General features: G+C 52.3%; 3 protein-coding genes across 5 annotated transcripts; 2 read left to right on the top strand and 1 right to left on the bottom strand.

Moving 5' to 3' along the window:
• The first annotated feature begins 10673 nt into the window (after nucleotides 1–10673).
• Nucleotides 10674–23912, top strand: IGSF8 (immunoglobulin superfamily member 8). Of its 2 annotated transcripts, XM_044274406.1 has the most exons (6): nucleotides 10675–10820; nucleotides 15168–15542; nucleotides 20570–21019; nucleotides 21121–21543; nucleotides 22623–23030; nucleotides 23542–23912. In XM_044274406.1, exons 1-6 carry the CDS (start codon nucleotides 10703–10705, stop codon nucleotides 23661–23663), a joined length of 1896 nt encoding a protein of 631 aa, XP_044130341.1. In that variant the 5' UTR covers nucleotides 10675–10702; the 3' UTR covers nucleotides 23664–23912. The 2 variants fall into 2 exon arrangements, with proteins under 2 accessions (XP_044130342.1, XP_044130341.1); XM_044274407.1 differs by lacking the exon at nucleotides 22623–23030 and having other exon boundaries at nucleotides 10674–10820.
• A 1183-nt stretch (nucleotides 23913–25095) lies between these two features.
• Nucleotides 25096–68475, top strand: KCNJ10 (potassium inwardly rectifying channel subfamily J member 10). Of its 2 annotated transcripts, none has more exons than XM_044274405.1 (2): nucleotides 25096–26905; nucleotides 66866–68475. In XM_044274405.1, exon 2 carries the CDS (start codon nucleotides 66866–66868, stop codon nucleotides 68000–68002), a length of 1137 nt encoding a protein of 378 aa, XP_044130340.1. In that variant the 5' UTR covers nucleotides 25096–26905; the 3' UTR covers nucleotides 68003–68475. The 2 variants fall into 2 exon arrangements, with proteins under 2 accessions (XP_044130340.1, XP_044130338.1); XM_044274403.1 differs by lacking the exon at nucleotides 25096–26905 and adding an exon at nucleotides 29490–29621.
• Nucleotides 28481–33869, bottom strand: KCNJ9 (potassium inwardly rectifying channel subfamily J member 9). The gene is made up of 2 exons (XM_044274402.1): nucleotides 32750–33869; nucleotides 28481–29650 (listed from the first exon to the last, which is right to left on the bottom strand). Exons 1-2 carry the CDS (start codon nucleotides 33660–33662, stop codon nucleotides 29331–29333), a joined length of 1233 nt encoding a protein of 410 aa, XP_044130337.1. The 5' UTR covers nucleotides 33663–33869; the 3' UTR covers nucleotides 28481–29330.
• Nucleotides 68476–70878: the final 2403 nt, after the last annotated feature.

Raw genomic sequence — 70878 nt, 5'->3', positions numbered from 1 at the left:
TACAACGCAGTATATACACCTACATGTGACATCACTACAACGCAGTATATACACCTACACGTGACATCACTACAACCCTGTATATACACCCACATGTGACATCACTACAACCCCGTATATACACCCACATGTGACATCACTACAACCCCGTATATACACCCACATGTGACATCACTACAACCCCGTATATACACCCACATGTGACATCACTACAACCCCGTATATACACCCACATGTGACATCACTACAACCCCGTATATACACCCACATGTGACATCACTACAACCCCGTATATACACCTACATGTGACATCACTACAACCCCGTATATACACCTACATGTGACATCACTACACCCAGCATACACATATATACACAGTCATGGGATTCAGCCAGTTCCCTCAGGTTCTCCAGATCCAGTTGCTAAAATTACAGCGGCAGCTGGAGAGGAGCGCTTCCAGTCCATAGTTGGGGTGGTATGTGTGTAGTGTGTTTATGGTGTAGTTATGCATGTCAAAAACACAGAAATATAGTGGCAAATCTGGGGGAGCTGCTCAACCCCTAACACTGTAGCGTGTTTTTCATTGGGGGAGCAGCCCCACCGCATGTGGACCGCAGCAAACGACTATCCCCAGCAAAAAATATTTTGCATACGGTGGAGGATGTCGGCGCGGTCCACATGCACCACAAAGGCATCCTACACAAAACGGAGCATTGTGCGAATGAAAATATAATCATAAACCACAGAAAAAATGCACCAAACGGATATGCCACTGACTATACTGGCTATTCATAAATGCAGATATTAAAAGCTGAGACTTTTGCCAATATATTCCTGTCAGGAAGATATCGGAGCCCACATGCACCACGTCACGGCTCTCAGCATGGCAAGGGGTCCTACCACTACGCTACCTATGGTGTGAACAAGGTCTGAAGGTGATGTAATCCAGCTCACAGCCAAGCTTCCACACAACCGCCTAGCAGGACAACTAGTGCAATGTGAACAAAGCCAGACTGTGAGCCACACCCATATCAGACCATGTGATGGAGGCTACCAGGTGCAAAGGAGAGTGTTTAAATGCCAGGTAAAGGCACATACACGTGGTGCATGTGGGCTCCGATATCTTCCTGACAGGAATATATTGGCAAAAGTCTCAGCTTTTAATATCTGCATTTATGACTAGCCAGCATAGTCAGTGGTATATCCGTTTGGTGCATTTTTTCTGTGATTTTTGTAGTTATGTATGTGTATCATGTATGTGGTGTATTTGCGTGTGTTGCATATATATGTGGATTACGTATATGTAAACATGTGTCGTGAGTAGGGAACCTGTTGTTAAAATTTGAATCCCAGCCCTGTATATACATCTATTTCCTCTTCATCCATAGAGATCACAGTAGGGTTACTCTGACGCCCAGACTCCACCCTAGGCCCACCCACCTAGCCTAATAACTGAAGAATTAGCATAATTAATTACAGGTGCTGCTCTCAGGGCTCACCCGTGTCTCAGCTTGGCCTCACCCTGCAGGGGCAGGCTCTGCCTTTCCATTTATCTGGATCATGCCTGGAGTAGATATTTGCTCTGTTCCTCACCTTGGATTTTGTGCTTGATATCAGGACTATTGTACATCGTGGATGTTCCTGGTGTCTGCTGGTACCAGGTCTGTACTAATCCTTCAGTGTATGGTGCATCGTGGATGTCCCTCGTGTCTGTACTAGGCCTTCAGTGTATGGTGCATCGTGGATGGCCCTCATGTCTGGACTAGGCCTTCAGTATATGGTGCATCGTGGATGGCCCTCATGTCTGTACTAAGCCTTCAGTGTATGGTGCATCGTGGATGGCCCTCGTGTCTGTACTAGGCCTTCAGTGTATGGTGCATCGTGGATGGCCCTCGTGTCTGTACTAAGCCTTCAGTGTATGGTGCATCGTGGATGGCCCTCGTGTCTGTACTAATCCTTCAGTGTATGGTGCATCGTGGATGTCCCTCGTGTCTGTACTAGGCCTTCAGTGTATGGTGCATCGTGGATGGCCCTCATGTCTGGACTAGGCCTTCAGTATATGGTGCATCGTGGATGGCCCTCATGTCTGTACTAATCCTTCAGTGTATGGTGCATCGTGGATGGCCCTCGTGTCTGTACTAGGCCTTCAGTGTATGGTGCATCGTGGATGGCCCTCGTGTCTGTACTAGGCCTTCAGTGTATGGTGCATCGTGGATGGCCCTCGTGTCTGTACTAAGCCTTCAGTGTATGGTGCATCGTGGATGGCCCTCGTGTCTGTACTAGGCCTTCAGTGTATGGTGCATCGTGGATGGCCCTCGTGTCTGTACTAAGCCTTCAGTGTATGGTGCATCGTGGATAGCCCTCGTGTCTGTACTAGGCCTTCAGTGTATGGTGCATCGTGGATGGCCCTCATGTCTGGACTAGGCCTTCAGTATATGGTGCATCGTGGATGGCCCTCATGTCTGTACTAATCCTTCAGTGTATGGTGCATCGTGGATGGCCCTCGTGTCTGTACTAGGCCTTCAGTGTATGGTGCATCGTGGATGTCCCTCATGTCTGTACTAAGCCTTCAGTGTATGGTGCATCGTGGATGTTCCTGGTGTCTGTACTAAGCCTTCAGTGTATGGTGCATCGTGGATGGCCCTCATGTCTGTACTAATCCTTCAGTGTATGGTGCATCGTGGATGTTCCTCGTGTCTGTACTAGGCCTTCAGTGTATGGTGCATCGTGGATGTTCCTCGTGTCTGTACTAAGCCTTCAGTGTATGGTGCATCGTGGATGTTCTTCATGTCTGTACTAAGCCTTCAGTGTATGGTGCATCGTGGATGGCCCTCATGTCTGTACTAAGCCTTCAGTGTATGGTGCATCGTGGATGTCCCTCATGTCTGTACTAAGCCTTCAGTGTATGGTGCATCGTGGATGGCCCTCATGTCTGTACTAAGCCTTCAGTGTATGGTGCATCGTGGATGTTCCTCGTGTCTGTACTAAGCCTTCAGTGTATGGTGCATCGTGGATGGCCCTCGTGTCTGTACTAAGCCTTTAGTGTATGGTGCATCGTGTCTGTACTAGGCCTTCAGTGTATGGTGCATCGTGGCTGTTCTTCATGTCTGTACTAAGCCTTCAGTGTATGGTGCATCGTGTCTGTACTAGGCCTTCAGTGTATGGTGCATCGTGGCTGTTCTTCATGTCTGTACTAAGCCTTCAGTGTATGGTGCATCGTGGATGGCCCTCGTGTCTGTACTAGGCCTTCAGTGTATGGTGCATCGTGGATGTTCCTCGTGTCTGTACTAAGCCTTCAGTGTATGGTGCATCGTGGATGTCCCTCGTGTCTGTACTAAGCCTTCAGTGTATGGTGCATCGTGGATGTCCCTCATGTCTGTACTAAGCCTTCAGTGTATGATGCATCGTGGATGGCCCTCATGTCTGTACTAAGCCTTCAGTGTATGGTGCATCGTGGATGTTCCTCGTGTCTGTACTAAGCCTTCAGTGTATGGTGCATCGTGGATGGCCCTCGTGTCTGTACTAAGCCTTCAGTGTATGGTGCATCGTGTCTGTACTAGGCCTTCAGTGTATGGTGCATCGTGGCTGTTCTTCATGTCTGTACTACGCCTTCAGTGTATGGTGCATCGTGGCTGTTCTTCATGTCTGTACTAAGCCTTCAGTGTATGGTGCATCGTGGCTGTTCTTCATGTCTGTACTAAGCCTTCAGTGTATGGTGCATCGTGGATGTCCCTCATGTCTGTACTAAGCCTTCAGTGTATGGTGCATCGTGGATGTCCCTCATGTCTGTAGTAAGCCTTCAGTGTATGGTGCATCGTGGATGGCCCTCGTGTCTGTACTAAGCCTTCAGTGTATGGTGCATCGTGGATGGCCCTCGTGTCTGTACTAAGCCTTCAGTGTATGGTGCATCGTGGATGGCCCTCGTGTCTGTACTAAGCCTTCAGTGTATGGTGCATCGTGGATGGCCCTCGAGTCTGTACTAAGCCTTCAGTGTATGGTGCATCGTGGATGGCCCTCGTGTCTGTACTAAGCCTTCAGTGTATGGTGCATCGTGTCTGTACTAGGCCTTCAGTGTATGGTGCATCGTGGCTGTTCTTCATGTCTGTACTAAGCCTTCAGTGTATGGTGCATCGTGGCTGTTCTTCATGTCTGTACTAAGCCTTCAGTGTATGGTGCATCGTGGCTGTTCTTCATGTCTGTACTAAGCCTTCAGTGTATGGTGCATCGTGGATGTCCCTCATGTCTGTACTAAGCCTTCAGTGTATGGTGCATCGTGGATGTCCCTCATGTCTGTAGTAAGCCTTCAGTGTATGGTGCATCGTGGATGGCCCTCGTGTCTGTACTAAGCCTTCAGTGTATGGTGCATCGTGGATGGCCCTCGTGTCTGTACTAAGCCTTCAGTGTATGGTGCATCGTGGATGGCCCTCGTGTCTGTACTAAGCCTTCAGTGTATGGTGCATCGTGGATGGCCCTCGTGTCTGTACTAAGCCTTCAGTGTATGGTGCATCGTGGATGGCCCTCGTGTCTGTACTAAGCCTTCAGTGTATGGTGCATCGTGGATGGCCCTCGTGTCTGTACTAAGCCTTCAGTGTATGGTGCATCGTGGATGGCCCTCGTGTCTGTACTAAGCCTTCAGTGTATGGTGCATCGTGGATGTTCCTCGTGTCTGTACTAAGCCTTCAGTGTATGGTGCATCGTGGATGGCCCTCGTGTCTGTACTAAGCCTTCAGTGTATGGTGCATCGTGGATGTTCCTCGTGTCTGTACTAAGCCTTCAGTGTATGGTGCATCGTGGCTGTTCTTCGTGTCTGTACTAAGCCTTCAGTGTATGGTGCATCGTGGATGGCCCTCGTGTCTGTACTAAGCCTTCAGTGTATGGTGCATCGTGGATGGCCCTCATGTCTGTACTAAGCCTTCAGTGTATGGTGCATCGTGGATGGCCCTCGTGTCTGTACTAAGCCTTCAGTGTATGGTGCATCGTGGATGGCCCTCGTGTCTGTACTAAGCCTTCAGTGTATGGTGCATCGTGGATGGCCCTCGTGTCTGTACTAAGCCTTCAGTGTATGGTGCATCGTGGATGGCCCTCGTGTCTGTACTAGGCCTTCAGTGTATGGTGCATCGTGGCTGTTCTTCATGTCTGTACTAAGCCTTCAGTGTATGGTGCATCGTGGCTGTTCTTCATGTCTGTACTAGGCCTTCAGTGTATGGTGCATCGTGGATGTCCCTCGTGTCTGTACTAGGCCTTCAGTGTATGGTGCATCGTGGATGTCCCTCGTGTCTGTACTAAGCCTTCAGTGTATGGTGCATCATGGATGTTCTTCATGTCTGTACTAAGCCTTCAGTGTATGGTGCATCATGGATGGCCCTCGTGTCTGTACTAAGCCTTCAGTGTATGGTGCATCGTGGATGGCCCTCGTGTCTGTACTAAGCCTTCAGTGTATGGTGCATCGTGGATGGCCCTCGTGTCTGTACTAAGCCTTCAGTGTATGGTGCATCGTGGATGGCCCTCGTGTCTGTACTAGGCCTTCAGTGTATGGTGCATCGTGGATGGCCCTCATGTCTGTACTAATCCTTCAGTGTATGGTGCATCGTGGATGTTCCTCATGTCTGTACTAAGCCTTCAGTGTATGGTGCATCGTGGATGGCCCTCGTGTCTGTACTAAGCCTTCAGTGTATGGTGCATCGTGGATGTTCCTCGTGTCTGTACTAAGCCTTCAGTGTATGGTGCATCGTGGCTGTTCTTCGTGTCTGTACTAAGCCTTCAGTGTATGGTGCATCGTGGATGGCCCTCGTGTCTGTACTAAGCCTTCAGTGTATGGTGCATCGTGGATGGCCCTCATGTCTGTACTAAGCCTTCAGTGTATGGTGCATCGTGGATGGCCCTCGTGTCTGTACTAAGCCTTCAGTGTATGGTGCATCGTGGATGGCCCTCGTGTCTGTACTAAGCCTTCAGTGTATGGTGCATCGTGGATGGCCCTCTTGTCTGTACTAAGCCTTCAGTGTATGGTGCATCGTGGATGGCCCTCGTGTCTGTACTAGGCCTTCAGTGTATGGTGCATCGTGGCTGTTCTTCATGTCTGTACTAAGCCTTCAGTGTATGGTGCATCGTGGCTGTTCTTCATGTCTGTACTAGGCCTTCAGTGTATGGTGCATCGTGGATGTCCCTCGTGTCTGTACTAGGCCTTCAGTGTATGGTGCATCGTGGATGTCCCTCGTGTCTGTACTAAGCCTTCAGTGTATGGTGCATCATGGATGTTCTTCATGTCTGTACTAAGCCTTCAGTGTATGGTGCATCATGGATGGCCCTCGTGTCTGTACTAAGCCTTCAGTGTATGGTGCATCGTGGATGGCCCTCGTGTCTGTACTAAGCCTTCAGTGTATGGTGCATCGTGGATGGCCCTCGTGTCTGTACTAAGCCTTCAGTGTATGGTGCATCGTGGATGGCCCTCGTGTCTGTACTAGGCCTTCAGTGTATGGTGCATCGTGGATGGCCCTCATGTCTGTACTAATCCTTCAGTGTATGGTGCATCGTGGATGTTCCTCGTGTCTGTACTAAGCCTTCAGTGTATGGTGCATCGTGGATGGCCCTCGTGTCTGTACTAAGCCTTTAGTGTATGGTGCATCGTGGATGTTCCTCGTGTCTGTACTAAGCCTTCAGTGTATGGTGCATCGTGGATGGCCCTCGTGTCTGTACTAAGCCTTCAGTGTATGGTGCATCGTGGATGTTCCTCGTGTCTGTACTAAGCCTTCAGTGTATGGTGCATCGTGGATGTTCCTGATTGGTGTTGAGAGAACTTGTGTTTTCAAGTTTGGGGAACAAGGTTCGGGTTATCTAAGAAGTCTGTTATGGATTCCGCTATAAGTTATGGTGCGTGGTAGTGGATTCCATAACGGAGTTCTTGGATAACCCGAAGCTTGTACACAGAACTTCAAAACAGAAGTTTGCTCAGCACTATTCCTGATGTTTGCTGGTAGAGATGAGCACAGTTTACAAAAATCAGGTTGTCTCTTTCCCAAATTTTTATTTTTTAATTTGTTTTAATCCGATTCCGAATTAATTTGTTATGAAGCACATTAAACCAGGTTTATTCCAGCCTGCCAGTTAAACTATAGGGCAGGGATGCACACCCTACAGCCGGGGCGGCCACATGTGGCCCTTGATATCCTTCTGTGTGGCCCCCAATCATCTGGTGAAAGACTTCTACAGTCAGGTCCATAAATATAGGGACATGGACACAATTCTAACATTTTTGGCTCTATACACCACCACAATGGATTTGAAATGAAACTGACAAGATGTGCTGTCCCCGCAGGCTGTCGGCTGTCCCCGCAGGCTGTCGGCTGTCCCCGCAGGCTGTCGGCTGTCCCCGCAGGCTGTCGGCTGTCCCCGCAGGCTGTCGGCTGTCCCCGCAGGCTGTCGGCTGTCCCCGCAGGCTGTCGGCTGTCCCCGCAGGCTGTCGGCTGTCCCCGCAGGCTGTCGGCTGTAATTTGAGGTATTTACATCCAAATCTTGTTCGTTACATTTCGAATCCATTGTGGTGGTGAATAGAGCCAAAAATGTTAGAATTGTGTCCGTGTCCCAATATTTCTGGAGCTGACTGTATATGGCCTAGCGAATCCTCAGCTGACCCTAGCTAAACAGAGACCTGTACACGGACGGACGCTCCCGCCATTACTGAGGTGTATAGACCTGTACACGGACGGACGCTCCCGCCATTACTGAGGTGTATAGACCTGTACACGGACGGACGCTCCCGCCATTACTGAGGTGTATAGACCTGTACACGGACGGAGGCTCCCGCCATTACTGAGGTGTATAGACCGGTACACGGACGGACGCTCCCGCCATTACTGAGGCGTATAGACCTGTACACGGACGGACGCTCCCGCCATTACTGAGGCGTATAGACCGGTACACGGACGGAGGCTCCCGCCATTACTGAGGCGTATAGACCTGCACACGGACGGAGGCTCCCGCCATTACTGAGGCGTATAGACCTGTACACGGACGGAGGCTCCCGCCATTACTGAGGCGTATAGACCTGTACACGGACGGAGGCTCCCGCCATTACTGAGGTGTATAGACCTGTACACGGACGGAGGCTCCCGCCATTACTGAGGCGTATAGACCTGTACACGGACGGAGGCTCCCGCCATTACTGAGGCGTATAGACCTGTACACGGACGGACGCTCCCGCCATTACTGAGGCGTATAGACCTGTACACGGACGGAGGCTCCCGCCATTACTGAGGCGTATAGACCTGTACACGGACGGAGGCTCCCGCCATTACTGAGGCGTATAGACCTGTACACGGACGGAGGCTCCCGCCATTACTGAGGCGTATAGACCTGTACACGGACGGAGGCTCCCGCCATTACTGAGGCGTATAGACCTGTACACGGACGGAGGCTCCCGCCATTACTGAGGCGTATAGACCTGTACACGGACGGAGGCTCCCGCCATTACTGAGGTGTATAGACCTGTACACGGACGGACGCTCCCGCCATTACTGAGGTGTATAGACCTGTACACGGACGGAGGCTCCCGCCATTACTGAGGCGTATAGACCTGTACACGGACGGAGGCTCCCGCCATTACTGAGGCGTATAGACCTGTACACGGACGGAGGCTCCCGCCATTACTGAGGCGTATAGACCTGTACACGGACGGAGGCTCCCGCCATTACTGAGGTGTATAGACCTGTATACGGACGGACGCTCCCGCCATTACTGAGGTGTATAGACCTGTACACGGACGGAGGCTCCCGCCATTACTGAGGTGTATAGACCTGTACACGGACGGAGGCTCCCGCCATTACTGAGGTGTATAGACCTGTACACGGACGGACGCTCCCGCCATTACTGAGGTGTATAGACCTGTACACGGACGGAGGCTCCCGCCATTACTGAGGCGTATAGACCTGTACACGGACGGACGCTCCCGCCATTACTGAGGTGTATAGACCTGTACACGGACGGACGCTCCCGCCATTACTGAGGCGTATAGACCTGTACACGGACGGACGCTCCCGCCATTACTGAGGTGTATAGACCTGTACACGGACGGACGCTCCCGCCATTACTGAGGCGTATAGATCTGTACACGGACGGACGCTCCCGCCATTACTGAGGTGTATAGACCTGTACACGGACGGAGGCTCCCGCCATTACTGAGGCGTATAGACCTGTACACGGACGGACGCTCCCGCCATTACTGAGGCGTATAGACCTGTACACGGACGGACGCTCCCGCCATTACTGAGGTGTATAGACCTGTACACGGACGGAGGCTCCCGCCATTACTGAGGTGTATAGACCTGTACACGGACGGACGCTCCCGCCATTACTGAGGCGTATAGACCTGTACACGGACGGACGCTCCCGCCATTACTGAGGTGTATAGACCTGTACACGGACGGACGCTCCCGCCATTACTGAGGCGTATAGACCTGTACACGGACGGACGCTCCCGCCATTACTGAGGTGTATAGACCTGTACACGGACGGACGCTCCCGCCATTACTGAGGTGTATAGACCTGTATACGGACGGAGGCTCCCGCCATTACTGAGGTGTATAGACCTGTACACGGACGGAGGCTCCCGCCATTACTGAGGTGTATAGACCTGTACACGGACGGAGGCTCCCGCCATTACTGAGGCGTATAGACCTGTACACGGACGGAGGCTCCCGCCATTACTGAGGTGTATAGACCTGTACACGGATGGAGGCTCCCGCCATTACTGAGGCGTATAGACCTGTACACGGACGGAGGCTCCCGCCATTACTGAGGTGTATAGACCTGTATACGGACGGAGGCTCCCGCCATTACTGAGGTGTATAGACCTGTACACGGACGGAGGCTCCCGCCATTACTGAGGTGTATAGACCTGTACACGGACGGAGGCTCCCGCCATTACTGAGGTGTATAGACCTGTACACGGACGGAGGCTCCCGCCATTACTGAGGTGTATAGACCTGTACACGGACGGAGGCTCCCGCCATTACTGAGGTGTATAGACCTGTACACGGACGGAGGCTCCCGCCATTACTGAGGTGTATAGACCTGTATACGGACGGAGGCTCCCGCCATTACTGAGGTGTATAGACCTGTACACGGACGGAGGCTCCCGCCATTACTGAGGTGTATAGACCTGTACACGGACGGAGGCTCCCGCCATTACTGAGGCGTATAGACCTGTACACGGACAGAGGCTCCCGCCATTACTGAGGTGTATAGACCTGTACACGGACGGACGCTCCCGCCATTACTGAGGTGTATAGACCTGTATACGGACGGAGGCTCCCGCCATTACTGAGGTGTATAGACCTGTACACGGACGGAGGCTCCCGCCATTACTGAGGTGTATAGACCTGTACACGGACGGAGGCTCCCGCCATTACTGAGGTGTATAGACCTGTATACGGACGGAGGCTCCCGCCATTACTGAGGTGAGGTGACATCTGACGTTTCTCTCGTCTTGTCATTCTGTGGCTGAAGTCTAGGGGGCGGGGCTTCGGTTCGTGTTGTAATGGCCGCGCCCCCTAAACAACCGGATTTAGGCGGGAAGAAGGAGCCAAGGAGGTCGGAGCAGGTGCACGATTGTTTAGAGGGCGGAGCTGTTATGGGAGTGCACGCTCTGGGGGCGGGAACTGGTACGGAGGTAGCTTGTGCCTGGTACAGGGGGTGGGCGGGGTTGTCCATGGGATGGGCGTGTGTTACTAGAGGGGAGGAGCCGCTGTTATCTCGGGCCCGTTGGACGCTCCGGATGAGGCGCAGTATGCAGTCTGCTCTGCTCCTCCTCATCGTGTGTACTGCCGGTGAGCCGTGTCATGTGTGCCTCCTGTGGGACGTGACCTCCTCCTCCGTCATGTGTAGTCTCCTCCCTGTCATGTGTGCCTCCTGTGTGACCTCCTCCCCAGTCGTGTCATGTGTGCCTCCTGTGTGACCTCCTCCCCAGTCGTGTCATGTGTGCCTCCTGTGTGACCTCCTCCCCAGTCGTGTCATGTGTGCCTCCTGTGGGACGTGACCTCCTCCTCCCTCATGTGTAATATGTGCCTCCCCAGTCATGTCAAGTGTGACCTCCTCCTCCTCCCTGTCATGTGTGACCTCCTCCTCCTCCCTGTCATGTGTGACCTCCTCCTCCCTGTCATGTGTGACCTCCTCCTCCTCCTCCCTGTCATGTGTGACCTCCTCCTCCTCCTCCCTGTCATGTGTGACCTCCTCCTCCTCCTCCCTGTCATGTGTGACCTCCTCCTCCTCCCTGTCATGTGTGACCGCCTCCTCCTCCTCCCTGTCATGTGACCTCCTCCTCCTCCTCCCTGTCATGTGTGACCTCCTCCTCCTCCCTGTCATGTGTGACCGCCTCCTCCTCCTCCCTGTCATGTGTGACCTCCTCCTCCTCCCTGTCATGTGTGACCGCCTCCTCCTCCCTCTCCTCCCTGTCGTGTGTGACCGCCTCCTCCTCCCTCTCCTCCCTGTCGTGTGTGGCCGCCTCCTCCTCCCTCTCCTCCCTGTCGCGTGTGGCCGCCTCCTCCTCCCTCTCCTCCCTGTCGTGTGTGGCCGCCTCCTCCTCCCTCTCCTCCCTGTCGTGTGTGACCGCCTCCTCCTCCCTCTCCTCCCTGTCGTGTGTGACCGCCTCCTCCTCCCTCTCCTCCCTGTCGTGTGTGGCCGCCTCCTCCTCCCTCTCCTCCCTGTCGTGTGTGACCGCCTCCTCCTCCCTCTCCTCCCTGTCGTGTGTGGCCGCCTCCTCCTCCCTCTCCTCCCTGTCGTGTGTGGCCGCCTCCTCCTCCCTCTCCTCCCTGTCGTGTGTGGCCGCCTCCTCCTCCCTGTCATGTGTGACCTCCTCCTCCTCCCTGTCATGTGTGACCTCCTCCTCCCTGTCGTGTGTGGCCGCCTCCTCCTCCCTCTCCTCCCTGTCGTGTGTGGCCGCCTCCTCCTCCCTCTCCTCCCTGTCGTGTGTGACCGCCTCCTCCTCCCTCTCCTCCCTGTCGTGTGTGGCCGCCTCCTCCTCCCTCTCCTCCCTGTCGTGTGTGGCCGCCTCCTCCTCCCTCTCCTCCCTGTCGTGTGTGGCCGCCTCCTCCTCCCTCTCCTCCCTGTCGTGTGTGGCCGCCTCCTCCTCCCTCTCCTCCCTGTCGTGTGTGTCCGCCTCCTCCTCCCTGTCCTCCCTGTCTTGTGTGGCCGCCTCCTCCTCCCTGTCTTGTGTGACCTCCTCCTCCTCCCTGTCATGTGTGACCTCCTCCTCCCTGTCATGTGTGACCTCCTCCTCCCTGTCATGTGTGACCTCCTCCTCCTCCTCCCTGTCATGTGTGACCTCCTCCTCCTCCTCCCTGTCATGTGTGACCTCCTCCTCCTCCTCCCTGTCATGTGTGACCTCCTCCTCCTCCCTGTCATGTGTGACCGCCTCCTCCTCCTCCCTGTCATGTGACCTCCTCCTCCTCCTCCCTGTCATGTGTGACCTCCTCCTCCTCCCTGTCATGTGTGACCGCCTCCTCCTCCTCCCTGTCATGTGTGACCTCCTCCTCCTCCCTGTCATGTGTGACCGCCTCCTCCTCCCTCTCCTCCCTGTCGTGTGTGGCCGCCTCCTCCTCCCTCTCCTCCCTGTCGTGTGTGGCCGCCTCCTCCTCCCTCTCCTCCCTGTCGTGTGTGGCCGCCTCCTCCTCCCTCTCCTCCCTGTCGTGTGTGGCCGCCTCCTCCTCCCTCTCCTCCCTGTCGTGTGTGGCCGCCTCCTCCTCCCTCTCCTCCCTGTCGTGTGTGGCCGCCTCCTCCTCCCTCTCCTCCCTGTCGTGTGTGGCCGCCTCCTCCTCCCTCTCCTCCCTGTCGTGTGTGGCCGCCTCCTCCTCCCTCTCCTCCCTGTCGTGTGTGGCCGCCTCCTCCTCCCTCTCCTCCCTGTCGTGTGTGGCCGCCTCCTCCTCCCTCTCCTCCCTGTCGTGTGTGGCCGCCTCCTCCTCCCTCTCCTCCCTGTCGTGTGTGGCCGCCTCCTCCTCCCTCTCCTCCCTGTCGTGTGTGGCCGCCTCCTCCTCCCTCTCCTCCCTGTCGTGTGTGGCCGCCTCCTCCTCCCTCTCCTCCCTGTCGTGTGTGGCCGCCTCCTCCTCCCTCTCCTCCCTGTCGTGTGTGGCCGCCTCCTCCTCCCTCTCCTCCCTGTCGTGTGTGGCCGCCTCCTCCTCCCTCTCCTCCCTGTCGTGTGTGGCCGCCTCCTCCTCCCTCTCCTCCCTGTCGTGTGTGGCCGCCTCCTCCTCCCTCTCCTCCCTGTCGTGTGTGGCCGCCTCCTCCTCCCTCTCCTCCCTGTCGTGTGTGGCCGCCTCCTCCTCCCTCTCCTCCCTGTCGTGTGTGGCCGCCTCCTCCTCCCTCTCCTCCCTGTCGTGTGTGGCCGCCTCCTCCTCCCTCTCCTCCCTGTCGTGTGTGGCCGCCTCCTCCTCCCTCTCCTCCCTGTCGTGTGTGGCCGCCTCCTCCTCCCTCTCCTCCCTGTCGTGTGTGGCCGCCTCCTCCTCCCTCTCCTCCCTGTCGTGTGTGGCCGCCTCCTCCTCCCTCTCCTCCCTGTCGTGTGTGGCCGCCTCCTCCTCCCTCTCCTCCCTGTCGTGTGTGGCCGCCTCCTCCTCCCTCTCCTCCCTGTCGTGTGTGGCCGCCTCCTCCTCCCTCTCCTCCCTGTCGTGTGTGGCCGCCTCCTCCTCCCTCTCCTCCCTGTCGTGTGTGGCCGCCTCCTCCTCCCTCTCCTCCCTGTCGTGTGTGGCCGCCTCCTCCTCCCTCTCCTCCCTGTCGTGTGTGGCCGCCTCCTCCTCCCTCTCCTCCCTGTCGTGTGTGGCCGCCTCCTCCTCCCTCTCCTCCCTGTCGTGTGTGGCCGCCTCCTCCTCCCTCTCCTCCCTGTCGTGTGTGGCCGCCTCCTCCTCCCTCTCCTCCCTGTCGTGTGTGGCCGCCTCCTCCTCCCTCTCCTCCCTGTCGTGTGTGGCCGCCTCCTCCTCCCTCTCCTCCCTGTCGTGTGGTGGCCGCCTCCTCCTCCCTCTCCTCCCTGTCGTGTGTGGCCGCCTCCTCCTCCCTCTCCTCCCTGTCGTGTGTGGCCGCCTCCTCCTCCCTCTCCTCCCTGTCGTGTGTGGCCGCCTCCTCCCTCCTCCCTGTCGTGTGTGGCCGCCTCCTCCTCCCTCTCCTCCCTGTCGTGTGTGGCCGCCTCCTCCTCCCTCTCCTCCCTGTCGTGTGGGCCGCCTCCTCCTCCCTCTCCTCCCTGTCGTGTGTGGCCGCCTCCTCCTCCCTCTCCTCCTCTGTCGTGTGTGGCCGCCTCCTCCTCCCTCTCCTCCCTGTCGTGTGTGGCCGCCTCCTCCTCCCTCTCCTCCCTGTCGTGTGTGGCCGCCTCCTCCTCCCTCTCCTCCCTGTCGTGTGTGGCCGCCTCCTCCTCCCTCTCCTCCCTGTCGTGTGTGGCCGCCTCCTCCTCCCTCTCCTCCCTGTCGTGTGTGGCCGCCTCCTCCTCCCTCTCCTCCCTGTCGTGTGTGGCCGCCTCCTCCTCCCTCTCCTCCCTGTCGTGTGTGGCCGCCTCCTCCTCCCTCTCCTCCCTGTCGTGTGTGGCCGCCTCCTCCTCCCTCTCCTCCCTGTCGTGTGTGGCCGCCTCCTCCTCCCTCTCCTCCCTGTCGTGTGTGGCCGCCTCCTCCTCCCTCTCCTCCCTGTCGTGTGTGGCCGCCTCCTCCTCCCTCTCCTCCCTGTCGTGTGTGGCCGCCTCCTCCTCCCTCTCCTCCCTGTCGTGTGTGGCCGCCTCCTCCTCCCTCTCCTCCCTGTCGTGTGTGGCCGCTCCTCCTCCCTCTCCTCCCTGTCGTGTGTGGCCGCCTCCTCCTCCCTCTCCTCCCTGTCGTGTGTGGCCGCCTCCTCCTCCCTCTCCTCCCTGTCGTGTGTGGCCGCCTCCTCCTCCCTCTCCTCCCTGTCGTGTGTGGCCGCCTCCTCCTCCCTCTCCTCCCTGTCGTGTGTGGCCGCCTCCTCCTCCCTCTCCTCCCTGTCGTGTGTGGCCGCCTCCTCCTCCCTCTCCTCCCTGTCGTGTGTGGCCGCCTCCTCCTCCCTCTCCTCCCTGTCGTGTGTGGCCGCCTCCTCCTCCCTCTCCTCCCTGTCGTGTGTGACCTCCTCCTCCTCCTCCTCCCTGTCATGTGTGATTTGACCTCTCTGTGGAGTAGTAATTGTCTTCTGTGTTTCAGGGTGGTGTGCTGGCCGGGAGGTGAAGGTTCCTGGGGGCCCCCTGTACCGTGTGGAGGGGGTGGCGGTCTCCATCCCCTGTAATGTCAGTGGCTATGAGGGCCCGGCGGTGCAGAACTTTGAGTGGTTTGTGTACCGTCCCGGGGCTCCCGACATCTCCATTGCCATTGTCAGCACAAAGGACCCCAACTTCTCCTACGCTGTCTTCAGGCCGCGAGTCGCCAGCGGAGACGTCTCCATCCACCGCCTTGGCGCGGACAGTGTGGAACTCCGCATCCAGCGCCTGCGCAAGGAAGATGAAGGCGTCTACGAGTGCTACACGCCAACCACCGACGCCCGCTACCTGGGGAGCTACAGCGCCAAGATCGCCATGACGGGTGAGTGCCGGTATCATCCATGTCTCACTCCCGGTGGTGGTGCTGAGACTCGTCCATTCCACGCTGCGGGGGGCTGCACCGAGGCTCTTCCATGTCTCGCTGGCAGTGTTGTGTGTGTGTGTAATATGAGGCACTGGTGGTGGCGGCCGCCTGCTGGTGGGTGCTCGTCTATATGCGATTCAGAGTTTAGTAGGAGGATAGTTAGCGAGGTCCGCCTCCAGTGTTTTGGGGATATTTTCTGGATGTCTTTGATGTGCTCCAGGCGTCCGGTTGTGTTAGTCGTCTTCTCTTATACACATCATGAATGAATTGTTTTGGAAGTTTTCTTCCAGAAGTCCTCATCGTATGGCTTTCTATTGACTGTATGGTCTTGTGTGGTGGAAGGGTTTTGTTGGGGTGCAGGAGAGCTGTCTTATCAGATAATGAAGATGTTGTCTCTATATATCTCCTGGAGTAGATGATCTCCTCTTAATATCTGGGATGGTTCCCGATATGATGTTCTTCAGACTCGCCCATGAAGAGATCTGCAGAGGATGGCGCTTCTCCTGTCCCCATAGCTGTCCCTTTACACTAGGGATCGACCGATATAGATTTTTTTAGGGCCGATACCGATAATTTGTGAACTTTCAGGCCGATAGCCGATAATTTATACCGATATATTCTGGGAATTTTCATTTTTTTTTTTTTTTGTAAATCTTTCTTTTTCATTTATACTTAATATTTTGGTGTTTTGTTTTTATTTTTGCAACTTTTTTTTTTTTTTTACTAACTTTTAGCCCCCTTAGGGACTAGAACCCTTGTCCTATTCACCCTGATAGATCTCTATCAGGGTGAATAGGAGCTCACACTCTCCCTGCTGCTCTGTGCTCTGTGCACACAGCAGCAGGATGGTTACTATGGCAGCCAGGGATTCAGCAGTGTCTGATAGATCTCTACCAGGGCGAATAGGAGCTCACACTGTCCCTGCTGTCCTGTGCTCTGTGCACACAGCAGCAGGGAGGTTACCATGGCAGCCAGGGCTTCAGTAGTGTCTGATAGATCTCTATCAGGGTGAATAGGAGCTCACACTGTCCCTGCTGCCCTGTGCATAGTACACACAGCATCAGGGAGCTGACCATAGCATCCAGGGCTTCAGTAGTGTCTGATAGATCTCTATCAGGGTGAATAGGAGCTCACACTGTCCCTGCTGTCCTGTGCATAGTGCACACAGCAGCAGGGAGGTTACCATGGCAGCCAGGGCTTCAGTAGTGTCTGATAGATCTCTATCAGGGTGAATAGGAGCTCACACTGTCCCTGCTGTCCTGTGCTCTGTGCACACAGCAGCAGGGAGGTTACCATGGCAGCCAGGGCTTCAGTAGTGTCTGATAGATCTCTATCAGGGTGAATAGGAGCTCACACTGTCCCTGCTGTCCTGTGCATAGTGCACACAGCAGCAGGGAGGTGACCATAGCATCCAGGGCTTCAGTAGTGTCTGATAGATCTCTATCAGGGTGAATAGGAGCTCACACTGTCCCTGCTGTCCTGTGCATAGTGCACACAGCATCAGGGAGCTGACCATGGCAGCCAGGGCTTCAGTAGTGTCTGATAGATCTCTATCAGGGTGAATAGGAGCTCACACTGTCCCTGCTGTCCTGTGCATAGTGCACACAGCAGTAGGGAGGTTACCATGGCAGCCAGGGCTTCAGTAGTGTCTGATAGATCTCTATCAGGGTGAATAGGAGCTCACACTGTCCCTGCTGCCCTGTGCATAGTACACACAGCAGCAGGGAGGTGACCATAGCATCCAGGGCTTCAGTAGTGTCTGATAGATCTCTATCAGGGTGAATAGGAGCTCACACTGTCCCTGCTGTCCTGTGCATAGTGCACACAGCATCAGGGAGATGACCATGGCAGCCAGGGCTTCAGTAGTGTCTGATAGATCTCTATCAGGGTGAATAGGAGCGCACACTGTCCCTGCTGCCCTGTGCATAGTACACACAGCAGCAGGGAGGTGACCATAGCATCCAGGGCTTCAGTAGTGTCTGATAGATCTCTATCAGGGTGAATAGGAGCTCACACTGTCCCTGCTGTCCTGTGCATAGTGCACACCGTAGCAGGGAGGTTACCATGGCAGCCAGGGCTTCAGTAGTGTCTGATAGATCTCTATCAGGGTGAATAGGAGCTCACACTGTCCCTGCTGTCCTGTGCATAGTGCACACAGCAGCAGGGAGGTTACCATGGCAGCCAGGGCTTCAGTAGTGTCTGATAGATCTCTATCAGGGTGAATAGGAGCTCACACTGTCCCTGCTGTCCTGTGCATAGTGCACACCGTAGCAGGGAGGTTACCATGGCAGCCAGGGCTTCAGTAGTGTCTGATAGATCTCTATCAGGGTGAATAGGAGCTCACACTGTCCCTGCTGTCCTGTGTATAGTGCACACAGCAGCAGGGAGCTGACCATGGCAGCCAGGGCTTCAGTAGTGTCTGATAGAGATCTATCAGGGTGAATAGGGGCTCACACTGTCCCTGCTGCTCTGTGCACACAGCAGCAGGGAGGTTACCATAGCATCCAGGGCTTCAGTAGTGTCTGATAGATCTCTATCAGGGTGAATAGGAGCTCACACTGTCCCTGCTGCTCTGTGCACACAGCAGCAGTGAGGTTACCATAGCATCCAGGGCTTCAATAGCATCCTGGCTGCCATGGTAACTGATCGGAGCCCCAGCATTACACTGCTGGGGCTCCGCTCGGAGGAGCAAGGAAGAGGGGATCCTGTGGAGGGGCGCACTGCGCCACCAATGTCTAATACTTGGCTAGGGGGGGGGGGCGCACTGCACCACCAATGAAGCTTAATCTCTCATTTATTCATATACAGGAGGCGGGAGCTGCAGTATCACATAGCCGGCTTCCGACCTCTATGAGCAATAGCTGCGATCCGCGGCACCTGAGGGGTTAACTACCGCAGATCGCAGCTACTGCTCATAGAGGTCGGGAGCCGGCTATGTGATACTGCAGCTCCCGCCTCCTGTATATGAATGAATGAGAGATTAAGCTTCATTAGTGGCGCAGTGGCCATAGCTCCTCCCCTTCTCTTCTCCTCCCTCCTCTTATTGGCGGCTGCAGCAGCACAGGGGGAGGAGACGCTGCTAAGGGGAACACGGAGAGAGCTGTCAGCAGCGCGATCTGTGTTCCCCATACGCTATCGGAATATCAGCAAAATAGATGCCGATAGCGGTCAAAATCCTGAATATTGGCCGAAAAGATCGGTAAATCCGATAATCGGTCGATCCCTACTTTACACTGGGGATATATTGATTTGTTATATAGGACAGAATTATTTTTTAGTAAGGAGATCGGCCTGTGATGGGTGGAGGGTCGAGTTGGTGTTTCTTGCGCTATGTATTCCAAGCTCATGTAGAGGACATAACTGGGCAGCCGTTCCATGGCGTGCAGCTCCTGAACCAGCCAGCTGGAGTCGTGGAGGCAGCTCGGGAGGAACAGGTCTAAGTGGTGGGATGGATGGAGGTAATTGGTTGTCCGGGGGTCGGTGATAGAAGTATGGTGTGCACGGGTTCCTTGGCATTAAGAAGTTTCTTTTTCCTTTTTTGAAAGTATATTTTATGTTGACTGCGGTTTTATTTTTATTTTTTGATATATATATATATATATATATATATATATATATATATATATATATATATATATATATATATATATATAATTTTTTTTTTACTAGTTTATTTAACCTTTGATAACCTTTTGGGATGATCTTCTGATATACACTGTCGCTTCCTGTCCGTAGTCCACATGTCTGGTATCACTATCCCACCGACGGTTATTCCGTTTTATTCAGGTCTCCTCTGTAGTTGATCTCCTGATGTTTGTCTGTAGTATGTTTTAGATGGATTTTTTTTTATATTTTCAACCTCCAAAATGTCTTTATTGTAAGATTTCTTCAGAATGTCTTCAGGTCAGTGTATGATTCCAGAGGCTTACTATCTTACAGGCCCCTCCATAACAGACTTGTTTGGTGTGCTGTGTGGATCGGGGTTCTTTTAGGGCTGTTGGAGAGGTTGAAGGTTGTAACCGTGGATCAGGGTTCTTTTAGGCCTATGGGGGGGGGCACTGTTGGAGAGGTTAAAGGTTGTAACCGTGGATTGGGGTTCTCTTTTAGGGCTGTTGGGGGGGTGCTTCAGACGTTTTCCCCTGTTGGTCCCCTCTCCTCTCGGTGTAGCTCTTTTCCTGGTGTAGGTTTGTAGTATTGTGTGACATATTTTCCCAGAAAATGTTGTGTTTTTCTTCAAGGTATAGAAAAGGAACGAGTTGGAGGAGGACCTTGAGTTGTCAGAATGGTAGCGGATGTAGTCGTGTGGAAGCTGAGGGTATCTATGGCTGTACTGGGATGTTTGGCGGTAGTAGCTGACGACCCTCCTGTGAAGGTGTAAGATGTAGTCAGGTTGTCAAAGGGGTTTATTTCTGGAGGAAAGGTAGGGTGATCAAGTATCGGACATGACTGGGATGAAACGGGTGTCATTTCTCCGTTTGGTGCAGTGAAGTGGGGGGTGTCCTGTCACCTTTCTCTGTAGACGTTCTGACATTTTGTGGGTCCTGCACAATGGTGGTGGTGGGGTTATTGTGTCTTCTCCATGTCTTTGATCTGAGCTGGTGAGGGTGAGAAGATCTGTGGAGATTGGCTGGTTCTGTGTGCGCTGCAGTCAGGGATTCCCATTCATATGTGAAGTTGGGGGGGGGGGGGCAGCTCTAATCCATCCCATTGGGGCTACGTTCTCCATAATTATACCGAATAGGACGTCTAGTTGATGAGAGTTCACTTTTCAAAAGTTTTGAGTAGCTTCAGCATTTTGTTAGTGTCTCCAATTCTGATATTGTCTGTGCGGCCGTTTTATCGGAGCGGTGGATCGGATTACCAGGTGTTTTCCTTGTTTTCTTGTTTCCACGCTGGGGCTCATCCATTCCACACTACAGGGGTGCTGACGCTTATCCATTCCACCCTGCAGGGGGCGCTCTAAAGCTCGTTCTTCTGTCTTGCAGTGCTCCCGGACACCCTGCAGGTCTCTTCTAAAGGGATGAATAAGGGTCGTGTGTCGTCCCCGCTGCAGCTCCACCTGGTGGAGGGGCGAGAGCTGCACCTGTCCTGTTGGGCGCTGGCCACCACTTCGCAGCACACCCACCTCTCTGTGTCCTTTGGGGTCAGCGCCCCCGGCGCTCCAGTTGGACGGGACACTCTGCAGGACATCATTTCTGTGCGCTGGGACTTCAGCGTGGAGCCGGCCCGCTACAGGGAGCGCTACCTCAATGAGGAGATCCGGGTGGAGAAAACTGCCAACTCCACCTACAAAATGGTGATTGCCCGGCTGCGGCCACAGGATGCCGGCACCTACCACTGCACCGCCGCCCAGTGGATCCAGGACCCGGACGGCGGGTGGCAGAAGATCTCTGAGAAGAGGTCGGTGCTGGCCCAGGTGTCGGTGCAGACAATCGGTGAGCAGCCTAGGTGTAACACCAAGCCCCAGAGGTGGCCTGCAGAGCTTGCACTCTAACGAGGTCTCTCTCTTTTTCTTTCGCTCTTTCTTTCTCTCCAGACTCCCAGCTGCAGGTCTCGTCCAGGCCTCGAGAACTGCACGTCCAGTCTGGAGACACCCTGGAGATGTTCTGCAATGTGTCCATGCTGACACCCCCTCCCCTGGACCTCGTCTTCTCCGTGCAGTGGTGGGTGACATCTACCACTGATTCTCCAGGACATTTGGTGGCGTCCGTGAGTGCCGAGGGAGCGGTGCAGCTGGGAGAACAGTACGTGGGGCAAGACGTGGGAGCGAGACACCTTTCTCTGGAGAAGATCTCCCCCTCCCCGGGCACCTTCCGCCTCAGAATATACTCAGCTCAACCTGGAGACACCGGTGCCTACTACTGCCAGGTGACTGCATCTGTCACCTACCCTGGAGCCCGGCAAGAGGAAGTGTCCACCAAGACCTCACCGAGCCTGACAGTGCTGATGAGACCGCAGGGTGAGATCTTTCTGCCTTGGGAGACGCCCATAGTGTTACAGTAGAGGCCTCTGCCGGGGGAAGGCGACGACTGGCCTGACTGTAGAGGCCTCTGCCGGGGGAAGGCGACGACTGGCCTGACTGTAGAGGCCTCTGCCGGGGGAAGGCGACGACTGGCCTGACTGTAGAGGCCTCTGCCGGGGGAAGGCGACGACTGGCCTGACTGTAGAGGCCTCTGCCGGGGGAAGGCGACGACTGGCCTGACTGTAGAGGCCTCTGCCGGGGGAAGGCGACGACTGGCCTGACTGTAGAGGCCTCTGCCGGGGGAAGGCGACGACTGGCCTGACTGTAGAGGCCTCTGCCGGGGGAAGGCGACGACTGGCCTGACTGTAGAGGCCTCTGCCGGGGGAAGGCGACGACTGGCCTGACTGTAGAGGCCTCTGCCGGGGGAAGGCGACGACTGGCCTGACTGTAGAGGCCTCTGCCGGGGGAAGGCGACGACTGGCCTGACTGTAGAGGCCTCTGCCGGGGGAAGGCGACGACTGGCCTGACTGTAGAGGCCTCTGCCGGGGGAAGGCGACGACTGGCCTGACTGTAGAGGCCTCTGCCGGGGGAAGGCGACGACTGGCCTGACTGTAGAGGCCTCTGCCGGGGGAAGGCGACGACTGGCCTGACTGTAGAGGCCTCTGCCGGGGGAAGGCGACGACTGGCCTGACTGTAGAGGCCTCTGCCGGGGGAAGGCGACGACTGGCCTGACTGTAGAGGCCTCTGCCGGGGGAAGGCGACGACTGGCCTGACTGTAGAGGCCTCTGCCGGGGGAAGGCGACGACTGGCCTGACTGTAGAGGCCTCTGCCGGGGGAAGGCGACGACTGGCCTGACTGTAGAGGCCTCTGCCGGGGGAAGGCGACGACTGGCCTGACTGTAGAGGCCTCTGCCGGGGGAAGGCGACGACTGGCCTGACTGTAGAGGCCTCTGCTGGGGGAAGGCGACGACTGGCCTGACTGTAGAGGCCTCTGCCGGGGGAAGGCGACGACTGGCCTGACTGTAGAGGCCTCTGCCGGGGGAAGGCTCTAACCTCCTCTTTGCTCCACCCTTGCAGACATTGTTGTGAAGGCCTTCGTTGTGCTGGACTCCACCTCCATCTATCGTGGTGACACGGCGGTCTTGCTCTGTAATATCTCTGTGGACGCCCCAACGCCATCTCTTCATGTCGCGGTCGGCTGGTGGGTGGAGCTGATTGGAAAGGAGCCACATGAGAGAACAGGCAGACTGGTGGCATCGGTGACCCGCCAGGGTGTGTCTGAGGTAGGGGCTCGTGTCTCTGGGGAGCTGAGCACAGACAAGGTGGGAGCGGAGTGCCACCGACTGCGTCTCTACAATGTCCAGGCTGAGGACGAGGGATCCTATCACTGTGTTGTCACCGCCTGGCTCCAGTACCCCGACCACAGCTGGTACAATGCCGCCTCCACCAAGTCCAATATCATCAGACTCTACCCCTATGCCCCAGGTATGTGCCAGGACACTGTGGGGGTGGAGCCATGTCTGTGATGATGGGGAGGGGGTGGAGCAATGTCTGGGGGGGTGGAGCAATGCCTGTCTGGTGATGGGGGGAGCAATGCCTGTCTGGTGATTTGGGGGGGGGGGGGGAGCAATGCCTGTCTGGTGATGGGGGGAGCAATGCCTGTCTGGTGATTTGGGGGGGGGGGGGGAGCAATGCCTGTCTGGTGATGAGGGAGCCACGTCTGGTGATTTTGGGGGGGGGGGGGGCGCAATGTCTGGTGATTGGGGGCGCCACGTCTGGTGATGAGGGTGGAGTGACGTCTCTGAGGATGAGAGTTGGGCATTGTCTGATGTTTCATATCGTATAAATTCTCACTTGTCTGTGACTGCTTCCCCCCACCCCACCCCCTCGCCTCTATCTTCCTCCACCACCCCTCTCTCTCATTTCGGTCCCTTGCTTTAGCAGGTGACACATGCCCCTCCCCCTCTGATGATGTCATCTTTGCGTGTTCTTTCAGCCCGTGATCTGCTCCTGATCCCCCTGATCGGCGGTTTTGCCAGCGCACTGGTCGTCGGTATCACCATCTTGTCTACGGTCACCTGCTGCTATATCCGACATCTGCGTATACGGAAGAGGTGAAGGAGCATCCAGGGGGGCCACACTTCTCCTCATATGGTGCATGGACACCATATCTTTGTCATGTGACTTTCAGAACGTCTCTCCTGCACTGATGATGTCATCCTCATTAAGCCCCGCCTCCCCTCAGCCAATGGCGGTGCTTGTTAACAATCCTTACTGCTACATGTGATTGGGGGCGGGGCTCCTGTGACTTCAGCGCCCTGGGCGGGGCCCTGTGTACAAACACCCAATAAAATGTGAAGTTTCTGATCTCTTCGTCAACTGTCACATGTCAAAGGGAGGAGGCTGCTGGTGGGAAAAGTCTGGGAGGAGGCTGCTGGTGGGAAAAGTCTGGGAGGAGGCTGCTGGTGGGAAAAGTCTGGGAGGAGGCTGCTGGTGGGAAAAGTCTGGGAGGAGGCTGCTGGTGGGAGTCACTCCGCTTAGTTGTTACTGTCATCCTAGTGATGGGCGATACGTGATGGCGGATATATTGTACGCGTATGATGGCGGTTGGATTCTTCAGGTTGTCTGGAGAAACCCTAACTTCTCCTGTAATAAAACGAGACTGCAAAGTTCCAGATGGAAAACTCTTCCCAGAATTTTTTTTCTTCTTGAACATTATTTTTATTATTTTATCAAAACGATTGAGTACGGTCTGGTGTGTGCCTGATCGGGTACGGAACACGCAACGTCGCAGTCTGGTGTGTGCCTGATCGGGTACGGAACACGCGACGTCGCAGTCTGGTGTGTGCCTGATCGGGTACGGAGCACGCGACGTCGCAGTCTGGTGTGTGCCTGATCGGGTACGGAGAACGCGACGTCACAGTCTGGTGTGTGCCTGATCGGGTACGGAGCACGCGACGTCGCAGTCTGGTGTGTGCCTGATCGGGTACGGAACTCTCGACAGTCTGGTATAAGAGGCAACCAAACGATATTACCCGTGCATTAATATTTGACTGATATGTTATGAAGCACAACCTACAGAAATACACGGATCTACCACAAACCATGACCAGTAATGAGATAATTTAACGTGATGGACACAACCCATAATATATATAGTACCTGACGGTCTCCGTTCTCCCTGATACCCGGACGTGTCACTATAGTAAGGGCCGCAGCTTCTTGGTCTTGTCTCGCCCGTCCTCGCGGGCGGTGGGACTACACGGTATTGTATTTCCTCAGTGGGTAACCAGTACTGGCCGGTTTGCACATCAAGGTGGAGACGCTCACCTTTCGGATGGTCCGTGGAGGTTTTCAGTCTCTATCTACGCCTCTTGTCTGATGTAAGGAATCTCACGGTCAAGAGCGTAGGGCTCAGCGGAACTTGCCGGAGCGAATCCCAAACCCATATGGAACGCCGATCCCTGTGTCCTCTATGGTTTCCCCCCCCCCCCCCATTGTCACGCTAATTTAACCAGTTACTGATAATAATACACCCTGGTCTGTGGAGGATAGTCGCCTATATGATGAGATCATACAACATACATGTGAGAGCCTACATACAATAGCCGCACTGTCCGGCCCATATTCCACCGCAGTCACTGGAGCGCTGGCTGACTATGTGACACCATGGCGGCTGACCCTAATGGAGTTGCTGTAAATTAACCCCATCCTTCCCAGAACTCTGCCCGCCACCGGATACATTGCACCTCATACGACAGTCCATGAACGCAGAGTGTAGGACAGACGTGTGCATTTCCTCATACAACAGTCCGTGAACGTAGAGCGCAGGTCATACGTGTACACGTGTGTATGTATCCTCATATAATGGGCCACCAGGTGCCGAGATTCTTCTTCAGTCACAGTGAGCATTCGTTAAAGATGGAGTCACATTTCTCTTCAGCATCTATCAGCAGTTTTCTGCTGTCCTAACATTTAAAGGGCATCTGTCAGCATGTCTATGCTGCTAGGTTCTAACCGCTCCAGCGCATAATGAGGAGTCGCTGTATTCATGAGCTCCTGCCTCTCCCCGCCCACTTGCTTCTTATTGACTGTTTCCATATGAATCAGCAGGTGGGCGGGACCGCCCCCTCTGCCTGTACTGTGTGTCCTGGACCGCCCCCTCTGCCTGTACTGTGTGTCCTGGACCGCCCCCTCTGCCTGCCCTGTGTGTCCTCCACCTCCAGTGTCGTACTCCGTAGTGGAACCCTATATGTTTAAGGGTATTTGCAGAATGTCATTTTTTGATCTATATGTAGCTGTAATTCCTATTAACAGGCTGGTAACAAGCACTTCACATCAGTCAACACTAGATGGTGCTGGTACGCCCCCTATAAAAGGGACAGGCTGGTCACAGGACATAGAGGAGTCTGGAGTAAGTGTTCAGTGAGGAGAGTGAGAGGGAAGTCCACCATGTAACTACCACTCTGGTCCCCTTGGCAGTGGCCAGGCTGAGGGAGGTTGGAGGAGGAATCGCCAGAAGCTTCCCAGCACAGACCAGTGGAGAGGTGGGTATAGTGCAGTGATGGCTAACCCTGGCATTCCAGCTGTGCTAAAACTACAACTCCCAAGATGCCCCCCTTGCTTGGCTGCTCTCAGAACTCTATAGAAATAAATGGAGCATGCTGGGAGTTGTAGTTTCACTACAGCTGGAGTGCCAAGGTTAGCCATCACTGGTATAGAGCAAGTGTAGTGGATATAGCAGCCTTCTCTAGCTTATGGACGCCACAGCACCTAGTGACTGGGAGAAGCCTCAACCACCTGGACACATCATTACAACTAGTGTTTTACCGTGTTTCTCTATGGATCGTGAGGAACCATTTCTGTTGGCAACCAGTACAGAGAATGGGGCAGAAGTAGCATGCCTGCCTTTAGGGAGAAGTGCCCTGTAGGTTTCAGAAAGGAAGAAAGAGACATAGAGAAGACGATATTATATCAAGTGGACCAGTTACCTCATAAGCACAAAGTATATTAGTGTCATCAGCACATGGAAGCCTGTTGGTTCCTCACCTGAGCCTGTGACCTGGAATTATTGCACAGGTAAGAGCAGAAGTGTACCTGAACACCTCCATGATAACTGAACTTGGAACTGACACCTCAAGGCAAGGGATTCTTAGTAAATGCTCCATTTCTTTATTCACAGGGACTCCTCTTCAGTTTACCACCTCATTTACACTCAAGGGTGCTGGCGGCATGAACCTCATGGACCCTGCACCTAAAACCCATACCACCAAGGGCACCTCATCCAGCAGGAGATCCCTCAACACCAGAGTGTGCCTTCCGTTCTGTCACTGCATTCTGGCCCAGGGAGCTGCAGAAATGTGAGTACCAACTACTACCCCCATGAGGCCACCAGACTCGCGCATTGCCCCTGCGGTCCTGGTCGCTACACACTGTACATATATGGGGAGTATTCGGTCCCAGTCTGCTGACACCGCAGTAATTTAGGTCCCTGGAGGGGGTGAGTAGATATGCACATATGTTTTGACAGGGCCGAGAATCCAGGCCAAACTCTCTCTGCTCCACCTGTAAGTCCAGGAGGCATTGAGGACCCTCCCGGAGCAACCCTCTGTTACATGCATGACTTCTCCCCGCTCCTGCAGTGTGTGTCACCCAGGGGGTAATAATGGGACACGCGCGCAGGAATCAGTCTCTTTATTGTACAGAGCAGGCACATGGGATGGAGCAGGACTGGCCCCGGGGCCCGCTGCTCTGGATTCATTGTGCTTGATACCAAATGTTGACTACTGGGACTGACCGGTACAGATGGGGTTAATGTGCGCTGGATAGGGGTGGCCCTCAAGGGAGAGTGAGAAGAGGGATTATGGGAAGTGCCGCAGAGCATTGTTGGGTACAGTCCGCCGCCCATGTGGAGAGGCTCCAACCTGGTCTGCCGTTACTAATGATGGACACCCCAGTTTCTGAGACGTTTTACTCAGGGGCCGTCTTCATGACAGAAATGTGCAGCGTGTCCACTGCTGCAGACACATCTGTCCCCAGCAGTGCTGCAACAAGATGGCGGCTCAAGCTGAAGCTTCTCTACAGCACGGCCTGGTTGGTGAGGCCACACAGGTAGGTGCTAGTACTGTAGGTAACGGTAAAGGGGGTCTATAATAGTAACTCTGGGTGAGAAGCACGGTGTCAGGACGGTGACGCTGGGTGAGAAGCACTGTGTCAGGGCGGTGACGCTGGGTGAGAAGCACGGTGTCAGGACGGTGACGCAGTGTGAGAAGCACGGTGTCAGGACGGTGACGCAGTGTGAGAAGCACGGTGTCAGGACGGTGACGCAGTGTGAGAAGCACGGTGTCAGGACGGTGACGCAGTGTGAGAAGCACGGTGTCAGGACGGTGACGCAGTGTGAGAGGCACGGTGTCAGGACGGTGACGCAGGGTGAGAGGCACGGTGTCAGGACGGTGACGCAGTGTGAGAGGCACGGTGTCAGGACGGTGACGCAGTGTGAGAAGCACGGTGTCAGGACGGTGACGCAGTGTGAGAAGCACGGTGTCAGGACGGTGACGCAGTGTGAGAGGCACGGTGTCAGGACGGTGACGCAGGGTGAGAAGCACGGTGTCAGGACGGTGACACTGGGTGAGAAGCACGGTGTCAGGACGGTGACGCTGGGTGAGAGGCACGGTGTCAGGGCGGTGACGCTGGGTGAGAGGCACGGTGTCAGGACGGTGACGCTGGGTGAGAGGCACGATGTCAGGATGGTGACGCTGGGTGAGAGGCATGATGTCAGGACGGTGACGCTGGGTGAGAGGCACGATGTCAGGACGGTGACGCTGGGTGAGAGGCACGATGTCAGGACGGTGACGCTGGGTGAGAGGTGAGGTGTCAGGGCGGTGACGCTGGGTGAGAGGCACGGTGTCAGGACGGTGACGCTGGGTGAGAAGCACTGTGTCAGGGCGGTGACGCTGGGTGAGAGGCACGATGTCAGGACGGTGACGCTGGGTGAGAAGCACTGTGTCAGGGCGGTGACGCTGGGTGAGAAGCACGGTGACGCTGGGTGAGAAGCACGGTGTCAGGGCGGTGACGCTGGGTGAGAAGCACGGTGTCAGGGCGGTGACGCTGGGTGAGAAGCACGGTGACGCTGGGTGAGAAGCACGGTGTCAGGGCGGTGACGCTGGGTGAGAAGCACGGTGTCAGGGCGGTGACGCTGGGTGAGAGGCACGATGTCAGGACGGTGACGCTGGGTGAGAAGCACGGTGTCAGGGCGGTGACGCTGGGTGAGAAGCACGGTGTCAGGGCGGTGACGCTGGGTGAGAAGCACGGTGTCAGGGCGGTGACGCTGGGTGAGAAGCACAGTGTCAGGGCGGTGACGCTGGGTGAGAAGCACGGTGTCAGGGCGGTGACGCTGGGTGAGAAGCACGGTGTCAGGGCGGTGACGCTGGGTGAGAGGCACGATGTCAGGACGGTGACGCTGGGTGAGAGGTGAGGTGTCAGGGCGGTGACACTGGGTGAGAGGTGAGGTGTCAGGACGGTGACGCAGGGTGAGAGGTGAGGTGTCAGGACGGTGACGCAGGGTGAGAGGTGAGGTCAGGACGGTGACGCAGTGTGAGAGGTGTGGTGTCAGGACGGTGACGCTGGGTGAGAGGTGTGGTGTCAGGACGGTGACACTGGGTGAGAGGTGCGGTTCAGGACAGTGATGCTGTGTCAGGAGGGTGATACTGGGTGCAGGATCTAGTTTTAGAAGTTCATAAACCAGTGCAGGTCCTTAAACCTTGTGATGTGGAGGTAGCCATGTGTTCACTCCACCAGGACTTCCTCGCTGTCAGGACTGCTCACACTGCCATTCCTCTGTTTGTCCATTCCATCTTTCTCTGTGCCTTCTTCCACCTTCTCATCCAGTTGACTGGGGATGGACCAGTAGAGATGGGCATCCATTCTGGCAGCGTTCTCAGCCAGCTCCTGGGCACTGCAGGAAGGAGTAGATACCTCAAAGGTCTGGTGAAATGTGTTATAATCCACCTCATAGAAGCCATCCTCCAGACTCAACACTGACATGAAGCGATGACCCCACAGCACCTCGTCCACAAGGTAAGAGCTTCTCGCCTGGCATGTCATTCCTGAAACGAGAGAAACATTTACTGCGCCAGCTATACACAGACCAGCCGGAGCCCAGCACTGCCCCAACCCATCCACAGACCAGCCGGAGCCCAACACTGCCCCAACCCATCCACAGACCAGCCGGAGCCCAACACTGCCCCAACGCATCCACAGACCAGCCGGAGCCCAACACTGCCCCAACGCATCCACAGACCAGCCGGAGCCCAACACTGCCCCAACGCATCCACAGACCAGCCGGAGCCCAACACTGCCCCAACGCATCCACAGACCAGCCGGAGCCCAACACTGCCCCAACGCATCCACAGACCAGCCGGAGCCCAACACTGCCCCAACCCATCCACAGACCAGCCGGAGCCCAACACTGCCCCAACCCATCCACAGACCAGCCGGAGCCCAACACTGCCCCAACCCATCCACAGACCAGCCGGAGCCCAACACTGCCCCAACCCATCCACAGACCAGCCGGAGCCCAACACTGCCCCAACCCATCCACAGACCAGCCGGAGCCCAACACTGCCCCAACCCATCCACAGACCAGCCGGAGCCCAACACTGCCCCAACCCATCCACAGACCAGCCGGAGCCCAACACTGCCCCAACCCATCCACAGACCAGCCGGAGCCCAACACTGCCCCAACCCATCCACAGACCAGCCGGAGCCCAACACTGCCCCAACCCATCCACAGACCAGCCGGAGCCCAACACTGCCCCAACCCATCCACAGACCAGCCGGAGCCCAACACTGCCCCAACCCAAAAAATAAAATAGGGTGCAAAGTTGAGCTACAAAAATGGAGGCCCTGCGACACGTTGCGGGGCTCCATTTTCAACATAACAGAAATTGGGGACATATCCTAGCAATATGACCCCAATGTCCAAGATAGGGCAACTCCTGGTGGTTGGAACCTACAGTCAGTGAATAGAAACCTGCCTGGATGTCTATCCTAATGAAAGTCATAATATAAAGGCGACTAGCGCGACCAAGTGTTTTTTATGTTTAACCCATGTACAGATCAGTGGAGCCATACATATAAAATGCATATATGGTTCCATCATGTATGTTAATTGGATAAATATGTATGGGGGTCTTCCGACTCCCTGACTATAGATGCTGGGGGGAAAGGCGTGGGTACATTAGATTTCATCATGGGTTACTTTTCCCATCAGAGGGGCCTGGAGGAAGGAGTGGAGCAGAGGGGTCGAACGGAGAGTTGGGACAAAATACACAGTTTAGACTATTACCCTGCAGTGCAGATTATTGGGGAAATATCCTTTCTGAATCTGGTAATCAGAACAACTCCCTGGATCAATAACTGTTCTCCAGAAACTACAGCCTGTAATATTATTACACTCCAGACATCTGCCGAGTTCACCATCACAACTCCTCTGTTAGAGTCCGTGGTCTCACTGCTCTTACAGTAAAGAGTCCGTGGTCTCACTGCTCTTACAGTAAAGAGTCCGTGGTCTCACTGCTCTTACAGTAAAGAGTCCGTGGTCTCACTGCTCTTACAGTATAGAGTCCATAGTCTCACTGCTCTTACAGTAAAGGGTCCGTGGTCTCACTGCTCTTACAGTAAAGAGTCCATAGTCTCACTGCTCTTACAGTAAAGAGTCCATAGTCTCACTGCTCTTACAGTATAGAGTCCATAGTCTCACTGCTCTTACAGTAAAGAGTCCGTGGTCTCACTGCTCTTACAGTAAAGAGTCCATACTCTCACTGCTCTTACAGTAAAGAGTCCACAGTCTCACTGCTCTTACAGTAAAGAGTCCATAGTCTCACTGCTCTTACAGTAAAGAGTCCGCGGTCTCACTGCTCTTACAGTAAAGAGTCCGCGGTCTCACTGCTCTTACAGTAAAGAGTCCGCGGTCTCACTGCTCTTACAGTAAAGAGTCCGCGGTCTCACTGCTCTTACAGTAAAGAGTCCGCGGTCTCACTGCTCTTACAGTACAGAGTCCGTGGTCTCACTGCTCTTACAGTAAAGAGTCCGCGGTCTCACTGCTCTTACAGTAAAGAGTCCGCGGTCTCACTGCTCTTACAGTAAAGAGTCCGCGGTCTCACTGCTCTTACAGTAAAGAGTCCGCGGTACTAACCTCTGATATATTATATATAGTTATAATTATGTGCTACTTCTACAGGGTATTATTATAGTGCGCTGCCCGGAATGTACCAGTGATTATTATATCATTGAATAGTAAAACTAAGAAACAGACAGCAGTGAATGGTATAACCACCAGCCAGTGTCGGGCAACTGCCGGTCGGTTCAGTGCCGGTGTCGGGCAGCTGCCGGTCGGTTCAGTGCCGGTGTCGGGCAGCTGCCGGTCGGTTCAGTGCCAGTGTCGGGCAGCTGCCGGTCGGTTCAGTGCCAGTGTCGGGCAGCTGCCGGTCGGTTCAGTGCCAGTGTCGGGCAGCTGCCGGTCGGTTCAGTGCCAGTGTCGGGCAGCTGCCGGTCGGTTCAGTGCCAGTGTCGGGCAGCTGCCGGTCGGTTCAGTGCCAGTGTCGGGCAGCTGCCGGTCGGTTCAGTGCCAGTGTCGGGCAGCTGCCGGTCGGTTCATAATCCTGCTCAGTCATGCTTTCTGGGTATTCTTGGGTGCTGTAAATCTCTAGTGGGAAGAGCAGAGTGCCTCCTACAAGATCCATCCACCAGAGAAGATCCCAGAAGTCAGGACATTCACCCGCAATGGGTCACAAACACTGTCCACCTGAACAGATCCCATCAGTGAAGCCACAACCTCTTCTAGGGTCTAAAGACACAGTAATGATTAGTTCCTGCCTGAAAACCCTGCTCATGAAGCAGTTATCTAGGTGAAGTGGGGGGTGGCCTGCAGGTAGGTGGATACTTGTATATCACAGCATGGAGGGTCATCCATCCCATAATCAACATGTACGTCTCGGATTGCATGTCTTAGGACATGTTCATTGCAGGTCATGACTGAGTGACACTGACAGTGTTGATCATGCATTGTCCTATAGGGGACACTTTGCTAGTCACTATGAGGATCTCCAGGATCTTCTAGCTAATGGACCAAGGATGTCACAAATGATTGGGGAAGAAACATAGTGTTAGAAATGGGCTTGTGTTTGGTGCTAGTCTCCACATACCTGTGGCTTCCACCATCCCTTCCAGGATCACAACAATCTCAAACTCGTCCTTCTCCAGTTGCCTCTTGGACACTTCCCAGAATGGGCTTTGCTCGTTTATTTCATGGCTGATAATGAGGGGGGAGACCAGGAAGAGGCGGTCGTCTCCCGTCTCAAAGCCAACGTTGATGTCTGTCTGGTTGAGGGGGATGAATTCTCCTTCCTGCGTTTGCTTTGATTTGATTAGTTTGGCTCGGATGGAGGCCTCGACGATGTGTGATTGCCGAAGGTCTCCCACTCGAAACATCAGGCACAGTTTATCATCCCGTAAAGAGATGACGGCGTGTGAGGAGAAGACCAGCGTCTCTGCTCTCTTGTTGGGCTGGGAGATTTTTACAAACATGCAGCCCACCATGAAGGCGTTGACCATAGAGCCAAGTATGGCCTGAAGAAGGAGCAGGATGATTCCCTCTGGGCACTTGTCTGTTATCACCCTGTGTCCATAACCAATGGTTGTCTCTGTTTCTATAGAGAAGAGAAAAGCTGAAACAAAGCCATTCAGGTTCTTGATGCAAGGCGTCCATTCTGAATCCTCTAAATGCTCCAAATCACCGCGACAATAAGCTATAAACCACCAAATTACCCCAAAGAAAAGCCACGTGATAGCGTAGGCCAGTATGAAGACCAGGAGGCTGACTCGCCATTTTAAGTCCACCAATGTTGTGAAGATGTCTGTCAGGTAGCGGTAGGTCTCCCGAACGTTTCCATGCTGCACGTTACACCTGCCATCCTTCTCCACGTAGCGCTGGCGGCGGCGTAGCTTCCGGTCTGACTTCTCTAACTTCTCTGCTAGTTTAGAGGGGTGTGAGAAGGACGGTTTGCTGTTGACCGTTGAGCCGGGGATGGACGTGAAGGCATTGTTGTCTTTGGCCATTGTGATCAGGACTGGGTTAAAGCCTGGACAAAGAGAAGAAGCAGTTTACTGCATAGCCATCGCAACGTGTGGAAAACATGGCACTTAGTGGTCGATGAGGGGATTGTAGGGGTAGACAGGGGACTAGTGATTGCTGGTGACCATAGCTGGTGATCAGGATGAGCCACCAGAGCTGTGCCTGGGCTCTATATAGACGTTTTCATGCTGTGGTGGACAGGGCCCGGTGGGATTGCTGCACCCCTGTGAGACCCCCTCCATGGTCACCACGGGATGGAGTATAGTGCAGTCCCACATCTGCTCACTTACCTACCAGGCCAGTCTGTGGAGAGGAGGTTTGTGCTCCAGAAGAATAGCTCAGAACCAGAGCTCTGTCTGTGCAGGTAAGTGCCCCCTCCCTGTGCAGTGTACAAAGGGTTAATCAAGGAGTCCCTTCCAGTCCTGATGACTTTTACTAAAATTAGCATGCGCTGATGGCCTCCGCTCAGTATCTGTCACCCGCTTCCCCGGCAGCCCTGCTTCAGCTGTTGCCATGGAAACCCCTGTCAGTCGTACTCTATACGGACCTGAAAGCTCCTCATCTCACATTTAACCATTGCCGCACTGCCCACAGATGGAGTCGCATTTGTAGCGCAGGTACATGACCATTATATAAGAATGACGGATAGTGACGCAGGTCGCAGCAGCCGTCACGTGCCCCTGGGCTTCCACCACAGAGCGGGCTGTAATGGGAAATATGTGCGTCCTGCACAAGGTGACCTCCTGGAGATGAGAAGTCTGGTACCATGCATGGATCCAAAGACAGCACCTACCTGCAGAGAACGCAGCGGAGCCGCTCCTCTCCAGGCTTTCCCAGCATCTTTCCTGCACAAGCTCTCTAAATATAGCCGCCTGCCGTAGGGGCCCCGGAGAATGGAGATGGGTGGACGACTATGCTCAGTCCCTGCCCCCCTCTTGTCGTGTCTGTGGAAGGAGGCGGCTTCAGGTGGGCGTCTCTGCCATGAGTGAGACGAAGTAAGCGGCTCCGAAGACCAGAATCAGCTGGATCCACCACCTCCCGGGGCATCAACACCCATCAGCCACGGACACTAACATCAAAAAGTGGAGATATATCTAAAAAATGTTGGGCTGTTTATCTTTTTAATAGGGATCCCTCGGTTCTCTTCATAGATGCTTATCGGTGTAATGTGTGATCTTCTGATGGAGTTGCTCCTCCCTCTCTGGCGCTCCCAGAGGAAACCACTGAGGGGAATTTTACTACTGGGAGGAAAGCACCGTGAGGGACGTTACTACTGGGGTGGAAGCACTGCAGGAGAGTTTACTACTGGGGGAAAGCACTGTAAGGGACGTTACTACTGGGGGGAAGCACTGCAAGGGACGTTACTACTGAGGGGAAGCACTTCAGGAGAGTTTCCTACTGGGGGAAGCACTGTAAGGGACGTTACTACTGAGGGGAAGCACTTTGGGGGACGTTACTACTGGGGGGGAAGCGCTTCAGGAGAGTTTACTACTGGGGGGAAGCACTGTAAGGGACGTTACTACTGGGGGGAAAGCACCGTGAGGGACATTACTACTGGGGTGGAAGCACTGCAGGAGAGTTTACTACTGGGGGGAAGCACTGTAAGGGATGTTACTACTGGGGGGAAGCACTGTAAGGGACGTTACTACTGAGGGGAAGCACTTTGGGGGACGTTACTACTGGGGGGAAGCAGCACTTCAGGAGAGTTTCCTACTGGGGGGAATCGCTGTAAGGGACGTTACTGCTGAGGGGAAGCACTGTGGGGGACATTACTACTGTGGGGAAGCACTGTGAGGGACGTTACTACTGGGAGGAAAACACTGTGAGGGACGTTACTACTGGGGTGGAAGCACTGCAGGAGAGTTTACTACTGGGGGGAATCACTGTAAGGGACGTTACTACTGAGGGGAAGCACTGTGGGGGACATTACTACTGTGGGGGATATTAGGGGTTCTGCTCTCCTCTGTACTCTCTCCAGCACCAGGGCATTCTTTCTATGGACTGGTGCCCAGAACTGGACTGCATACTCCAGATGAGGCCGCACCAGCGCTTTGTAAAGTGGTAATATTACATCCCTGCCCCGCGAGTCCATGCATTGTTTAATGCATGACAATATCCTGGTGGCCTTAGAAGCAGCTGATTGACATTGTGCTGTAATTTAATCTACCATCTACAAGGACACCCAAATATGTATGGAAGCCTGATAGACAACTCCAAATCAAAAATATCACACATATCAAGATATAATACAAATCTTTATTATTAAATCCAAAGCAAGGACAATACAACACAAAAGTGATATGAGGAAGTGCTGGGATGCAGAACAGACCCCCCAGGATGGTAGATCAGATCAGTAACCATAAAATACCAATCCTGAATCTACATACATCAAATGACCTAGGAGGAGTAATACTAGAGTCACTTTTAGAGAAGGATCAGGTACTAATAACCTACATACATCATATGTCCTAGGAGGAGTAACACTGGAGAGTCACTTATAGAGAAAGATCAGGTACTAATAATCTACATTCATTATAAGTGACTCTTCCAGTGTTACTCCTAGGACATATAATGAATGTAGGTTATTAGTACCTGATCCTTCTCTAAAAGTGACTCTCCAGTGTTACTCCTCCTAGGACATATGATGTATGTAGATTAGTACCCAATCCTTCCCTACAAGTGACTCCCCCTAGGACATATGATGTATGTAGATTAGTACCCGATCCTTCTCCACAAGTGACTGTCTAGTGTTACTCCTCCTATCACATATGATGTATGTAGATTATTAGTACCTGATACTACTCTACAGTGTTGCTGTCACCGCCAGATATCTGATATCTGTCATCTCGTTTCCCTCTCTCAGCTGTCATCTAGTTGCACTGATTGTATCCCTTTAAATCCCCTTCCATACTGCATCACTTTGCGGTTTATACAACTTCCTGGAGTGTGCTCATGCTGGATGCTGCAGCTGATGCTTCTACAGATAAGTCTGTTCCTTTATTTGTGTTGTCCTGTTGGCTTGATCGTAGGTGACCCTGACTCCCTCCGTATTAAGTGTAGGGAGCCGGTGGTCGTGTCCCCTCACTATTATAGGGTGTTCAGGTGTCATACAGTCGAGGCACGAGGGCATGCAATTATCTATCATAGAGATCTTTGCATGGGGTGAGAAGTCCGGGAGAGAGCTAGGGCTTTTACAGGGCTCACCCTTATGTTCCTTAGTTTGGGATCAAGTTAGTCGGATCTTCATTTGTTGTCTTCTAGTTTTCTGCAGCACCATCCGTGACATTATAAACCGCCAAAACAGTCTTAAGCATGAATCCGGTTTCAACCTTGATTGACCGCATGCAGGGTCTTTCACTGGAGGTAGCAGATCTCCGTAAAACTGTGTCTCAGTTTCAGGTGACCGTTTCTGCTTGCGTTCCTGGAGTTTGTTCTGAGCCTAAGATACGTTCTCCGGGGGTAGTGAGAATTTTGTTCGTTTTAGAAAGGCTTGAAAACTCCATTTTCGCCTTCTTCCCCATTCCTCTGGTGATGAGGAGCGGAGGGTGGGGATCATCATCTCGCTGCTCAGGGATAACGCTCAGTCTTGGGCCTTTTCGCTGCCGGTGGGGGCACGGCCCCTCCGTTCAGTGGATGAATTTTTTTTTAGCCCTGGGTCAGATATATGATGATCCGGATCCTATTGCTCTGGTTGAGTCTAGACTACGTCTCTTATGCCAGGGTAAACAGTCTGCAGAGATATACTGCTCAGAATTTCAGAGATGGGCAGCTGATACTAGTTGGAATGATGCTGCACTCCGAAGTCAATTTTGCCATGGTCTTTCAGAGGGATTGCAAGATGCATTTGCCTTTCATGAGAGACCTACCTCCTTGGACTCTGCCATGTCTCGGGCCGTTCGTATTGACAGGCGTCTTGAAGAGAGAGGAGAGATGTCTCCTTCCTGTCATACTCAGTCCAAGGACAGTGCGGCGGTCTTATTCAGTGCACAGGGGTCTCAGTCGCTCTCAATCCCCTCTGAGCAGGGGCCCATGCAGCTGGGTTTGCTTGCCTCTGACAATAGAGGATTCAGCTCTCATGGGAGGGTTTGTTTCTGTTGTGGAGGTATAAATCATTTGGCAAATGTTTGTCCCTCTAGGACAGGCATGTCCAAACTGCGGCCCTCCAGCTGTTGCAAAACTACAACTCCCAGCATGCCATAATAGCTGTAAGCTATCCAGGCATGCTGGGAGTTGTAGTTTTGCAACAGCTGGAGGGCCGCAGTTTGGACATGCCTGCTCTAGGAGATTCAGGCAGTTTTTTTAGAGTAATAAAGAAACAAAAAGAAAAAAATCCTCTAAAGACGTTCCATCTGTTACTATTGGCAGGGTTGATGCGGAAATTGAAGGTTTTCTGTTTGCTTGTAGTTCCCGTTTTGTCCTACCTGCCAGGGTGGCGCTAGAGAGCAAGAACATTTTTTGTGAGATTTTTGTAGATAGTGGAGCAGCGGTCAATCTCATTGATAATCAATTTGCGATAACTCATGGTTTCCAGGTGCGCACTTTGGGAAAGGATATTCCTGTTTTTGCTATCGATTCCGCTCCATTTTCTCAGAAATCGTTAAAGGGCATAGTTCACAATATCCGTTTAATTGTGAGTGATACTCATGTTGAGGATGTGTCATGTTTCGTCCTTAGTGGGTTGCCTACTCCTCTTGTGTTGGGGCTACCCTGGCTCACTAAACATAACCCCACCATTGATTGGCAAGCGAGGCAAATAAATGGTTGGAGTGACTTTTGCAGAGAGAATTGCCTCACGACATCTGTTTCTGAGGTTGCTACTAAGACTGTACCATCTTTTCTCTCAGAATTTTCGGATGTCTTCTCTGAGAGTGGAGTTCACGATTTGCCCCCGCACAGGGAGTACGATTGCCCTATTAATCTCATCCCAGGCGCCAAGCTGCCTAAATCTCATTTATACAACCTCTCCCAACCTGAGAGGATCGCTATGCGTGCTTATATCTCTGAGAGTCTGAGAAAAGGACACATACGACCCTCGAAGTCACCTGTTGCCGCTGGTTTTTTCTTTGTTAAGAAAAAAGATGGTTCTTTAAGACCTTGTCTGGATTTCAGGGAGCTGAACAGTATCACTATTCGTGACCCTTATCCGCTTCCTCTGATCCCGGACCTGTTTAACCAGATTGTTGGGGCTAAAGTCTTTTCCAAGTTGGATCTAAGAGGGGCATACAACCTGGTCAGGGTCAGAGAAGGAGACGAATGGAAGACTGCCTTCAATACCCCTGAGGGCCATTTTGAGAATTTGGTTATGCCTTTTGGTTTGATGAATGCCCCAGCCGTCTTCCAGCATTTTGTGAACAGCATTTTTTATCATTTAATGGGGACATTTGTATTAGTGTATCTAGATGACATTTTGATTTTTTTTCTCCAGATTTCAAAACTCATAAGGACCACCTACTTCAGGTCTTGCTCATCCTGCGGGAGAATAAATTGTACGCTAAACTGGAGAAATGTGTGTTTTCGGTTCCAGAAATTCAATTTCTGGGGTTTCTTCTCTTCGCTTCTGGTTTTCGCATGGACCCCGAGAAGGTTCGCGCTGTGCTTGAGTGGGAGCTTCCTGAGAATCGGAAGGCGCTGATGCGCTTTTTGGGTTTTGCCAATTATTACAGGAAGTTTATTTTGAATTATTCCTCTGTTGTTAAACCACTCACTGATATGACCAGAAAGGGGGTAGATTTTTCCTCCTGGTCGGTAGAGGCGCGTAAGGCCTTTTCTAGTATCAAGGAGAGTTTTGCTTCCGCTCCCATCTTGGTACAACCTGATATCTCTCTGCCCTTCATAGTTGAGGTGGACACTTCTGAGGTGGGTGTGGGGGCGGTCTTGTCTCAGGGTCCCTCCTGCCAAATGGCGACCGTGTGCCTTTTTTCTCGAAGAAACTCTCCCCAGCAGAGAGAAATTACGATGTGGGAGATAGGGAGTGGTTGGCCATTAAGTTAGCTTTTGTGGAATGGCGCCATTGGCTAGAGGGAGCCAGACACCCTATTACCGTGTTTACTGACCATAAGAATCTGGCCTACTTGGAGTCAGCCAAGCGTCTGAACCCGGGACAGGCCAGATGGTCTTTGTTCTTTTCAAGGTTTAATTTTGTTGTCACGTTCCGCCCTGGGGTTAAGAATGTGAAGGCGGATGCCCTGTCACGTTGTTTTCCGGGAGGGGGGAATTTTGAAGACCCGGGTCCCATTTTGGCTGAAGAGGTGGTTGTCTCTGCTCTTTATCCTGAATTGGAGGCAGAGGTTCAGGCAGCCCAGGCAGAGGCTCCTGATCTTTGTCCTCCTGGGAGGTTGTTTGTGCCTCTCGCTTTACGACACAAGGTTTTTAAGGAGCACCACGATACTGTCCTTGCTGGGCACCCGGGGGGTAGAGCCACAGCGGATCTCATTGCTCGGAGATTCTGGTGGCCGGCTCTTCGTAAGTCGGTTGAGGGTTTTGTGGCAGCCTGCGAGGCCTGCGCTCGTGCCAAAGTCCCTCATTCACGGCTATCGGGTCTTCTCCTTCCGTTACCCGTTCCTTCCCGTCCTTGGACACATCTGTCCATGGATTTCATTACGGACCTGCCTCGTTCCTCGGGGAAGACTGTGATTCTGGTGGTGGTGGACCGTTTTAGCAAAATGGTGCATTTTGTTCCTTTTCCTGGGTTGCCTAATGCTAAAACGCTGGCGCAGGCATTTATTGATCACATTTTCAAACTGCATGGTATTCCTTCAGACATAGTCTCTGATAGGGGCACGCAGTTTGTTTCCAGATTCTGGAAGGCTTTCTGTTCTCACTTGGGGGTTCGGTTGTCATTCTCTTCTGCTTTTCACCCGCAGTCGAATGGCCAGACAGAGCGCGTCAATCAGAATCTGGAGACATATCTGCGCTGTTTTGTGGCGGAGAATCAAGAGAATTGGTGTTCTTTTCTCTCCCTTGCTGAGTTTGCTTTAAATAATCGTCGTCAGGAGTCCTCTGATAAGTCACCATTTTTTGGTGCATATGGGTTTCATCCACAGTTTGGGACATTCTCTGGAGAGGGGTCTTCTGGTTTACCTGATGAGGACAGATTCTCCTCGTCTTTGTCATCTATTTGGCAAAAGATTCAGGATAATCTAAAGAGCATGAGTGAGAGATATAAGCGTGTGGCGGATAAGAGACGTGTGCCTGGTCCGGACCTGAATGTTGGTGATCTGGTGTGGTTGTCTACCAAGAATATCAAATTGAAGGTTCCCTCCTGGAAGTTGGGTCCTAGGTTTATTGGGCCTTACAAAATATTGTCCGTCATCAATCCTGTTGCCTACCGTCTTGATCTTCCTCAGACTTGGAAGATCCATAATGTTTTTCATAAGTCCCTACTAAAACCTTATGTCCAACCCACTGTACCCTCCTCTTTGCCTCCTCCTTCGATTGTGGTTGATGGTAATCTTGAATTTCAGGTCTTTAGGATTGTGGAATCTCGTATTGTCCGCGGTTCTCTTCAGTACCTCGTTCATTGGGAGGGTTATAGTCCTGAGGAGAGGATGTGGGTCCCAGTGACGGACATTAAGGCCACTCGTCTCATCAGGGCTTTCCATAGGTCCCATCCTGAGAAGGTGGGCTCTGAGTGTCCGGAGTCCACTCGTAGAAGGAGGGGTACTGTCACCGCCAGATATCTGAGAAGCTCTGACAGACGTTCTACAGAACCTCTTGCTTGAGGTTCTTTTTCTTTCATTTTGTCATCTCGTTTCCCTCTCTCAGCTGTCATCTAGTTGCACTGATTGCTTCCCTTTAAATCCCCTCTCATACTGCATCACTTTGCGGTTTATACAACTTCCTGGATTGTGTGCATGCTGGATGCTGCAGCTGATGCTTCTACAGATAAGTCTGTTCCTTTATTTGTGTTGTCCTGTTGGCTTGATCGTAGGTGACCCTGACTCCCTCCGTATTAAGTGTAGGGAGCCGGTGGTCGTGTCCCCTCACTATTATAGGGTGTTCAGGTGTCATACAGTCGAGGCACGAGGGCATGCATGCAATTATCATAGAGATCTTTGCATGGGCTGAGAAGTCCGGGAGAGAGCTAGGGATTTACAGGGCTCATCCTTATGTTCCTTAGTTTGGGATCAAGTCAGTCGGATCTTCATTTGTTGTCTTCTAGTTTTCTGCAGCACCATCCGTGACAGTTACTCCTCCTATGACATATGATATATGTAGATTATTAGTACCCGATACTTCTCTACAGTGTTACTCCTCCTAGGACATATGATGAATGTAGATTATTAGTACCTGATCCTTCTCTACAAGTGACTCCCCCAGTGTTACTCCTCCTAGGACATGTGAAGTATGTAGATAACTTTACATTTATCCACATTGAATATAATTTGCTAAGTTGATGCCAAAACATTGTGTCCAAGTCATCTTGTGGTTTACGGACATCTTCCATAGACTGCACGGTACTACATAGTTTGTGGTCATGTGCAAAAATATAAAGAGTACTAATACCCCTATCCACTATATCATTAATAAATGAGTTAAATAGGATACCCAGCACTGATCCTTGGGTACACCACTTACTGCAGATTTTTAGTACCTGTTACCCCCCCTAGGACATAAGATGTATGTAGATTATTAGATGTTCTAAGGCTACTTTCACACTAGCGTTCGGGCGGATCCGTTCTGAACGGATCCGCTCATATTAATGCAGACGGAGGCTCCGTTCAGTACGGATCCGTCTGCATTAATAACTTTAAAAAAATTCGCAAGTGCGCAAGTGCGAAAGTAGCCTGCGCGGATCCGTTCAGACTTTCAATGTAAAGTCAATGGGGGACGGATCCGCTTGAAGATTGAGCCACATTGTGGCATCTTCAAACGGATCCGTCCCCATTGACTTACATTGAAAGTCTGGACGGATCCGCACGCCTCCGAACGGCCAGGCGGACACCCGAACGCTGCAAGCAGCGTTCAGCTGTCCGCCTGTCCGTGCGGAGGCGAGCGGAGCGGAGGCTGAACACCGCCAGACTGATGCAGTCTGAGCGGATCCGCCTCCATTCAGACTGCATCAGGGCTGGACGGCTGCGTTCGGGTCCGCTCGTGAGCTCCTTCAAACGGAGCTCACGAACGGAAACCCGAACGCTAGTGTGAAAGTAGCCTTAGCTGTGTTTTGGGTCATTATCCTGTTGGAGGCCCCATGACCTGCTACTGATACCAAGCTTTCTGACATTGGGCAGCACATTTCACTCCAGAATGCTTTGGTAGTCTTAAAATACCATTGTACCCTGCACAGATTCAATACATTGTGTGCCTCACACCATCCCCGAGCCTCCTCCATGTTTCACAGGAGGTACAATCTTCTTTTCTCTGTGCTGTAAACATAGAGCTGATACAATTTGCCAAAAAACGCCAGTTTTGTCTCTTCTAAAGGACAATCTCCCACAAGCTTGGTGGTTTTTCAATGTGCATTTTGGCAAATTCCAGTCTAGTTTTTTTATGATTTTGCTTTTAACTGTGTTTTTTTTCCTGAGTTGTCTTCCATAAAGTCCACTTTGGCTCAGACCGTGACAGATGGTGTGATCTGAGGCGGATGTACCCTGACCTTGGAGTTCACCTCTAAGCTCTTTGGAAGTTCTTCTGGGCTCTTTGGCTACTATTCATATTATTTGTCTCCTCAATTTGTCATCAATTCTTCTCTTGTGGCCATGTCTGGGGAGGTTGACTACAGTGCCATGGAACTTAAACTTCTGAATAATATGTTTATCTATGGTAACAGAAACGTGAAGCTGTTTGGAGATGGTGTTATAGCCTTTACCTTTAACATGTTTGTCTAGAATGTTCTTTCTGATTTCCTGAGACAACTGTCTCCTGAGCTTTCTTTGGTCCATGTTCAGTGTGGTACCCACCATGATACCAAACGGCACAGGGACTACTTATTACCCTCTATATAGGCAGACTAATTATGAAGACTCCTTTGATGCTACTTACAAGACCTACCTTACTTTAACATGTCCCTATGGTGAAATTATTTTCAGTCTTTTCTAGGGGCCCCATCCTTTGTGTCCAGGCCGGGTTCATTCGTTTCCTTCTGAATTGTGGATCAGCAAAATCATTTATAAAACTGTCTCATCTTCATTCACTGATTTTCTGTACATTTTTATTACTTTGGTCAGTTTTTAGTTATTTCAGTGACAGGTTATCTTTCTTTATCAGAATTTAGCCCATTGATGTATAAATGAGGACCATTCAGAATAGGATTTATTGACCATGACTCTCTGGACACCGTCCTTCAGCCAGGCTTCAATCCTATAGACCTTACTTTACCTATTAAACACCTATGAGCGACAGAATCAAATGTACCTATCTACAGTCGCCCCCCTGTCCAGGCATCTACTTACCTCACTACATCCACAGCCGCCCTTTCTGTCCAGGCTACTACTCACCTCACTACATCCACAGCCGCCCCTCTGTCCAGGCTACTACTTACCTCACTACATCCACAGCCACCCCTCTGTCCAGGCTTCTACTCACCTCACTACATCCACAGCCGCCCCTCTGTCCAGGCTTCTACTCACCTCACTACATCCACAGCCGCCCCTCTGTCCAGACTACTACTCACCTCACTACATCCACAGCCGCCCCTCTGTCCAGGCTTCTACTCACCTCACTACATCCACAGCCGCCCCTCTGTCCCGACTACTACTCACCTCACTACATCCACAGCCGCCCCTCTGTCCCGACAACTACTCACCTCACTACATCCACAGCCGCCCCTCTGTCCAGGCTTCTACTCACCTCACTACATCCACAGCCGCCCCTCTGTCCAGGCTACTACTCCACCTCACTACATCCACAGCCGCCCTCTGTCCAGACTACTACTCACCTCACTACATCCACAGCCGCCCCTCTGTCCAGGCTACTACTTACCTCACTACTCCACAGCCACCCCTCTGTCCAGGCTTCTACTCACCTCACTACATCCACAGCCGCCCCTCTGTCCAGGCTACTACTCACCTCACTACATCCACAGCCGCCCCTCTGTCCAGACTACTACTCACCTCACTACATCCACAGCCGCCCCTCTGTCCAGGCTACTACTTACCTCACTACATCCACAGCCGCCCCTCTGTCCAGGCTACTACTCACCTCACTACATCCACAGCCGTCCCTCTGTCCAGACTACTACTCACCTCACTACATCCACAGCTGCCCCTCTGTCCAGGCTACTACTTACCTCACTACATCCACAGCCACCCCTCTGTCCAGGCTTCTACTCACCTCACTACATCCACAGCCGCCCCTCTGTCCAGACTACTACTCACCTCACTACATCCACAGCCGCCCCTCTGTCCAGGCTTCTACTCACCTCACTACATCCACAGCCGCCCCTCTGTCCAGGCCACTACTCACCTCACTACATCCACAGCCGCCCCTCTGTCCCGACTACTACTCACCTCACTACATCTACAGCCGCCCCTCTGTCCAGGCTACTACTTACCTCACTACATCCACAGCCGCCCCTCTGTCCAGGCTACTACTCACCTCACTACATCCACAGCCGCCCCTCTGTCCCGACTACTACTCACCTCACTACATCCACAGCCGCCCCTCTGTCCAGGCTACTACTTACCTCACTACATCCACAGCCGCCCCTCTGTCCAGGCTACTACTCACCTCACTACATCCACAGCCGCCCCTCTGTCCAGGCTTCTACTCACCTCACTACATCCACAGCCGCCCCTTCTGTACAGGCTTCTACTCACCTCACTACATCCACAGCCGCCCCTCTGTCCAGGCTTCTACTCACCTCACTACATCCACAGCCGCCCCTTCTGTACAGGCTTCTACTCACCTCACTACATCCACAGCCGCCCCTCTGTCCAGGTTACTACTCACCTCACTATATCCACAGCCGCCCCTCTGTCCAGGCTTCTACTCGCCTCACTACATCCACAGCCGCCCCTTCTGTACAGGCTTCTACTCACCTCACTACATCCACAGCCGCCCCTTCTGTACAGGCTTCTACTCACCTCACTACATCCACAGCCGTCCCTCTGTTCAGGCTTCTACTCACCTCCCTATATCCACAGTCCCCCTCTGTCCAGGCTTCTACTTACCTCACTACATCCACAGCTGCCCCTCTGTCCAGGCTTCTACTCACCTCACTACATCCACAGCTGCCCCTCTGTCCAGGCTTCTACTCACCTCACTACATCCACAGCCGCCCCTCTGTCCAGGCTTCTACTCACCTCACTACATCCACAGCCGCCCCTCTGTCCAGGCTTCTACTCACCTCACTACATCCACAGCCGCCCCTCTGTCCAGGCTTCTACTCACCTCACTACATCCACAGCCGCCCCTTCTGTACAGGCTTCTACTCACCTCACTACATCCACAGCCGCCCCTCTGTCCAGGCTACTACTCACCTCACTACATCCACAGCCGCCCCTCTGTCCAGGCTTCTACTCACCTCACTACATCCACAGCCGCCCCTCTGTCCAGGACTTCTACTCACCTCACTACATCCACAGCCGCCCCTCTGTCCAGACTACTACTCACCTCACTACATCCACAGCCGCCCCTCTGTCCAGACTTCTACTCACCTCACTACATCCACAGCCGCCCCTCTGTCCAGACTTCTACTCACCTCACTACATCCACAGCCGCCCCTCTGTCCAGACTACTACTCACCTCACTACATCCACAGCCGCCCCTCTGTCCAGACTACTACTCACCTCACTACATCCACAGCCGCCCCTCTGTCCAGGCTACTACTCGCCTCACTACATCCACAGCCGCCCCTCTGTCCAGACTACTACTCACCTCACTACATCCACAGCCGCCCCTCTGTCCAGGCTACTACTCACCTCCTTACAAAAACAAATGAGGTTAGTCTGACAACTTGCTTGCCAAACATTATCCCACAATAGAAGTTAAGCTTACTGATCTATCATTACTTAGAGAAGACAGAGAACCTTTTTTTTGTTGTTGCCACATTTGCTTTGCGCCAGTCAATAGAGAATATCAAAAAAAGGTATAATACTGAGGGGATGAGATGTCAGGACTTGTGTGTGAGGTGCAGCGCCCTCTGCTGGTCTCTGAGGGGATGAGATGTCAGGACTGGTGTGTGAGGTGCAGCGCCCTCTGCTGGTCTCTGAGGGGATGAGATGGCAGGACTGGTGTGTGAGGTGCAGCGCCCTCTGCTGGTCTCTGAGGGGATGAGATGTCAGGACTGGTGTGTGAGATGCAGCACCCTCTGCTGGTCTCTGAGGGGATGAGATGTCAGGACTTGTGTGTGAGCTGCAGCTCCCTCTGCTGGTCTCTGAGGGGATGAGATGTCAGGACTGGTGTGTGAGGTGCAGCGCCCTCTGCTGGTCTCTGAGGGGATGAGATGTCAGGACTTGTGTGTGAGGTGCAGCGCCCTCTGCTGGTCTGAGGGGATGAGATGTCAGGACTTGTGTGTGAGGTGCAGCGCCCTCTGCTGGTCTCTGAGGGGATGAGATGTCAGGACTGGTGTGTGAGGTGCAGCGCCCTCTGCTGGTCACTGAGGGGATGAGATGTCAGGACTGGTGTGTGAGGTGCAGCGCCCTCTGCTGGTCACTTAGGGGATGAGATGTCAGGACTGGTGTGTGAGGTGCAGTGCCCTCTGCTGGTCTCTGAGGGGATGAGATGTCAGGACTGGTGTGTGAGGTGCAGCGCCCTCTGCTGGTCACTTAGGGGATGAGATGTCAGGACTGGTGTGTGAGGTGCAGCGCCCTCTGCTGGTCACTTAGGGGATGAGATGTCAGGACTTGTGTGTGAGGTGCAGCGCCCTCTGCTGGTCACTTAGGGGATGAGATGTCAGGACTTGTGTGTGAGGTGCAGTGCCCTCTGCTGGTCTCTGAGGGGATGAGATGTCAGGACTGGTGTGTGAGGTGCAGCGCCCTCTGCTGGTCACTGAGGGGATGAGATGTCAGGACTGGTGTGTGAGGTGCAGCGCCCTCTGCTGGTCACTTAGGGGATGAGATGTCAGGACTTGTGTGTGAGGTGCAGTGCCCTCTGCTGGTCTCTGAGGGATGAGATGTCAGGACTGGTGTGTGAGGTGCAGCTCCCTCTGCTGGTCTCTGAGGGGATGAGATGTCAGGACTGGTGTGTGAGGTGCAGCGCCCTCTGCTGGTCTGAGGGGATGAGATGTCAGGACTGGTGTGTGAGGTGCAGCGCCCTCTGCTGGTCTCTGAGGGGATGAGATGTCAGGACTGGTGTGTGAGGTGCAGCGCCCTCTGCTGGTCACTTAGGGGATGAGATGTCAGGACTTGTGTGTGAGGTGCAGCGCCCTCTGCTGGTCACTTAGGGGATGAGATGTCAGGACTGGTGTGTGAGGTGCAGCGCCCTCTGCTGGTCTCTGAGGGGATGAGATGTCAGGACTGGTGTGTGAGGTGCAGCGCCCTCTGCTGGTCTCTGAGGGGATGAGATGTCAGGACTGGTGTGTGAGGTGCAGTGCCCTCTGCTGGTCTCTGAGGGGATGAGATGTCAGGACTGGTGTGTGAGGTGCAGCGCCCTCTGCTGGTCTGAGGGGATGAGATGTCAGGACTGGTGTGTGAGGTGCAGCGCCCTCTGCTGGTCTCTGAGGGGATGAGATGTCAGGACTGGTGTGTGAGGTGCAGCTCCCTCTGCTGGTCTCTGAGGGGATGAGATGTCAGGACTGGTGTGTGAGGTGCAGCGCCCTCTGCTGGTCACTGAGGGGATGAGATGTCAGGACTTGTGTGTGAGGTGCAGCGCCCTCTGCTGGTCACTTAGGGGATGAGATGTCAGGACTGGTGTGTGAGGTGCAGCACCCTCTGCTGGTCACTTAGGGGATGAGATGTCAGGACTGGTGTGTGAGGTGCAGCACCCTCTGCTGGTCACTGAGGGGATGAGATGTCAGGACTGGTGTGTGAGGTGCAGCGCCCTCTGCTGGTCTCTGAGGGGATGAGATGTCAGGACTGGTGTGTGAGGTGCAGTGCCCTCTGCTGGTCTCTGAGGGGATGAGATGTCAGGACTGGTGTGTGAGGTGCAGCGCCCTCTGCTGGTCACTGAGGGGATGAGATGTCAGGACTGGTGTGTGAGGTGCAGCGCCCTCTGCTGGTCACTGAGGGGATGAGATGTCAGGACTGGTGTGTGAGGTGCAGCGCCCTCTGCTGGTCACTTAGGGGATGAGATGTCAGGACTGGTGTGTGAGATGCAGCACCCTCTGCTGGTCTCTGAGGGGATCAGATGTCAGGACTGGTGTGTGAGCTGCAGCGCCCTCTGCTGGTCTCTGAGGGGATGAGATGTCAGGACTGGTGTGTGAGGTGCAGCGCCCTCTGCTGGTCTCTGAGGGGATGAGATGTCAGGACTGGTGTGTGAGGTGCAGCGCCCTCTGCTGGTCACTGAGGGGATGAGATGTCAGGACTGGTGTGTGAGGTGCAGCGCCCTCTGCTGGTCTCTGAGGGGATGAGATGTCAGGACTGGTGTGTGAGGTGCAGCGCCCTCTGCTGGTCTCTGAGGGGATGAGATGTCAGAACTGGTGTGTGAGGTGCAGCGCCCTCTGCTGGTCACTTAGGGGATGAGATGTCAGGACTGGTGTGTGAGGTGCAGCGCCCTCTGCTGGTCTGAGGGGATGAGATGTCAGGACTTGTGTGTGTGAGGTGCAGCGCCCTCTGCTGGTCTCTGAGGGGATGAGATGTCAGGACTGGTGTGTGAGGTGCAGCGCCCTCTGCTGGTCACTGAGGGGATGAGATGTCAGGACTGGTGTGTGAGGTGCAGCGCCCTCTGCTGGTCACTTAGGGGATGAGATGTCAGGACTGGTGTGTGAGCTGCAGCGCCCTCTGCTGGTCACTGAGGGGATGAGATGTCAGGACTGGTGTGTGAGGTGCAGCGCCCTCTGCTGGTCACTTAGGGGATGAGATATCAGGACTTGTGTGTGAGATGCAGCTCCCTCTGCTGGTCTCTGAGGGGATGAGATGTCAGGACTGGTGTGTGAGGTGCAGCGCCCTCTGCTGGTCACTGAGGGGATGAGATGTCAGGACTGGTGTGTGAGGTGCAGCGCCCTCTGCTGGTCTCTGAGGGGATGAGATGTCAGGACTGGTGTGTGAGGTGCAGCTCCCTCTGCTGGTCTCTGAGGGGATGAGATGTCAGGACTGGTGTGTGAGGTGCAGCGCCCTCTGCTGGTCACTTAGGGGATGAGATGTCAGGACTTGTGTGTGAGGTGCAGTGCCCTCTGCTGGTCTCTGAGGGGATGAGATGTCAGGACTGGTGTGTGAGGTGCAGCGCCCTCTGCTGGTCACTTAGGGGATGAGATGTCAGGACTGGTGTGTGAGGTGCAGCGCCCTCTGCTGGTCTCTGAGGGGATCAGATGTCAGGACTGGTGTGTGAGGTGTAGCTCCCTCTGCTGGTCACTTAGGGGATGAGATGTCAGGACTGGTGTGTGAGATGCAGCACCCTCTGCTGGTCTCTGAGGGGATCAGATGTCAGGACTGGTGTGTGAGGTGCAGCGCCCTCTGCTGGTCTCTGAGGGGATGAGATGTCAGGACTTGTGTGTGAGGTGCAGCGCCCTCTGCTGGTCTCTGAGGGGATGAGATGTCAGGACTTGTGTGTGAGGTGCAGCGCCCTCTGCTGGTCTCTGAGGGGATGAGATGTCAGGACTGGTGTGTGAGGTGCAGCGCCCTCTGCTGGTCTCTGAGGGGATGAGATGTCAGGACTGGTGTGTGAGGTGCAGCGCCCTCTGCTGGTCACTGAGGGGATGAGATGTCAGGACTGGTGTGTGAGGTGCAGCGCCCTCTGCTGGTCTCTGAGGGGATGAGATGTCAGGACTTGTGTGTGAGGTGCAGCGCCCTCTGCTGGTCTCTGAGGGGATGAGATGTCAGGACTTGTGTGTGAGGTGCAGCGCCCTCTGCTGGTCTCTGAGGGGATGAGATGTCAGGACTGGTGTGTGAGGTGCAGCGCCCTCTGCTGGTCTGAGGGGATGAGATGTCAGGACTTGTGTGTGAGGTGCAGCGCCCTCTGCTGGTCTCTGAGGGGATGAGATGTCAGGACTGGTGTGTGAGGTGCAGCGCCCTCTGCTGGTCTCTGAGGGGATGAGATGTCAGGACTAGTGTGTGAGGTGCAGCGCCCTCTGCTGGTCTCTGAGGGGATGAGATGTCAGGACTGGTGTGTGAGGTGCAGCGCCCTCTGCTGGTCTCTGAGGGGATGAGATGTCAGGACTGGTGTGTGAGCTGCAGCTTCTCTCCCTCCTACAGATGAGCAGCTCCCGGGGGGAACGACATGTAAACAATGAGTGAATTATGTGCAACAAGCGTGCCCTGTTCCTGTGCCCGTCCTCCTGCGCCCACTTGTCACGGACCGGTGGACATTAATGTGCCCACTGCACAAAAATTCACTGTAGTAAACGTCAGGACACCTGTCACATGTGCCCCCTCAAAGAATAGGCACTTAGTCACCTCCATAGTCTGTAACGGTCCTGTGACAGTCCCTCCAGTTCAATGCAATCAACCTGATCATGTGACAGTCCCCCCAATAGGAATATTATGCCTCATCATGTGACAGTCCCCCCCAATAGGAATATTATGCCTCATCATGTGACAGTCCCCCCAATAGGAATATTATGTCTGATCATGTGACAGTCCCCCCCAATAGGAATATTATGTCTGATCATGTGACAGTCCCCCCAATAGGAATATTATGCCTCATCATGTGACAGTCCCCCCAATAGGAATATTATGTCTCATCATGTGACAGTCCCCCCAAAGGAATATTATGTCTGATCATGTGACAGTCCCCCCAAAGGAATATTATGTCTGATCATGTGACAGTCCCCCCAAAGGAATATTATGTCTGATCATGTGACAGTCCCCCCAAAGGAATATTATGCCTGATCATGTGACAGTCCCCCCAAAGGAATATTATGTCTGATCATGTGACAGTCCCCCCAAAGGAATATTATGTCTGATCATGTGACAGTCCCCCCAAAGGAATATTATGCCTGATCATGTGACTGTCCCCCCAATAGGAATATTATGCCTCATCATGTGACAGTCCCCCCAATAGGAATATTGTGCCTCATCATGTGACAGTCCCCCCAATAGGAATATTATGCCTCATCATGTGACAGTCCCCCCAATAGGAATATTGTGCCTCATCATGTGACAGTCCCCCCAATAGGAATATTATGCCTCATCATGTGACAGTCCCCCCAATAGGAATATTATGCCTGATCATGTGACTGTCCCCCCAATAGGAATATTATGCCTCATCATGTGACAGTCCCCCCAATAGGAATATTGTGCCTCATCATGTGACAGTCCCCCCAATAGGAATATTATGCCTCATCATGTGACAGTCCCCCCAATAGGAATATTATGTCTGATCATGTGACAGTCCCCCCAAAGGAATATTGTGCCTCATCATGTGACAGTCCCCCCAATAGGAATATTGTGCCTCATCATGTGACAGTCCCCCCAATAGGAATATTATGCCTCATCATGTGACAGTCCCCCCAATAGGAATATTATGCCTCATCATGTGACAGTCCCCCCAATAGGAATATTGTGCCTCATCATGTGACAGTCCCCCCAATAGGAATATTATGCCTCATCATGTGACAGTCCCCCCAATAGGAATATTATGTCTGATCATGTGACAGTCCCCCCAATAGGAATATTATGTCTCATCATGTGACAGTCCCCCCAATAGGAATATTGTGCCTCATCATGTGACAGTCCCCCCAATAGGAATATTATGCCTCATCATGTGACAGTCCCCCCCAATAGGAATATTATGCCTCATCATGTGACAGTCCCCCCAATAGGAATATTATGTCTGATCATGTGACAGTCCCCCCAAAGGAATATTATGCCTGATCATGTGACAGTCCCCCCAATAGGAATATTATGTCTGATCATGTGACAGTCCCCCCAATAGGAATATTATGTCTGATCATGTGACAGTCCCCCCAATAGGAATATTATGTCTCATCATGTGACATTCCCCCCAATAGGAATATTATGCCTCATCATGTGACAGTCCCCCCAATAGGAATATTATGTCTGATCATGTGACAGTCCCCCCAAAGGAATATTATGTCTGATCATGTGACTGTACCCCCAAAGGAATATTATGTCTGATCATGTGACAGTCCCCCCAAAGGAATATTATGTCTGATCATGTGACAGTCCCCCCAAAGGAATATTATGTCTGATCATGTGACAGTCCCCCCAATAGGAATATTATGCCTCATCATGTGACAGTCCCCCCAATAGGAATATTATGTCTGATCATGTGACTGTCCCCCCAATAGGAATATTATGTCTGATCATGTGACAGTCCCCCCAATAGGAATATTATGTCTGATCATGTGACAGTCCCCCCAATAGGAATATTATGCCTGATCATGTGACAGTCCCCCCAATAGGAATATTATGTCTGATCATGTGACAGTCCCCCCAATAGGAATATTATGTCTGATCATGTGACTGTCCCCCCAATAGGAATATTATGTCTGATCATGTGACAGTCCCCCCAATAGGAATATTATGCCTGATCATGTGACAGTCCCCCCAATAGGAATATTATGCCTGATCATGTGACAGTCCCCCCAATAGGAATATTATGCCTGATCATGTGACAGTCCCCCCCAATAGGAATATTATGCCTCATCATGTGACAGTCCCCCCAATAGGAATATTATGTCTGATCATGTGACTGTACCCCCAAAGGAATATTATGTCTGATCATGTGACAGTCCCCCCAATAGGAATATTATGCCTGATCATGTGACAGTCCCCCCAATAGGAATATTATGCCTGATCATGTGACAGTCCCCCCAATAGGAATATTATGCCTCATCATGTGACAGTCCCCCCAATAGGAATATTATGTCTGATCATGTGACTGTCCCCCCAATAGGAATATTATGTCTGATCATGTGACAGTCCCCCCAATAGGAATATTATGCCTGATCATGTGACAGTCCCCCCAATAGGAATATTATGCCTGATCATGTGACAGTCCCCCCAATAGGAATATTATGCCTCATCATGTGACAGTCCCCCCAATAGGAATATTATGTCTGATCATGTGACTGTCCCCCCAATAGGAATATTATGTCTGATCATGTGACAGTCCCCCCAATAGGAATATTATGTCTGATCATGTGACTGTACCCCCAATAGGAATATTATGTCTGATCATGTGACATTCCCCCCAATAGGAATATTATGCCAGGTCATGTGACTGTACTGCGGTCCCCTGAGAGATTGAGGTGTTTCGGCAGCTGCTTTAGGAGTGTCCTGACTCTGAGGTCAGTACACAGCTCTGTATACTGTAGGAGGGAGTGGTGGTGGGTACACCTGTATGGTGGTATCTACCTTAGCATCTCTCGTTCCTCCGTTACCTGCCGGAGTCATTGTGAACCCACAGCTCCACCACCACTGCTGGCTGTATTCCCGTCGGTATTGTGTGAGGTCCCCGTCTCTATTCTGTTGGGGGGTGTGGGGTTGGCCCCCGTTGGTATTGTGTGAGGTCCCCGATACGGACTGGTGGTCACAAAATCCGTACAGGGACCGCACAGAATACGAACATGTGTCGCACAGAACGTCGGTGGTCTCAGAAGATAACCGTCCCCACTTTGTTCTTTGGTTCCTATTCTGTGAGGTCTCTTAGTATTCCGTGGATTCTGCTCCTGTTGTCTCCCCCCCCCCCCCAGTAATGTGACGCGGGGTCTCTATTCATTTCCACCTCATTAGATCCTTGTAGAAAGTTTCCCCCCCCCCCATCTTCCCACCAATCACAGCCTCTGACTCCGCTGTCCGATCTTCTGCAGATGATCTCAGCCAGACCCCGTCAGTCTCTGCAGATTGTGTGACCCGGCGAGGTGAGTACTCCAGAGCCTGCAGAGCACTTACCGATCGACCGACTTACTATACGTGGGTGCAAGAGATATATGTGCAGTCCTTACATGTGTGTGTGGAGATATGTGTACAGTCCTTACATGTGTATGTGGAGATATGTGTACAGTCCTTACATGTGTGTGTGGAGATATATGTACAGTCCTTACATGTGTATGTGGAGATATATGTACAGTCCTTACATGTGTATGTGGAGATATATGTACAGTCCTTACATGTGTATGTGGAGATATATGTACAGTGCTTACATGTGTATGTGGAGATATATGTACACTCCTTACATGTGTATGTGGAGATATATGTACAGTCCTTACATGTGTGTGTGGAGATATGTGTACAGTCCTTACATGTGTATGTGGAGATATATGTAACAGTGCTTACATGTGTATGTGGAGATATATGTACAGTCCGTACATGTGTATGTGGAGATATATGTACAGTGCTTACATGTGTATGTGGAGATATATGTACAGTGCTTACACGTGTATGTGGAGATATATGTACAGTGCTTACATGTGTGTGTGGAGATATATGTACACTCCTTACATGTGTATGTGGAGATATGTGAACAGTCCTTACATGTGTGTGTGGAGATATGTGTACAGTCCTTACATGTGTATGTGGAGATATATGTACAGTCCTTACATGTGTGTGTGGAGATATATGTACAGTCCTTACATGTGTATGTGGAGATATATGTACAGTCCTTACATGTGTATGTGGAGATATATGTACAGTCCTTACATGTGTGTGTGGAGATATATGTACAGTGCTTACATGTTATGTGGAGATATATGTACACTCCTTACATGTGTATGTGGAGATATATGTGCAGTCCTTACATGTGTATGTGGAGATATGTGAACAGTCCTTACATGTGGTGTGTGGAGATATTGTACAGTCCTTACATGTTGTATGTGGAGATAGATGTACAGTCCTTACATGTGTATGTGGAGATATATGTACAGTGCTTACAGGTGTATGTGGAGATATATGTACAGTGCTTACATGTGTGTGTGGAGATATGTGAACAGTCCTTACATGTGTGTGTGGAGATATATGTTCAGTCCTTACATGTGTGTGTGGAGATATATGTGCAGTCCTTACATGTGTAGTGGAGATATATGTACAGTGCTTACAGGTGTGTGTGGAGATATATGTACAGTCCCTTACATGTGTATGTGGAGATATATGTACAGAGCTTACATGTGTATGTGGAGATATATGTACAGTCCTTACATGTGTATGTGGAGATATGTGTACAGTGCTTACATGTGTATGTGGAGATATATGTACACTCCTTACATGTGTATGTGGAGATATGTGTACAGTCCTTACATGTGTATGTGGAGATATATGTACACTCCTTACATGTGTATGTGGAGATATATGTACAGTCCTTACATGTGTGTGTGGAGATATATGTGCAGTCCTTACATGTGTATGTGGAGATATATGTACAGTGCTTACATGTGTGTGTGGAGATATATGTGCAGTCCTTACATGTGTATGTGGAGATATGTGTACAGTGCTTACATGTGTATGTGGAGATATATGTACACTCCTTACATGTGTATGTGGAGATATGTGTACAGTCCTTACATGTGTATGTGGAGATATATGTACACTCCTTACATGTGTATGTGGAGATATATGTACAGTCCTTACATGTGTGTGTGGAGATATATGTGCAGTCCTTACATGTGTATGTGGAGATATATGTACATAACTTACATGTGTATGTGGAGATATATGTACAGAGCTTACATGTGTATGTGGAGATATATGTACACTCCTTACATGTGTATGTGGAGATATATGTACATAGCTTACATGTGTATGTGGAGATATATGTACACTCCTTACATGTGTATGTGGAGATATATGTACAGTGCTTACATGTGTGTGTGGAGATATATGTACAGTGCTTACATGTGTATGTGGAGATATATGTGCAGTCCTTACATGTGTATGTGGAGATATATGTACAGTTCTTACATGTGTATGTGGAGATATATGTACAGGGCTTACATGTGTATGTGGAGATATATGTGCAGTCCTTACATGTGTATGTGGAGATATATGTGCAGTCCTTACATGTGTATGTGGAGATATGTGTACAGTCCTTACATGTGTGTGTGGAGATATGTGAACAGTCCTTACATGTGTGTGTGGAGATATATGTACAGTCCTTACATGTGTATGTGGAGATATGTGTACAGTGCTTACATGTGTATGTGGAGATATGTGTACAGTGCTTACATGTGTATGTGGAGATATATGTACACTCCTTACATGTGTATGTGGAGATATATGTACAGTCCTTACATGTGTATGTGGAGATATATGTACACTCCTTACATGTGTATGTGGAGATATATGTACACTCCTTACATGTGTATGTGGAGATATATGTACAGTGCTTACATGTGTGTGTGGAGATATATGTACAGTCCTTACATGTGTATGTGGAGATATATGTACAGTGCTTACATGTGTGTGTGGAGATATATGTACAGTCCTTACATGTGTATGTGGAGATACATGTACAGTGCTTACATGTGTATGTGGAGATATATGTACACTCCTTACATGTGTATGTGGAGATATATGTACAGTGCTTACATGTGTATGTGGAGATATATGTACAGTGCTTACATGTGTGTGTGGAGATATATGTACAGTCCTTACATGTGTATGTGGAGATATATGTACAGTCCTTACATGTGTATGTGGAGATATATGTACAGTCCTTACATGTGTATGTGGAGATATATGTGCAGTCCTTACATGTGTGTGTGGAGATATATGTACATAACTTACATGTGTATGTGGAGATATATGTACAGTGCTTACATGTGTATGTGGAGATATATGTACAGTGCTTACATGTGTATATATATGTACAGGCCTTACATGTGTATGTGGAGATATATGTACAGGCCTTACATGTGTATGTGGAGATATATGTACACTCCTTACATGTGTATGTGGAGATATATGTACAGTGCTTACATGTGTATGTGGAGATATATGTACCTTCCTTACATGTGTATGTGGAGATATATGTACAGTCCTTACATGTGTATGTGGAGATATGTGTACACTCCTTACATGTGTATGTGGAGATATGTGTATGTGGAGATATATGTACAGTGCTTACATGTGTATGTGGAGATATATGTACACTCCTTACATGTGTATGTGGAGATATATGTACAGTCCTTACATGTGTATGTGGAGATATATGTACAGTCCTTACATGTGTATGTGGAGATATATGTACAGGCCTTACATGTGTATGTGGAGATATATGTACACTCCTTACATGTGTATGTGGAGATATGTGTACAGTACTTACATGTGTATGTGGAGATATATGTACACTCCTTACATGTGTATGTGGAGATATATGTACAGTGCTTACATGTGTATGTGGAGATATATGTACACTCCTTACATGTGTATGTGGAGATATATGTACAGTCCTTACATGTGTATGTGGAGATATATGTACAGGCCTTACATGTGTATGTGGAGATATATGTACACTCCTTACATGTGTATGTGGAGATATATGTACACTCCTTACATGTGTATGTGGAGATATATGTACACTCCTTACATGTGTATGTGGAGATATATGTACACTCCTTACATGTGTATGTGGAGATATATGTACAGGCCTTACATGTGTATGTGGAGATATATGTACAGTGCTTACATGTGTATGTGGAGATATATGTACACTCCTTACATGTGTATGTGGAGATATGTGTACAGTACTTACATGTGTATGTGGAGATATATGTACACTCCTTACATGTGTGTGTGGAGATATATGTGCAGTCCTTACATGTGTGTGTGGAGATATATGTACAGTGCTTACATGTGTATGTGGAGATATATGTACAGTCCTTACATGTGTATGTGGAGATATATGTACAGTCCTTACATGTGTATGTGGAGATATATGTACAGGCCTTACATGTGTATGTGGAGATATATGTACAGTGCTTACATGTGTATGTGGAGATATATGTACAGGCCTTACATGTGTATGTGGAGATATATGTACAGTCCTTACATGTGTATGTGGAGATATATGTACACTCCTTACATGTGTATGTGGAGATATGTGTACAGTCCTTACATGTGTATGTGGAGATATATGTACAGTCCTTACATGTGTATGTGGAGATATATGTACATAACTTACATGTGTATGTGGAGATATATGTGCAGTCAGTATTCTGTGAGGAAGGGTGACGTATAGTGGGGGGTGGAGCCTTTGTGATGTATAGTGGGGGGTGGAGCCTGTGTGATGTATAGTGGGTGAAGCCTTTGTGATGTATAGTGGGGGGTTGAGCCTGTGTGATGTATAGTGGGGGGTGGAGCCTGTGTGATGTATAGTGGGGGGTGGAGCCTGTGTGATGTATAGTGGGGGGTGGAGCCTGTGTGATGTATAGTGGGTGGGTGAAGCCTGTGTGATGTATAGTGGGTGGGTGAAGCCTGTGTGATGTATAGTGGGGGGTGAAGCCTGTGTGATGTATAGTGGGGGGTGAAGCCTTTGTGATGTATAGTGGGTGGGTGAAGCCTGTGTGATGTATAGTGAGTGGGTGAAGCCTTTGTGATGTATAGTGGGTGGGTGAAGCCTGTGTGATGTATAGTGGGGGGTGGAGCCTGTGTGATGTATAGTGGGTGGGTGAAGCCTGTGTGATGTATAGTGGGTGGGTGAAGCCTGTGTGATGTATAGTGGGTGGGTGAAGCCTTTGTGATGTATAGTGGGGGGGTGGAGCCTTTGTGATGTATAGTGGGGGGTGGAGCCTTTGTGATGCATAGTGGGGGGGTGGAGCCTTTGTGATGTATAGTGGGGGGTGGAGCCTTTGTGATGTATAGTGGGGGGTGGAGCCTTTGTGATGTATAGTGGGGGGTGGAGCCTTTGTGATGTATAGTGGGGGGGTGGAGCCTTTGTGATGTATAGTGGGGGGTGGAGCCTTTGTGATGTATAGTGGGGGTGGAGCCTTTGTGATGTATAGTGGGGGTGGAGCCTTTGTGATGTGATGTATAGTGGATGCAGGCAGGTTTCTATACTGAATGCTGCAGAAATAACTGTAGAAAAAATTAAACAAAGATGTGGATGTAGGTACTGAGGTGAATGCAGATTGTGGAGGTTCAGGTGGATGCAGATTGTGGAGGTTCGGGTGGATGCCGAGGTTGGCGGTTCGGGTGGATGCCGAGGTTGGCGGTTCGGGTGGATGCCGAGGTTGGCGGTTCGGGTGGATGCCGAGGTTGGCGGTTCGGGTGGATGCCGAGGTTGGCGGTTCGGGTGGATGCCGAGGTTGACGGTTCGGGTGGATGCCGAGGTTGGCGATTCGGGTGGATGCCGAGGTTGGCGGTTCGGGTGGATGCCGAGGTTGGCGGTTCGGGTGGATGCCGAGGTTGGCGGTTCGGGTGGATGCCGAGGTTGGCGGTTCGGGTGGATGCCGAGGTTGGCGGTTCGGGTGGATGCCGAGGTTGGCGGTTCGGGTGGATGCTGATTGTGGCGGTTCGGGTGGATGCTGATTGTGGCGGTTCGGGTGGATGCTGATTGTGGCGGTTCGGGTGGATGCTGATTGTGGCGGTTCGGGTGGATGCTGATTGTGGCGGTTCGGGTGGGTGCTGATTGTGGCGGTTCGGGTGGATGCTGATTGTGGCGGTTCGGGTGGATGCTGATTGTGGCGGTTCGGGTGGATGCCGAGGTTGGCGGTTCGGGTGGATGCCGAGGTTGGCGGTTCGGGTGGATGCCGAGGTTGGCGGTTCGGGTGGATGCCGAGGTTGACGGTTCGGGTGGATGCCGAGGTTGGCGATTCGGGTGGATGCCGAGGTTGGCGGTTCGGGTGGATGCCGAGGTTGGCGGTTCGGGTGGATGCCGAGGTTGGCGGTTCGGGTGGATGCCGAGGTTGGCGGTTCGGGTGGATGCCGAGGTTGGCGGTTCGGGTGGATGCCGAGGTTGGCGGTTCGGGTGGATGCCGAGGTTGGCGGTTCGGGTGGATGCCGAGGTTGGCGGTTCGGGTGGATGCCGAGGTTGGCGGTTCGGGTGGATGCCGAGGTTGGCGGTTCGGGTGGATGCCGAGGTTGGCGGTTCGGGTGGATGCCGATTGTGGCGGTTCGGGTGGATGCTGATTGTGGCGGTTCGGGTGGGTGCTGATTGTGGCGGTTCGGGTGGATGCTGATTGTGGCGGTTCGGGTGGATGCTGATTGTGGCGGTTCGGGTGGATGCTGATTTGTGGCGGTTCGGGTGGATGCCGAGGTTGGCGGTTCGGGTGGATGCTGATTGTGGCGGTTCGGGTGGATGCTGATTGTGGCGGTTCGGGTGGGTGCTGATTGTGGCGGTTCGGGTGGGTGCTGATTGTGGCGGTTCGGGTGGGTGCTGATTGTGGCGGTTCGGGTGGATGCTGATTGTGGCGGTTCGGGTGGATGCCGAGGTTGGCGGTTCGGGTGGATGCCGATTGTGGCGGTTCGGGTGGATGCTGATTGTGGCGGTTCGGGTGGATGCTGATTGTGGCGGTTCGGGTGGATGCTGATTGTGGCGGTTCGGGTGGATGCTTATTGTGGCGGTTCGGGTGGATGCTTATTGTGGCGGTTCGGGTGGATGCTTATTGTGGCGGTTCGGGTGGATGCTGATTGTGGCGGTTCGGGTGGATGCTGATTGTGGCGGTTCGGGTGGGTGCTCAGGTGGATGCTGAGGTTGAAGTTCAGGTGGATGCTGATTGTAGATTTTACGCAATTGGCAGCCGCAGCATTCTCTGTGTCCCTGTAAACTCCAGCATGATCCCGCCAGATATATGTGGGGTGTGTCAATGTACATGCATAGTGCATAGGGCATGTAACCAGATGTATGTGGGGTGTACACATGTACGGAGGGTGAGTATAGACTGTGGCACAGCTGGCACCATCACCTTGTCTTCTTCAGGCGCAGGCTTTTCATGTCAGCCACATGAAGGGGAGATGTTGACAGGGTAAATGAGTGGAGGCACGGGGTTTGCAGTGGCCCACCCCTCTCTGTGCATCCTAATGAGGCGTCCATTGTAAGATGCTCTTTGTGCAGCCACAGATCCATTCATGCCCTCTCCTCGGGAATGTACAATGGTGCCAGTGTCTGCTCCCTCCAACAGTCAGGGCCTTTCACTACCTTCCTCCTCCTCTCAGCCAGCAGCTCAGGAAGCAGGACACAGGTGCAGAAATACCTCCTGCCTGGCATGGGGCCTTGGCTCCACTTGCCACTTGGGGCCCCTCCACAATGATCACCATCACTTTACCACCTCTTATCCTTCACGATGATCACCATCACTTTACCACCTTTTTTCCTCCACGATGATCACCATCACTTTACCACCTCCTATACTCCACGATGATCACCATAACTTTACCACCCTGTATCCTCCACGATGATCACAATCACTTTACCACCCTGTATCCTCCACGATGAGGACCATCACTTTACCACCCCGTATCCTCCACGATGATCACCATCACTTTACCACCTCCTATCCTCCACGATGATCACCATCACTTTACCACCTCCTATACTCCACGATGATCACCATCACTTTACCACCTCCTATACTCCACGATGATCACCATTATTTTACCACCCCGTATCCTCCACAATGATCACCATCACTTTACCACCCCGTATCCTCCACAATGATCACCATCACTTTACCACCTCCTATCCTCCACGATGATCACCATCACTTTACCACCTCCTATACTCCACGATGATCACCATTATTTTACCACCCCGTATCCTCCACAATGATCACCATCACTTTACCACCTCCTATCCTCCACGATGATCACCATTATTTTACCACCCTGTATCCTCCACGATGAATACTATCACTTTACCACTCTGTATCCTCCACAATGATGACCATCACTTTACCACCCCGTATCCTCCACGATGATCACCATCACTTTACCACCTCCTATCCTCCACGATGATCACCATCACTTTACCACCCTGTATCCTCCACGATGATCACCATCACTTTACCACCCTGTATCCTCCACGATGATCACCATCACTTTACCACCCTGTATCCTCCACGATGATGACCATCACTTTACCACCCCGTATCCTCCACGATGATCACTGTCATATCACCAATGTGGGATACCAGGGATGTGATTGGGGGAGTCAGAGGCTCCAGCTGCCCTCAGCTCTGGCTTCCACAGTCTTGTGATCTCAGCTGCGAACAATGAGCAGCCATTAATCATCGGCGTCCAGTCATTTATCTCCGTGCAATGTCCCCACAAATCACTGCTCGTAACCTCAGACCCTCGCCCTCATCTCTGGATAGATTCTTCTGCCCCAGACAGCGGAGTGCCAACCTGGTGACCATGGCTACGGGGCCTCCTGGGAACGACTCCACATGCTGCACAAGCGGGGGAAATGAGGCCCAAAGAAGATACTGGGAGCAATGTCAGCCTGAGACACCCAGTCAGATTATTCCTGTGTTCTCAGTCAATGACAACAAGCAGAGATCTGATGGCCTCTCTGGCAGCAGACTCCTCTTTTAAAAAAACTCCCTGGACACCTATATAGCATGAACGTTCTTAAGGCAGATTCTACTGTGGCGTGACCGATCTTAAGGCAGAGACCTCCACAGCGTGACCACTCTTAAGGCAGAGACTAATGTGGCATGACCCTGCTGGTAATGGTCAGGGAGTTTTAAAGGGCCAGTGCAGCCTCATCATTGTCTTCATATTCTGTAACTTTCTAGAAGACATTTTGTCCATGACAAATAGAATTTTCAATATCTCTTTTTTCAGTGACTGGAGGTCAGAATAGAGAAATCTGTTCTGCCTCTGATTACTTCTTCACAATTCCGACTATGTGCTACTTGCAGATCAAGCTGTTTCCTTCCACTTGTCAGGGCGGATGATGGGAGTGATACATTGGGATGGCTTCGCAGCTCATCGCTTTCTGGTGTAGATTACACTGCGCTGTGATTCTGGAGGCACATCTCTGCTCTCCATGTAGACAGCTTCTTCTTGTGACATCTCCTAGACCCATAAACTGTCTACAAGATGCTCCAAGACAGAGGAGTCCATCGTGAGGAATCAGAGAACTCTTGCAGACAAGTTGACCACCTCAGATCTTTACCAGTGCCAGCCTTATTACCATTATTGTATTGGGATTCCTGTGGCTTGGGGTGAAGTATTGGAGGTGGAGTCACTGAGCTCCCACCCACGAGGTGCTTCTCCCCTTCATCTTTTCACATTCCCATGAGGAGCAGTCACTAGAAGTCCCAGACTTTTAAGAACTTTGACTGGAACCAGTTTGTGTAGATCTGACCGGCCATCCGGATCTAGGTGTTGCCCCTTCTTGTTTCCGACCCAATCGTGTTCGTTCTCAACTTTTACTTGTAAATTTTAAAGGCTCCCTGTATACGGCCCAGAAGATAATCCCGCTAAACTATCCCCACTGCTGGAGCATTCCCTGTATACAGCCCAGATAATCCCGCTAGCCTACCCCCACTGCAGGAACGTTTCCTGTATATGGCCCGGAAGATAATCCCGCTATCCTATCCCCACTGCAGGAGCGTTTCCTGTATACGGCCCAGATAATTCTGCTAGCCTACCCCCACTGCAGGAACGTTCCCTGTATACGGCCCAGAAGATAATCCCGGTAGCCTAGCCCCACTGCAGGAACGTTCCCTGTATACGGCCCGGAAGATAATCCCACTAGCCTGCCCCCACTGCAGAAACGTTCCCTGTATACGGCCCAGAAGATAATCCCGCTACGTTCCCTGTATACGGCCCGGAAGATAATCCCGCTAGTCTGCCCCCACTGCAGGAACGTTCCCTGTATACGGCCCAGAAGATAATCCCGCTACGTTCCCTGTATACGGCCCGGAAGATAATCCCGCTAGCCTATCCCCACTGCAGAAACATTCCCTGTATACGGCCCGGAAGATAATCCCGCTAGCCTGCCTCACTGCAGGAACGTTCCCTGTATACGGCCTGGAAGATAATCCCGCTAGCCTATCCCCACTGCAGGAACGTTCCCTGTATACGGCCCGGAAGATAATCCCGCTAGCCTGCCCCCACTGCAGAAACGTTCCCTGTATACGGCCCAGAAGATAATCCCGATACGTTCCCTGTATACGGCCCGGAAGATAATCCCGCTAGTCTGCCCCCACTGCAGGAACGTTCCCTGTATACGGCCCAGAAGATAATCCCGCTACGTTCCCTGTATACGGCCCGGAAGATAATCCCGCTAGCCTATCCCCACTGCAGAAACATTCCCTGTATACGGCCCGGAAGATAATCCCGCTAGCCTGCCTCACTGCAGGAACGTTCCCTGTATACGGCCTGGAAGATAATCCCGCTAGCCTATCCCCACTGCAGGAACGTTCCCTGTATACGGCCCGGAAGATAATCCCGCTAGCCTGCCCCCACTGCAGAAACGTTCCCTGTATACGGCCCAGAAGATAATCCCGCTACGTTCCCTGTATACGGCCCGGAAGATAATCCCGCTAGCCTATCCCCACTGCAGGAACGTTCCCTGTATACGGCCCGGAAGATAATCCCGCTAGTCTGCCCCCACTGCAGGAACGTTCCCTGTATACGGCCCAGAAGATAATCCCGCTACGTTCCCTGTATACGGCCCGGAAGATCATCCCGCTAGCCTATCCCCACTGCAGAAACGTTCCCTGTATACGGCCCGGAAGATCATCCCGCTAGCCTATCCCCACTGCAGAAACGTTCCCTGTATACGGCCCGGAAGATAATCCCGCTAGCCTGCCTCACTGCGGGAACGTTCCCTGTATACGGCCCAGAAGATAATCCCGCTAGCCTATCCCCACTGCAGGAACGTTCCCTGTATACGGCCCAGAAGATAATCGCGCTAGCCTCCCCCCACTGCAGAAACGTTCCCTGTATACGGCCCGGAAGATAATCCCGCTAGCCTGCCCCCACTGCAGGAGCGTTTCCTGTATACGGCCCAGAAGATAATCCTGTCAGACTCCCCCCACCGCACGCAGGGTATACGGCCTCAGCTCTAGCGACCTATCTCTGGGTAGGTTTTCACAGTCATTATTTAACTCTGTTTCTTCTATTAACCCATACGTGTCCAGACCCTCCCTTCATTTATGGGCTGCAGAGGAGGGATGTGTCCGGCCGCAGAGGATTTCCAATTGTCCTGTCTGGAGATGAGTGGAGTTGATCCGGGGCTACTCCATAGCGTGAACACAGTGTGACATGGACCGTCCAGATTATCAGATGACCGGACTGCCGGATCGGCTCCCCTCATCTTGTGCCAGCAGGCTGATCCAGCTGTCTGGATTATCACATGCTGTCTTCCAGTCTCCTGGAAATTGCTGTACAGAGCTCTGCTTGCTGTAATTAAATGAAAAGCCGTCATCTTTACATTTAGATGCTGAAGGCTGTCCTGACCTAGTCATGCTCACAGAGCTGAGGGTCTGTTACAATGTAGGCTTGACTGATCTGCCTGGAGGTTTGTGCTGCTGCTGTGTTTAGCTGTCAGACGATTGTCTGCACTGATGCATGGTAACAAACCCTCAGGTCAAATGATTCCCATCTGATGTTATTTGTGCACCAGACCTGGTTCTCTGCACATAACATGGACATTGAGGGTGGTAGTTGCTGTGGTCAGGGAGTAGTACCCCGTCTTCCAGGTCATTCATGGCGACTGTATATCTTGGTTCCTCCATTAGACTGGCCTCGCCTGCAGGGCTTTAGTAACCTCTGCTGGCCACTCCTGGGTACTGCAGGCTTCAGGGGCCAGCTGGGGACACCAGCAGCACTGGGGTCAAACTGGGAACCAGACCTAGAAGTGGGGACCTGGGTCCAGGGCTGAGGGTCATGTTAGCTACACCTCCAAGCGGTGCAGTAGTCTGACAGGTGCAGGTATATCGGTCTCATCTTGTGTCCAACACAACCTAGGGCCCATCTCCTACACCGTAACACAGAGGTCCAGAGATTCAGCGAGCAGTCACCAGCCATAGATATGTTACTGGCCCCAGACCTAAAGCCTCAGCTCATGACCACTACGTGCTGGGTGTTGGGACATTTAGTACATTATAGTAGTGGCTGAAGGGTTTGGACACAAGGACAATCCTCTCCCGATTCTCCAATAACGACTCCGCCTTCAGTACTATACTGGTAACACTGACAGGAGGGCTGCTGTTTCAGGGGTCGGGTGACATAACTAGCCCCATGAGACTTGGACGTGACCTTCTCCACACCTCCTTCTAATGGTTGCTTGTTTTCTGCTGCAGATGACTTCTTCGGTGAAGGTATACTACAGTCAGACCACGCAGACAGACAGCCGGCCTCTCATAGGCTCAGGTCTGAGGAGGAGACGTGTCATGACCAAGGATGGACGCAGCAATGTGCGCATAGATCACATCACCGACAAGAGCTTCCTCTACCTCAAAGACCTGTGGACTACCTTCATTGACATGCAGTGGAGATACAAGCTGCTCTTATTCTCCGCCACCTTTGCAGGAACCTGGTTTATTTTTGGGGTCATCTGGTACTTGGTGGCCTTGGTCCACGGAGATCTGTTGGAATTTAATACTCCCGCTAACCACACGCCTTGTGTCATGCAGGTGCACACACTGACTGGAGCCTTCCTCTTCTCCCTGGAGTCGCAGACCACCATTGGTTATGGTTTTCGGTACATCAGTGAGGAATGCCCCTTGGCCATTGTGCTGCTCATCACTCAGCTGGTTCTCACCACAATCCTAGAGATTTTCATCACTGGAACCTTCTTGGCAAAAATTGCTCGTCCAAAGAAAAGGGCAGAAACCATTAAATTCAGTCAGAACGCTGTGGTGACGCAACAAGAAGGCAAATTATGTCTGATGATCCGAGTGGCCAACATGCGCAGAAGCCTACTGATTGGATGTCAAGTGACTGGAAAGCTTCTCCAGACGCAGGTCACCAAGGAGGGTGATAACGTTCATCTCAATCAGATCAATGTGGACTTCCAGGTGGACACATCCTCTGACAGTCCCTTCCTGATCCTACCGCTCATCTTCTATCATGTGGTGGATGAGTCAAGTCCGCTCCGAGATGTTGCCATCCGCTCTGGAGAAGGAGACTTTGAGCTGGTGGTCATTCTTAGTGGTACAGTGGAGCCCACGAGTGCCACATGCCAGGTGCGCACCTCTTACCTTCCAGAGGAGATCCTGTGGGGTTATGAGTTCAGCCCCATCATTTCGCTATCCTCTAGCGGTAAATATGTGGCTGACTTCAGCCTGTTTGATAACGTCCTTAAAGTATCTCCTCCATGTTGCTTCCATGAGACTGTCCGCTTTGGAGACCCAGAGAAACTCAAGCTGGAAGAATCATTCAGGGATAAATCGGAGAAGGATGGAAGTCCTCTAAGTGTCCGCATCAGTAATGTCTAGAAGATTAGAGGAGCGCTCTTGTCAAGTAGAGACTCATCGCCGTGCATTGCCTTATATTTTAATACCTTCTAGGAACTGATAGATAAACCCACCAAGTGAATGTTTCTGCAGGACCAGACAATGACCAGAACTGGTGCTGGAGTCCAGGAGCAGATCTAGTGTTAAGCAGCAGGTCCACTCTGGGTGGAGGCTCTCCGCTGTCTCTCAATCAGATCCTGCTCCTATACAGGAGAGTGTAGATGTGACGCACCCTCAATCACGTTCTGGTGGAAGTTCAGATCCAGGCAGAGGACCTCTAACACGAGCTAAAGATGGACTCCAGCAGGACCCGGGACACTAGAGAACCTATAGACTTGTAGACAGACAGGACACAGGATCCTGTGTGTTGTACTAACCCGCACTTTATCCATGAATGTACGTGTCCCTGCTGATGGAAGGGACACACCTACAGTTAGGAGAATAAACCTATTAATAGACAACCCCCACCGTATTGGTGACTTCTATAAAGCCGCATGTCTCATCCATGATTCGGAGGGCCTCCTGCAGTGATAAAGCATGATGGGAGTTGTGTGCTGCCGCAGCACAGAATGGGAGGTCCAATAAATCACCAAAAAGAAAACCAGAATCCTGGCCTCTAAAAGATGAGAATAGGAATAGTAGAGGACAAGGGGGGGGGGCAGAGATATTAACCCCGAGCTTCTCCCCTGTGTTCCCCAGCGAGATGCCAGATAACATCCGGGGAGGGGGCAGTGAACAAAGGTCAGCTGCTTCTCGGCACATTAACCCCTTAACGGGTGTTTGTGGCGGCTTTATCGTAAGGCAGCCTAGAATAAGCAGCGCACTGGACTCCCATGCAGCAGGGTTCCTGGCAGGACCGCTAATCCCTTAGATGCCTCAGTCAGAATCTACGGTGTCATGTAAGTGGTTCAGGCATCGGCACCTCTCTGCCTTCATTAGACCCTCGGCTGCCTCTGGTGTCTGTCGGTATAATACACTGTACTACATAAGCAGTACACTGTATTATAGAAACCATCAGAAGGTTGCCTGTTTAAAGGGGTCCTCTCACTTCAGCAAAGGGCATGTATCATGTAGAGAAATATATAACACAAGCCACTTTCAAATGCAGGGGGGGGGGCAAATAAAAAAAATCAAAGTTGAAGCGCTCTGTGTACCATGGAGGAGTGTTGCTAGTGTCTCAAAAGATCTGGGGCCCAAGCCCCCATTGAATGTGGCCCCCGCATTTTACTGTACTTGCCATACAGCAGCACAGACCTCTCACATCCAGGGCCTCGGGGTGATGTCTCCTCTGAAGTAGATCTAATCATCATCTTCTCGGAGTGTGACACACAGACATCTTAGCTTCCTCACTTTACTGTCATCATCATCCCCCAACCTGGAGTCCCCACAGTGTTCTCCTGCTGCTCGCTGTGCCCCCCAAATACTATCCTGAAGAAAAAGGAGCCCCCCCCCCCCTAGTGACAGTGTTCCACCAAGTCCCACCAATTATCAGTAGTAATACTGTGCCCAACAGTGATAATGCTCCCCAAGAGTGCCCCTATTAGTAATACTGCCCCCTACAGTGATGATGCTCCCCAAGAGTGCCCCTATTAGTAATACTGCCCCCTACAGTGATAATGCTCCCCAAGAGTGCCCCTATTAGTAATACTGCCCCCTACAGTGATAATGCTCCCCAAGAGTGCCCCTATTAGTAATACTGCCCCTACAGTGATAATGCTCCCCAAGAGTGCCCCTATTAGTAATACTGCCCCTACAGTGAAAATGATCCCCAAGAGTGCCCCTATTAGTAATACTGCCCCCTACAGTGATGATGCTCCCCAAGAGTGCCCCCTATTAGTAATACTGCCCCCTACAGTGATGATGCTCCCCAAGAGTGCCCCTATTAGTAATACTGCCCCTACAGTGATAATGCTCCCCAAGAGTGCCCCTATTAGTAATACTGCCCCCTACAGTGATAATGCTCCCCAAGAGTGCCCCTATTAGTAATACTGCCCCTACAGTGAAAATGATCCCCAAGAGTGCCCCTATTAGTAATACTGCCCCCTACAGTGATGATGCTCCCCAAGAGTGCCCCCTATTAGTAATACTGCCCCCTACAGTGATGATGCTCCCCAAGAGTGCCCCTATTAGTAATACTGCCCCCCTACAGTGATAATGCTCCCCAAGAGTGCCCCTATTAGTAATACTGCCCCCTACAGTGATAATGCTCCCCAAGAGTGCCCCCATTAGTAATACTGCCCCCTACAGTGATAATGCTCCCCAAGAGTGCCCCTATTAGTAATACTGCCCCTACAGTGAAAATGATCCCCAAGAGTGCCCCTATTAGTAATACTGCCCCCTACAGTGATGATGCTCCCCAAGAGTGCCCCGATTAGTAATACTGCCCCCTACAGTGATAATGCTACCCAAGAGTTCCCCCTATTAGTAATACTGCCCCCTACAGTGAAAATGCTCCCCAAGAGTGCCCCCATTAGTAATACTGCCCCCCTACAGTGATGATGCTCCCCAAGAGTGCCCCGATTAGTAATACTGCCCCCTACAGTGATAATGCTCCCCAAGAGTGCCCCTATTAGTAATACTGCCCCCTACAGTGATAATGCTCCCCAAGAGTGCCCCCATTAGTACTTGTGCCTCCAACAGTGATAATGCTCCTCACGAGTGCCCCAATTAGTAATAGTGCACCCCTACAGTGAAAATGCTCCCCAAGAGTGCCCCCAACAGTGAAAATGCTCCCCAAGAGTGCCCCCAACAGTGAAAATGCTCCCCAAGAGTGCCCCCAACAGTGAAAATGCTCCCCAAGAGTGCCCCCAACAGTGAAAATTCTCCCCAAGAGTGCCCCCAACAGTGAAAATGCTCCC

The sequence above is a fragment of the Bufo gargarizans genome, unplaced genomic scaffold (assembly GCF_014858855.1).
Source record: "Bufo gargarizans isolate SCDJY-AF-19 unplaced genomic scaffold, ASM1485885v1 original_scaffold_1736_pilon, whole genome shotgun sequence".
In the NCBI taxonomy this organism is placed as follows: domain Eukaryota; kingdom Metazoa; phylum Chordata; class Amphibia; order Anura; family Bufonidae; genus Bufo; species Bufo gargarizans.
The sequence above is the reverse complement of the archived record's forward strand: the minus strand, read 5'-3'. Positions and strand labels throughout refer to the sequence as shown.

Excerpts from the sequence above, each read along its gene's own strand:
- IGSF8 (XM_044274406.1), top strand. The coding sequence starts at position 10,703 with ATGGGATGGGCGTGTGTTACTAGAGGGGAGGAGCCGCTGTTATCTCGG. Across the intron at positions 10,821-15,167 it reads CCTCATCGTGTGTACTGCCG|GGTGGTGTGCTGGCCGGGAG; the intron begins GTGAGCCGTGTC and ends TCTGTGTTTCAG. Across the intron at positions 23,031-23,541 it reads ACTCTACCCCTATGCCCCAG|CCCGTGATCTGCTCCTGATC; the intron begins GTATGTGCCAGG and ends GTGTTCTTTCAG.
- KCNJ10 (XM_044274403.1), top strand. The coding sequence starts at position 29,595 with ATGACCCCACAGCACCTCGTCCACAAG. Across the intron at positions 29,622-66,865 it reads CACAGCACCTCGTCCACAAG|ATGACTTCTTCGGTGAAGGT; the intron begins GTAAGAGCTTCT and ends TTTCTGCTGCAG.
- KCNJ9 (XM_044274402.1), bottom strand. The coding sequence starts at position 33,662 with ATGGCCAAAGACAACAATGCCTTCACGTCCATCCCCGGCTCAACGGTC. Across the intron at positions 29,651-32,749 it reads AGGGATGGTGGAAGCCACAG|GAATGACATGCCAGGCGAGA; the intron begins GTATGTGGAGAC and ends CTCTCGTTTCAG.